Below are 71,879 nucleotides of genomic sequence, written 5' to 3'. Positions count from 1 at the left end.
AGGCGCTGAAATGAGAAATGTCAGCTGGGTCCCTGCACTGAGATGATGCCGGGGGAGTCCAGAGCCGCAGGCAGCTAGAACTGTCTGCCTTTTTTTTTTTTCTTTTAATTGAAAGCCCTGACATTGCAAAATTATTCCTCCTATAGAAACGCACCTTAAGAGCAGCAATTTTGCCTCCCCCCCACCTTCCTTCTCCCCCCTTGAGTGAGAGCCTAAAGTGCCTAGCCCTGCTCCCCTGAAGGTGCGCCACTTGGGGGGAAAGTGGGGTGGGTGGGGAGGAGGGAACAAATGCAGAGTTCTGGAGAGATTTTTATTTTCTCTTTCTTGGGGCCACTTTTTGGGGCAAGTCTGAACTCATTCTGGGGTTTAGAATTGCAGAGCATAGGCCAGGATTGGGATGGGGGGGGGGCGGTGTTAACATAAGGAGAATCTGCTTTGTTTTAGAGACCGGAAGGCAATAATAACAATCATTTTAAAAAATAAGAGAGGTAGACAGAGGATATGAAGAATAGGAAAATGCTACACAGTTTTCTGGCAAACTGTCAACAGCCCTATGAATCATAATTTTTTTTTTGCCCCCTCTGAGAAAATTACATGGGGGGGAGGAGAGAACCCACACATACGAATCCAAAGGATGCCTGCAAAGTGTAACTGTGACATGCCTTCCTTCGATGCTGCAAGTTTTGGGTCCCACTGCACACATGACGCAAAACTGAGACAGAAATTCAACTGAGAAAAATTGGGGGTGGGGGTGGGGCTAGGGAAAGGGCTGAATCAAAGGTCTTGAAAGTGCCTTGTAATATTCATTCTAACTACAAGAGTCTCCTTGGGCCACGGAGGGAAATGAGGAAGGAAGGACATCTGTGTTTCCTAGTTTGGCAGAACCAGGAATAGGACAATGTCAAGGGGCAAAGGGAGGGAGGAACAGAAATCTGACCATGTTTCCCTCTCTCAATAAAGCATGTGGGGAGGTCCCCTTGTATGGATTCCATTTATATGTCATGAGTGGAATGGAATTTGGTATATCTGCCTTGCTGTTAAACAGGTTAGAAAAGAAGGCTCCATCTGTAATGTGGCTTCTATTCAGGGTGGATGTGCCCCTAGGATGTTGGTGCCTTGGGGAAAAGTTCTCATGACCCTTGCCTAGTGATGGCTCTGCCTCACTGGACTGTTGTGGAAAATGCTATATAAAGAAATGGGGCCAGTGTGTTATCCTGTAAAAACCCAGGGGTTTGAAGTTATAGAAAAGCTAAAGGATGCAGTGGACAGAACACCAGGCCTGGAGCCTGAGTTCAAATCCAACCTCAGACACTAACTAGCTATGTGACCCTGGATGAGTTATCTAGCCTCTTTTTTTGGCCTCAGTTTACTCATCTGTAAAATGGGGATAATAACAGCACCTCTAAGAAGCAGCTAGGTGGCTCAGGCACTTCCTGGATATGTGACCCTGGGCAAGTCACTTAACCTCTGTTTGCCTTAATCTACTGAAGAAGGAAACAGCAAGCCACTCCAGTATCTTTGCCAAGAAAACCCCACGGACAGTATGGTTTATGGTGTCATGAATAGTTGAACCTGACTGAACAATAGCACCTCCCTCCCAGGGTTGTTGTGAACATCAGATGAGATCATAATTACAAAGCACTTAGCACGGTGCCTGGTACACCGCACTATAGAAACGTTAGCTATTATCACAGGACCTGGCTTTGAAGGAAGTCTCTTCTTCTAACTACTGGTGTAACCTTGGACAAGTCATTTCCATTCCCGGGCCTCAGTTTCCTCCTCTGTAAGAGAGGGTTGGATTAAGTCCCTTCCAGCTCTCGGTCCCTTCTAAACGATAGCAATCTATTCCTATGAACTCTAGGAGCCCCCAAAGGGGGAGAGCAGGGCTCTGATCCAGACGCTCATTCAGTTCGACCTTGAGCAAAATTGCTTCTCTGCTCCACCCCAGAGTTTGCTCTTCTATAAAGTTGATTTAAAAATGTGCCTGATCTCTGCAGGGGCGGGGGGGGGGGGGGGGGGGGGGGGGGGGACGATGAATGCGGAAGACAGTCCGTATTGCCGGACAGAACTCTTCTGAAATGTGATTTCTTTCTTCCTGTTCCTGTAAATTCTTAGTTACAAGGGATGGTTCTCTGGCTATGGGAAAGGAAGGAATAGATTTGGAAATGAAGGTAATGCACTAATAACAGATATCAACACAATTTTTTTTTAAACCGCTTGTCTGAGGAGCTCATGTTTTTGCCGAGGAGGAAGGAGAACAATTTTTTTTTTTTTAGGATCATAATGAAGACCTCATCCAAGTCTCAGAGAGGGTCAGCAACGTCATCGTGCCCAGGACCTAGCTCTGGCTCTGGCTCAGAGGACCTGGGTTCAAATCCAGACTCAGTCATTACCACTTGTGGAAAGCTAAGTGAGTCATTTACATTTCTCTGCCCCTTGGTTTCTTCATCTGTAAAATGGTATGTTTTGAGGGGGGCGGGAGCTAGGAGTTAGAGGTCATTTCTAACATTCCTTCCAGCTCTAAATCATGTATGACTTTATGAAACCTTTTCAATGCCCCCATTTTTTGAAATTAGTATCTGAATCACAGATTTAGAATTAGAAGGTTTGTTAGAGTTCATCTAGTTGGGGGTTCCTATCTTACAGATGAGGAAACTGAGGTGAAGCCATTTATCCAATATCACACAGGGAGAAAAGTGGGAGAGTCAGGATTCGAACCCAGATTATCTGCCTTTAAACCCAGTGCCCTTTCCACTAGGCCACACTTAATGAATCTTTCGGTGGAGGTTTCCTCCATCAGCTCGGGTGTTTTCCACCAGGCAGCTTTCTTATCCCGTTCATCCCATCTCTGCCTCTGCAGGCACCAGGATGTGGATTTCTCTAGCTGCAAGGACTGCCCTGCTTGGCTGTAAGACTTGAGTTCAAATTCCCATCTCAGACACTCACTAGCTGTGTCTTTGCTTTGAGGACCTGTGGGGCTCTGGCCAACGGCGTTCCCTGGCCTGGCTTCCTCGTACAAACCAGAAGCCCAAGTAAATGACAGCCAGCTGATGGATTTCATTCATGGGACCTTCCTGAGGGTGCTGCAAAGTGCTGCCTTAGGCAGAGCAAGGGGTCTTGGTGTCCCACATTTTACCCACAGAAGCAGTTCGGCTGAACACCTATTGCTGTAGCAAACACGCTGCAGATTCTAACTGTGCTTCATGTTTACATGGGGCCTTAGAGTGTCCAAAGCTTTGTACATCTTATTTCACTTGATCCTATAACTACCCTACAGGGTAGGTGATATTATTGTCCCCATTTCACAGATGAGCAAACTGCGGACCAGGGAGATTTCAGTGGCCCAGGGTCCCATAGCCAGTAGATTCATACCCAGGCCTTCAAGTATGCTGTCTACTGCACCACACTGCCTCACCCATTATGTGGTGTGATGGATACAGTGCAGGACCAGGATTCTGGAAGCCCTGGTTCGAATCTTCCCCATGACTGTGAGGCCATAGACAGATGACTTAATCTCTCCCAGCCTCAGTTTCTTCACCTGTAAAATGAGAAAATCATACTTCTAATATCTACTGTCATGGGTTGTCCTAAAGCTCAAAAGAGTTAATTCACGTAAGGATAGGGATGGAACCTGTGATTTTGGTGGCCTAAGGAACTCCCAGATAAGGAGACTCCCTCTACCCAGGCAGATTGGTACTTGGTCTGCCATTTATGGTCTTAGAGGATTCCTTGTGACCTTAAGAAGTTATTTGGTTTGCCCTGAGTCACACATCTAGTACTGGACCAAGGTAGAACTTGAACTCAGGTCTTCCTGACTCTGAGGCTAGCTCTCTATGGACCTGACTCCAAGGCTAGCTCTCTATGAACCACAGGACAAGTCTTGTCAGTGAATATACTTGGCTTTGCCGATCTGAACGTCTAGACAAGTGTCAGCTACTCCTAGCACTATTGTAATTACAAAGCATTCATTCACCCATTAGAAATCAATGAACAGGGAAGAACCTGGGGATAAAGATGGCCGTGTTCATAGGATCATAGAGCTGGAAGCTGGGGTGTGCTGGTCCCTGATTAACCACCAGCTTTGGGGAGAGGGGAACCAGATATACGCATGACACACTTTTAATTTTAATGAGCATTACAAACATTTTCTCCACCATTTTTTAAAGTCTAGATAACCAACAAAACAATAAATCAACTTATTTGTAGCACTTGCCAATTTCCATAAAGGCTCACACTGAAATTTTAACCATCAGCTGGCTCCCACACCCTCCTGGCTGAGGGACCTTAAAAAGCATCAGGGTGGGGCAGTGGGTAGAGCTCTGGGCCTGGAGCCTGGAAAAACCTCAGTCCAAATCCTAACTCAGATGCTTATTAGCTGTGTAACCCAGCACATGACATTTGACCTCTGTCTGCCTCATTTTCTTCAGCTGAAAATGGAAAAAAAAAACAGCACCCAATTCCCAGAGTTGTGAGGACGAAATGAGATAATATTAGTAGTGCTTAGCCCAGTGTTTGGAACATACTGGGTGCTTAATAATTGTATATTTTGGAGCAGCTAGGTGGTGCAATGGACAGAGCACTGGCCCTGAAGTCAGGAGGACCTGAGTTCAAATCAGGCCTCAGACCAAACATTTGACACTTACTAGCTGTGTGACCACGGGCAAGTCACTTAACCCCAGTTGCCTAAAAAAATAATAATAATAATTGTTTATTTCTTGCCATCCATAATAGGCATGTACTATGATGGTATCCAAACTTCAGGATGTTGTACCTCTTCGGGGAGAGGTCCTAAGGGATTATTGCAAAGGGCCCATTAATCCACATGATAATCCATAAATAAGCAAATATATTTATCATTTAATAATAATTCTAATAAATAATTTTATATATTTACAAAATAATTTCTAATTTAATACATAGTAGCTAGTTGGCGCAGTGGATAGAGCGCCAGTCCTGAACTCAGGAGGACCTGAGTTCAAATTCGGCCTCAGACCAAACACTTGACACTTACTAGCTGTATGACCCTGGGCAAGTCACTTAACCCCAATTGCCTAAAAATAAAAAAAAAAATAATTTAATACATATAAGTTATTTGCACACACCTAGTGCCCTTGCCTTTCAGACAACCTCCTATTTATACCATATCTATCTTGTACATACATAGTTGTTCGTACGTTGTCTCCTCCATTATAAGTCAAGCTCCTTAAGGACAGGGACTGGATTTTTGGTTTGTTTGGAGTTTTTTTGCCTTTCTTTGTATCCCCAGTATTTAGCTCTGTATACAGTAAGCGCTTAATAAATGCTTATTGACTGATTGACTAAAAAACACCCTCTGAAGAATGATTTACAATCGACTTTGTACTTTGATGTTCATTTCTAGGACTCTCCAAATAACATGGGAATGGAAAGGATTCTGGGCTAGTTTAAAGAAATCCTGCTGGATCGAATGGGTCTGTGATCTCACAGGTGGAGGTTCATGAGCCAGTGATGCAGAAGGCCATCCATCCAGGTTCTTCCTCTTCCACTCTCATTTGTGTCCCCCTCCTGTGAGCTCTTTACACAGGGAAACAGCCCAATGTGCTGAGAGCCTTCCTCTCCAAACCAGTCACTCCAGGGCTGCCATCTTGATATTCCCAAAGCACAGCTCTGACCTCATCACTCCTGTGCTCAAGAAAATTCCATGACTCCCTATTGTCTCTAGGATAAAGCACAAACTTCTCTAGTCACCATTTAAACTTTTCACCATCTGGCTCCAGTCCTCCTGTCATTCTGCACCAGCCAAACCAGCTCACTTGTTGTTCCCCAGACATGACATTCCTCTTGGTCTTTACGTAGGCTATGGCCCATCCACCACTTCCTCTGTGCTCCTTTTACCTACCTCCTGTCCCCATACACCACCAGGCTTTTACCTCTTGGAACCCTCAGCTCTCTTCAAAATTCAGCTCAAGGGCCAGTACTTCAAGAGGCCTTTCCTGAGCTCCTCAGCTGTTAGTGTCCCACCTCCTTCCAAATCACTGTATTATTTATATATATCTATATCTTTCTATATATGTATTCATTATCTATATAATTCCAGACGTTTATATGTTCATTATATATTTTTCAGTTGTGTCCAACTCTTTGTGACCCCATTTGGTCAGCAAAGATACTGACTGGAGTAGTTTGCCATTCCTCGACCAGCTCATTTTACAGATGAGGAAATTGAGGCAAACGAGATTAAGTGATTTGTCCAGCATTGGACAGCTAGTAAGTGTCTGAGGCCAGATTTGAACTCATGAAGATGAGTCTTCCTGATTCTAAGGTCAAAGCTTTATTCATCGCACCACTTACCTGGGCCCATTCATTATATATACATACATATATGTGTGTATAAACAATATATACATATACGTATACATATACATTGGTCGATTGGTTGTAGTGTCTTTTTTGAAGAGGATCAAATGCCATCACTATGCTAGAGTCAAGTTTTAGTGTGTCCGATGGTGGCTGATGAGACCTCTTGGAATGTTCTACCACAGGTCGGCAAAAATAGTTCATGTGAACATTTGGGGTGAATTCTCTAAGTTTGTGCATCTTGCATTTCTCCTGAGTTATTTCAATTTTGCTTTGCTCATAGAGCATGGCACCTTTTCTGATGTGGGCACACCATGCTGAGTGGTCCCATGCCAGTGTCTCTCATGTCACACAATCAGTTCCAAAGTTCTTTTTTTTATAATTTTTTTTAAATTCCAGAGTTCTTAAGAGAGACCTCGAGAGTGTCCCTGTATAGCTTCTTTCTGACCACCACGTGAACACTTGCCCTGTGTGAATTCTCCATAAAACAGTCTTTTTGGCAAGCATTTGAACAACGTGACCAACCCATCGGAGTTGTGCTCTCTGAAGCAGATTTTGAATGCTTGGCAGTTTAGTTTGAGAAAGGACCTCAGTGTGTGGTATCTTATCCTGCCAGGTGATCTTCAGAGTCTTCCTAAGACAATTCAAATGGAAGCAGTTCAGTTTCTTGGCATGGTGCTGATGTCAAGGTTTCACAGGCATACAACAACGAGGTCAGCACAACGTCTCTGTAGACCTTCAGTTTGGTAGTCAGTCTAATACCTCTTCTCTCCCATACTTTCCTTTGGAGCCTCCCAAGCACTGAGCTAGCTCTGGCAATGCATGTGTCAACCTCATTATCAATGTGTACATCCCTGGAAAATACACTGCCAAAATAAGTGAACTTATCCACAGCATTCAAAACTTCTTCATTTGCTGTGACTGATGGCTCCACATATGGGTGGTGTGGTGCTGGAGCACCTGTGTTTCTTGATGTTAATTGTTAGGCCAAAATTAGCACAAGCAGCAAAGAATCGATCCATACTTTCTTGCATTTCAGCTTCAGAGACTGCAATGAGTGCACAATCATCTGCAAACAGAAGATCACGCGCCAACACTCCCTCCACTTTGGTCTTGGCTTGTAGCCTTTTCACGTTGAAGAATTTACCATCAATGCGGTAGCTGACCTTAATGCCATGTTCATCCTCATTGAACACGGAGAGAGCTAGAATATATAGAGAGAGCTAGGAAAAAAATTCATCTGGAAGAATAAAAAGCCCAGAATATCAAAGGAACTAATGAAAAGAAATGTAAGCGAAGGTGGCCTAGCTGTACCTGACCTTAAATTGTATTATAAAGCAGCAATCACCAAAACTACTTGGTACTGGCTAAGAAATAGAGTGGTGGATCAGTGGAATAGGTTTAGGTATGCAAGACACAGTAGTCAATGACTATACTAATCTACTATTTGATAAATCCAAAGACTCTATCTTCTGGGATAAGAAATCACTATTTAGCAAAAACTGTTGGGAAAACTGGAAAAATGTATGGCAGAAACTGGGCAGAGACCAACATCTTACTCCCTATACCAAGGTAAAGTCAAAATGGATACATGATTTAGATACAAAGGCGGATACTATAAACAAACTGGGAGAGCAAGAAATAGTTTATCTTTCAGATCTGTGGAGAAGGGAACAATTTATGACCAAGCAAGAGATAGAGAACATTATGAAACGCAAAATGAACAATTTTGATTACATTAAATTGAAAAGTTTTTGTATAAATAAAGCCAATGCATCCAAGATTAAGAGGGAAGCAGAAAACTAGGAAAGAATTTTTACAACCAGTGTCGCTGATAAAGGCCTCATTTCTAAAATATATAGAGAATTAGGTCAAACTTACACGAATACAAGTCACTCCCTAATTGATAAATGGTCAAAGGATATGAACAGGCAATTCTCAGAGGAAGAAACTAAAACTATCTATAGTCATATGAAAAAATGTTCTAAATCACCATTGATTAGAGAAATGAAAATCAAAATGACTCTGAGGTACCACATCACACCTATCAGACTGGCTAACATGACCAAACGGGACAATGATAAATGTTGGAGAAGATGTGGGAAAACTGGAACACTAATACATTGTTGGTAGAGTTGTGAAATGATCCAACCATTTTGGAGAACAATTTGGGGCTATGCCCAAAGGACTATAAAATTATGCATACCTTTTGACCCAGCAATACTACTCCTAGGGTTATATCCCAAAGAGATCATAAAAATGGGGAAAGGACCCATATGTACAAAAATATTTATAGTAGCTTTTTTTTTTGTTTCTTTTTTGGCTAGGTAATGGGGTTAAGTGACTTGCCCAGGGTCACACAACTAGTGAGTATCAAGTGTCTGAGGCCAGATTTTGAATTCAGGTCCTCCTGATTCCAAGGCCAGAGCTCTATCCACTGCACTACCTAGCTGTCCCCCCTTTTTTGCCTATGACAGCTTTTTTTGTGGTGGCAAAGAACTGGAAATTGAGGGGATGCCCATCAATTGGGGAATGGCTGAACAAGTTGTGGTATAGGAATGCAACGGAATACTATTTTGCTATAAGAAATGATGAGCAGGCAGAATTCAAAAAAACTTGGAAAGACTTACATGAACTGATGCAGAGTGAAATGAGCAGAGCCAGGAGAACATTGTACACAGTAACAGCCACATTATGGGATAATTGACTTTGATAGATTTGGCTCGTCACAGCAATGCAAGAATCTAAGAAAACTACGAAAGATTCGTGATGGAAATTGCTATCCACACTCAGAGAAATATGGAGTCTGAATGCAGATGGAAGCATACTATTTTCTCTCCTCTTTCTTTGTTGTTTTGTTTTTTTGCTTCATTCTCATGGTTCCTCTCATTAGATCTAATTGTTTTTTCCGTCATGACTAATGGGAAAATATACTTAACATGAATGTTATGTAGAGCCTATATTGGCACCATGGGTGGGGGAAGAAATAGGAGAGGGAGAATATTTAAAACTCAAAGTCTTACGTAAGTGAATGTTGAAAATAAAAAATAAATTTAAAAAAAAGTACACATATATACATGTGTGTGTACATGCACACAATATACATATACACATACACACATATACATATATTTTATATATATTTATATGTTTTATATCTGTATATCCTTATCTCTGACCTTATTATATCCACTAGAAGAATGAAGCTTCCTAGAGAACAGGATCAACTTCACTTTTATATTCATTTAGCTTCACAAAGGGTCTGGCACATAGTAGGTGTCATTAATAAACAGGCATCCTAATAAATGTTGGTTGGTTGGTTGGAATACTCCAATCCAGGGTTGTTCTCCTCTCCTCTTTGGAAGTCTAGGGAGGCCTATGGACCCCTTCTTAGCATCATGTTTTCAAATGCATAAAATAAAATGCATAGGAGTACAAAGGAAACCAATGATATTGAAATAAAGATGTCATTTCCCCCCCTCCAAGTTGATGGATCTCTTAAAATCTTTTTACAGACCTAATTGGCAGCCCCTGAACCCCAAGTTAAGGACTACTGCCTGGCTACTGCCTGAGCCATCCGTTGTTCTCACTCACAAGAAATATAACAGCAAAACAAAGGGTGGGGTGGTGTTTAATATGACTGTGATATAAAAAGGCTACAATAAATTTTTTGTTAAAGAAAAAGAAATCATAAGCAATTTTTTTAAAAAAAGAAAAACAAATTGTAAGGTTTTTTTCTTTTCTGGCTCTCAAATTCACCCTGATTTTGATGTGCCCTGCACAGCTCTGACAAATCTTGCCCAGACACATGTGGGCGGCTGGCTCCTAAGACTTCAACCTACAGCTGGCTTATAAGCATGAGCAGGCAAGGCAGACGAGGACAGGGCATTTTCCTCGGTTAGCTTCTGATGGTCAGTCAGTCAATAAACATTTATTAGGCACATACTATATGCCAGACACTGTGCTAAGCACTGGGGATAGAAGAAAAGGCAAAAGATAGTCTCTTCCCTTAGGGAGTTCACAATCTAATTGGATGAAAATAACATATAAGAAGAAACAGAAAAAGGGGTGGGTGGGTGATGGATGTGCAAACCACACAGCCCTCCCTTCCACCCTTCTCCTCCCATTCCCTCCTCCTTCATCCAAAGTTGTTGGAAAAATCCCAATCAATCCCAAAAGAAAGTGTTTCTAGCCTGAGGTTTATTAAATATTGCAGTAGACTCCCTCCTTTGGTTGCAGACTCATTGTCATTTAAAAACAGGGCAGACACCTTGGATGAGAAGGCCCAGACCTGCCTAGAGCCAGAGCGATGGCCTAAATAATTTCTACTAAACCCTTCTAGTTATGGAATTCCATGGTTCTCAAATCACACATACATACAAGTGTATGTGTGTGTGTGTGTGTGTGTGTGTGTTTGAAAATCTCCTTTAAAAAGCAAAGCATCTGGATTATCAACCCCCTCTCCCACTCCCTCCCCACCTCCCCCATTCACAAAGGGCTGCCCAAAGTTGCAGACATCATGGGTGGCTTTTTTCTCAAGATGAGTAAAGCAGTCTGTGATGACCAAACCCTTTTCTCCACCCACAGAAAACCACAGACACCCAGGAGAGGGGCAGAGGCCCGCCGGCTCCAGCCTTGAGTAGATCTCGACCACAAAGACTCCCCCCAAGTCTAGAAGCTTATCCCCAGTGTAGGCTCTGAGCCCCAGGGGCTGTTCTGCTCTGCTAATTGGGGAGGTAGGGATCCTGGTACCCGTGACTTCACGGCTGGCTCTTCAGACACTACTGGAAGACGGGGATGCTGCATGACTAGACCTCACTTGTGTAATTGAAAAAACCCTGCCGTCCTCAGCGTTTGAAATGCTTCTCCTGCCTAGCCCGAGAGGCAGGCTGTATTGCCTTCCGCTCTCCAAAGCAGGCTCTTTACATTTGGAAAACGGTTTATCTGCCGTGAGATCTGCCTGCTACCTATTTACGCGGCTTCTCCGTGCGTTTATTTATTCACTGAATCCTTTTACTTTCGTACGGGTAACACGCTGGAGTTATCTTGCCTCTTCTCTCTCCCTGGCTCCTCCTGTTTGATCAATTACCAGATCTTGTCGATTTCATTTCTTGAATTTAAATCAGGTCCTTCCCCAATTCCATTGTTGCTGCCTTATTAATAGGCTGGGACTGCCACCCACCTGAGCCGACTGGAACAGTGGGAAGAACCTTGACCCTGAAGGCAGACGACCTGGGCTCAATCCCATCTCTGCATGACATTGGGCAAGTCATTTCATCTCCAGGGGCCTCAGTTTCCTCATCTGTAGAGTGGGAGTTGGATTAGATGGCTTCCTGAGATAATATTTGTAAAGGGTTTAGCTCAGTGCCTGGCACGTTGTTGTAGTTCAGTCATTTCAGTCGTGTCTGACTCTTGGTGACCCCCTTTGGGGTTTTCTTGGCAAAGATACTAGAGTGGTTTGCCATTTCCATCTCCAGTTCACTTTACAGATGAGGAAACTGAGGCAAACAGGGTTAAGCGACTTGCCCAGGGTCACACAGCTAGTAAGTGTCTGAGGCCAGATTTAAACTCAGGATGATAGGTCTTCCTGAGTCCAGGCTCAGCACTCTGTGCACTAGGGCGCCACTTAGCTGCCTGACACATAGTAGGCACTTAATAAATGCTTATTCCCTCCTTCCCTGCCCCCTCCTAAATCCATCCCTCTTAGGCTGCCAGACACCACAGATTTAGAACTGGAGATTTAGCTTTAGAAGCTATTAATTCCATCTCCCTCATTTTATGGATGAGGCTTACCCAGGGTCACACAGTTAGTGAGGGTCTGAGGTAGGATTTGAATCCAGTGCCTTCTGATTAAATTCAATACATATTTAGTCACCAAGTAGTACTGTTGGTTGACTCTCTTCAGCACTGAGGGTCAGAGAGTGGCAGAATCAAGTCCCCCATTTTGTAACATATTCCCCCCAAAAGCTGGAGAATGATCAGGGAAAGATTCAAGGCAGGACTGCCAATCTCCCTATGGCTCTCAGAGAGCTGGCTAGCTCTACCTGACCCTTTTGTGCCCCTGAAGCCTCTCCCTCTGATTGGCTGGTTTCTCCCAGAGCCTCCATTTTCAGGTGAACTCCCAGGCCAGCAGTGTCTTCACTCCTGACTCTCTTCCTGTACTTTCTCTATCATGTCCTCACCTTCATTCCCCTGCTCCCTCCACCCCCCTCACTTTTCCTCTTCCTTTTATGTATTCTCTCTCCTCATTGGGGGAGGACACTGCCAAGTGAGAAGTCTGGGGTAAATTGAGTTTAAGTGATTTGCCCATTGTCACATAATAATTAGAGGTGTTGGGATTCAATCTTGGCTCTTCCTGAGTCCTGGAATTTATCCCTTGTACTGGAGGTTCTCATACTTTTTGGTCTCAGGACCCCTTATACTCTTAAAAATTATGGAGGACCTCCTCCCCAAAAAGCTGTTGTTTTTGTGGAATAATCGGCATTTACCATGTTAGAAATTAAAACCTCTTAGTATTATTATGAAAATATTTTTGACCTCCTGGACCCCCTGAAAGAGTCTTGGGACTCCTAGAAGTTCCAAGCTGTTAATTCTCATTTAATATCTTTCTTTCTTAGCTCTCATTACTCTTTCCCATTTTCCCCTCTGACATTCTCATTTTTATTAGTGCTTTTAAATATATTGCTTGCCTTCTTCTAAGATTTCTAACTGGACTTGTGCTCAAGCTGCATTTTGAGGTTTTGTTATAGACATTTTTGAGTACTTTTCTTCTTCTAAGTTTATGCCTTGAGCCTTTAAATCAAAATAGTAACTAAATAGTATTTTCTTTGTATTTGAAAACACAATCAACAGAACAATTATGTTCATAGGACTGTAAAAAATGTTAGAAATAATTTGGCCCAACCCCCTCAATTTACAGATAAGGAAACTGAGACCCAAAGGAATGAAGGCACTTTGTCCAAAGTCATACGTGTAATAAGTGGTATGGTGGGGTTTGAACTCAGGTCCTCAGAGGTCAAATCCAATTTACATTGCATTTCATGATTCTCTTCTCTCAATCTTTTAGTTTAAAAAGAGTTGAATCCTTAGCACTGAGCATAGGGGAGGAAAGATCCAATGTGTGTGTTTGTGGGGAACCTAACAAATAAAAGAGCAAGTATGAATGACACTTTCTGTGTTTCCTTTTTCAATGTTTTATTTTATTCCCCCTAAAAAAAAAAGCATAGTCATTTTTCAATGATTCTGTCACTCATACCATCAAATCCTCCCTTGTAACAATAAATAATGCCATGCCAAACAGATCAGCACATTCACCATGTTTGAAAATGTGTACCTGATTCTGACCCTATAGTCAAGGGTGTGCTGGTAAAAATTAACAATCAGCTCTCAGGGGAAAAATGTAGGCAGGATACATTTTTTAGTTCAATCTGTGTCATCAACACTGCCAATTTCTGAGCAGTAATTCCAGCTCAAGTTGAAAATGTAATGTTAGACTGGCTCTCCCCTAGTCTAACCTGTCTCCCCAGTGGTAGGAGGCAGGCCTCTAAAGTCACAAGTGGACACTGAATTCATAAAAGATCTGAGGTCCTTCAGTGCTGACCCGTTAGCTTTCCCAGACTGAAGCACTCATGCAGTGGTCAGTGGCTGGGTTTCTAATCTGGCCGTAGTTCTCTGGGCTCGGTGTCTGCCCCTAGGAGTCATCTGTTTTGTTTTCCCCTGGGCTTCACTCTTTGGGACTTTCTCATGGGGCCCCAGGAACCTCGTCACTCTGTAAGATCACATCGGTCCTGGAACTCCCTCTCTGGGGTTAGTCTCTGCCCCTGAGGCCCTCCCTCCTTCTAATGGGGGGCTGGGGCAGAGACCTTTCCTTGCTGAACCTCCGTAAGGAGGGAGCCCAGGTCAACCATCTCTACAATCCCCACCCAGCTGCACTTCCCTGGACTTCTCCATCACATCTCTCCCTTTCTATGTTGTTTTCCCTCATTAGATTGCAAGCTTCTCGAGGGCAGGGACTGTCTTTTATCTTTCTTTGTATCTCAGTACTTAGCAGACTCTTAATATTGACTGACTGACTGACTGACTGCCTGGGCCCCTTGTTTTCTGCCTAGGAACCCGTCTGAAATAAAATCAAGAAATACCAGTCCCTGCTTCTATATCTGCTCCCCTCCTCCCTTTTACAACCTCTGTGTGTAGGGAGAACAATTAGCACTTTCTTCAATTAGGACCTTGTTTATACTTTCTTGTCACCTCTAATGGTGTGTTTATTTGAGTATAGCTCCAAGCTTTTAGCAATCATTAGGACTTGTTTGGAAAGGATAGAGTCTGAATTTCCACAGTGGTACAAATGAAGAAAGACTACATTTGGGGTCTGAGGACCTGAGTTCTAATTCTGACTTATCGCCTATGTGACCTTAGACAAGTTACTTCTCTCTGGGGGTCTCTACAAAAAAAAGAGGGATTAAGCTGATGACTTCTGAAGTCATTTCCAATTCCAAATCTTTGATCCTTTGATAGTGTCAGAGATAAGATTTGAACCTATTTTTCCTTGGGTCTCAAGGCTAGAACTTGAACAAGGCCTGGGGTGGGGAGCCTTTGACCTGGAGGCTACATATCGTCCTCTAGGTCCTCAAGTGCAGCCCTTTGACTGAATCCAAACTTTATAGAACAAATCCCCTTAATAAAAGGGATTCCCCACCCCTGAACTCTGCCATCCCCCTGGGTGTGCTGGAGGCAGTTTGATGTCAAGGAAAACCTCCTGACAATTAGAGCCATCCCAATGTATAATGGCATACCTTCTGAGACAGCAGAATTGTAATTATCCATTTTTGTACCTGGGACAAGTGGCATAAAACATACAGTGAGGATTGAGAATTGGGTGCAAATGAAGAAAGAGCTCACTTCAGGCGTGGCCTGTCCTATAGCTTCCTGTTTTAATAAATTATTTCTGTGAATTGGATGCTAAGCTCAGTTGTTTCCACACTGCTGAAGGCCTGAAAGTTCTATTAACACCCTCTAAATTTCGCTGCCCTGGAGAAAAACCCCAATTGCCTTACCCCAGTTTTCGCCCTGGATGGTAGAAAGTTCACCATCATTGGAGCTCTTTAAGCAGAGACTGAGAAGTTTCTTTCCAGTTCTAAATACTTCCTTTGACTCTATAAAGAGTTTCATGGGCCTGGGGTCACCAGAATACAATGAAAGAAAGGAGGGATCAGGGTGGGTGACAGGGCGATAGGGGAAGGGTGGTCAGAGATCAGACTGTAAACACACAAACCAGGGTCTGGGTATTGGTTGGACTAGAGGCCCCTGAGGCCCCTTCATCTCTGAGATTTTGCTTCTGTGATATCATTGTAGCTTTGCAGAGAGGACTATCCTGTTCCTCCCCACGGGCTATGAAGTCAAGGAAGAACAGAACCAAATTAAATTTAAAAATCCACTGAATGCCAACCGTGTGGGAGTTTTCAGCCTACCTGGTGACGTCACTTTCTTCACCTTGATAATATAGAATTAAAGCTTTAGAGCTGGAAGGGCAGCTAGAAATCCCCCAGTCTAACTTTCTCATTTTACAGATGAGGAAACTGAGGCCCAGAAAGGTTAAAGGACACCCAGATCCTCTGACTCTAGATCACATTGCTGAGAGAGAGCACTGAACCTGGAGGGCAGGATTTGATATCCTAGGACCTGAATTTTAATTCTGACTTTGTCGCTCACTACCTGTGTGATCTTGGGCATTTAACCCCTCTCTGGGTCAGTTTCCTCATCTGTAAAATGAAGAGGGTTGGACCAGATGACTTCAGAGGGCCCTTGCAACTCTAGATCCAGGATCATCTATAACAAATAAGTTAAGAGATTATTTTAATTATAAACCTATTCATCATTTTATAAAAAGAATTACTGTTGAATTGTTTCCCTCTCCACTCCATCCATTGGTCAGGTACCTGAACATTTTTCCCAGTGCATGGGTCTGGGCACATCCTTCTCCAGCTCAAAAACCTTCAATTGCTCCCTCTTACTTATAGGATCAGGTATAAAGCACCAGCACTGGAGTCAGGAGGATCTGAGTTCAAATCTGACCTCAGACACTTGATATTTACTAGCTGTGTGACCCTGGGCAAGTTACTTAGCCCCATTGCCTAGCAAAAAACAAAAACAAAAACAAAAACAAAAACAAACAAACCAAAACTTATAGGATCAGGTACAATCTCCTTGCCCTAGTATTTAAAACCCTTTATTGACCAGCTCCAACCTACCTTTCCAGCCTCATTGCACATTACTTACCTTTTACACATGCTGCCTTCTCCCCACACCTCCCTACTAGTGCTTCTCTAAACCTGATACACAATCTACCACCTCCCAGCATTTGCACAGGTCTTGCCTCATACCTGGAATGTAATCTTTTTCTTATCTCCAACTTCAGTTTCCTTCTCTTCCTGCAAGGCCTACTTCAGGTGCTACTATCTCCATGAAGCCTTCTCTGATCTGCCTCCGGGCTGAAAGTATTTTCCTTGGTTTAAAATTTTCCTGGAGCACTTTATCTCTGTCTTTCCTGTATCTTTCCTATCTCCCCAGCCCCCACCCCCCAACACACACGCACACGCGTGCACGCACGCGCACGCACACACACACACACACACGCATCTATGTGCATGAACACAGCCTAGAATGATAAAAGTTCTTTGAGAACAAGATTAATGTCAATCAGTTGATCAACCAATAAAAAAATTATTAAGCCCTTACTATACGCAAGACACAATGCTAAATACTAAGGAAACAAAGGCAGAAATGAAACAATCCCTGGCCTCAAAAATCTTTCAGTCTATTGGGGGAGAGAATACATTAATATTTAAGTATGTGAACTATATGAATAAATAAATGAAAAAGCATTGCAAAATAAATATTCAGAAAATAAATAAAAACAAAAGTTAAATACAAGGTACTTTGGGAAGGATGGTACTGGCAGTTGAGAGGAAAAGGAAAGGCTTCATGTACAGCTATGACTTAAAGAAAGAGAGGGAAGAAAAAAAAGAAAGAGAGGGAGGGATTCTATGAGTTGAAAGGAGTGCATTTTAGGCAGGAGACACAGTCAAGGCAAAAGTCTGGCTGTGGGAGATGAATCCTGGTGTGTAAGAAATGGTAAATAGGCCTCTAGGGTTAGATTGTCCAGTTTGTGGTAGAGAGGGAGGAAGGGACATATTTATATTGGATCCCAGAGGTAATAGAGAGCCCCTGGAGTTTTTAACATCAGACACCATGTGGTCAAACCTGCACTTCAGGAAAATCATCTTGGCAGCATGTGGAGGATGGATTGGAGAGATCTCAGACAGGGAGACCAATTGAGGGGCAGTTGCAACACCCTAGACAAGAATCACTGAGAGCTTGAACCAGGCCCATATGGCCAATCAGAAATTAGGATAAGGTACTTCTCCAAATATGTAACTCATCTGGAGGTATAAGATTTTTAATAAACTAATGAGTTAATGATAATGAGCACCAGCAAATGTGCTTTTCAGTGGCCCTTCTCAAGAACACATCTAGTTCATAAAGCAAGGGATAGCAATAATACCCCACCTTGGATTTGTGGCACTCCTTTGCCTCTACTCCTCTAGCCAGGCACTTCTTATTTTTTTCAAATTTTTTTTTTATTTTTTAATTAATTTATTTTGAATTATCAACAATCACTTCCATAAGCTTTTGAGTTTTAAATTTTTCTTCCCCTCCCTCCCCACCTCCCTCCCCAAGATGGTGCACGATCTGATATAGGTTATACATATACATTTCTATTAAACATATTTTCACATTGATGATGTTGTAAGTAGGAATTAGAACCAATAGGAGGAACCACCCAAAAGAGGAAATAAAACACAACAGAAGAAAAAAAATAGCAAATAGTATGCTTCAATCCGCATTGAAACTCCATAGTTCTTTCTTTGGATGTGGATAGCATTTTCCATCATGAGGCCTTTGGAGATGTCTTAGATCCTTGCATTGCTAAGAAGGGTTAAGTCTATCAATATTAGTCATCACACAACGTGACTGTTACTATATACAATGCTTTCCTGGTTCTGCTCACTTCATTCAGCATCAGACCATACAGGTCTTTCCAGGTTTTTCTGAAGTCAGCCTGTTCATCATTTCTTATAGCACAATAGTATTCCATTACATTCGTATACCACAACTTGTTCAGCCATTCCCCAATTGATGGGCAACCTCTCAGTTTCCAATTCTTTGCCACCACAAAAGAGCTGCTATAAATATTTTTGTACATGTGGGTCCTTTTCCCATTTGTATGATCTCTCTGGGATATAGCCCTAGAAGTGATATTGCTGGGTCAAAGGGTATACACATTTTGATAGCCCTTTGCTAGCCAGGCATTTCTATTCACAAGTTTGCATCCCTAGAAAACGGGTTGAATACTGATCTCAGGGAGATTCTAGGGGTAACTTGGAGGGACTGTGGTTTTTTTTACTGTTGCTGACAAGCCCCCAGTGGTGTGCTCTCCATCAACAATCAACCAGTGTTCCTTAGTACCTTCTAGAAAAGGGATTTACTAGCTAATGTGGAAATGTTTTGCATGACTGCACATGTATAATCTGTACCTGTAGATGAGTTACATAATATTTGGATAAATACCTTATCCTAATTTTTGATTGGCCATATAAGCCTAGTTCAGGCTCTCATTGATTCTTATCTAGGCTGTTGCAACAGCCTCCCAACTGGTGTCACGGGCTCAGATTTCTCCAATCCATCCTCCACAACACTACCAAGGTGATTTTCCTAAAATACAGGTTTGACTATGTGATTCCCCATGTTAAAAACTCCAGGGGCTCTCTATTACCTTTGGGATCCAATATAAATATCTCTGTTGGACATTTAAAACTCTTCACAACCACATTCCTTCCTCCTTCTCTAACATTCTTCTACGTGTTCTTCAAATTTCTTGTTTTCTCAAGGAGGGGGGGAACGGGAGGGAGGGAGAAAGTATGGAACTCAAATTTTTAAAAAAAGAATGCTAAAAATTTTTGTTTACATGTAATTGAAAAAAGATAATAATTAAATGTAAAAGAATAAAGATAGTGTAACATTAAAAAAAAGAAATGGGATTTATTGGGAATCTATAACAATAATGGTTTTTACAAAACGGTGCCCCCAAACCTGGAGTGCAGTCGCCTCTTACACACACACACACACGCACAGTCCTTGGAGAGAGTGGACTCAACTTTAAAGTACAAACATAATGAGCTACACAGGCAAAGAACATGTGGGACAGAGGGTTACCTTGCTACTCCAGACACTGAGAATTCCATTCTTCTTTCATGGAATCCTTACCAAGTCCCCTTTAGGTAAAGGCCCTTCTGGGTGGAGAGCCCCAGTGGGCTCTGAGAGTTATTGTCTGTGTTGAGTCCACAGTCAGCAATTCTCAGGGGTCACAAGATGTCCCTAAAGCTACCTCTGTCCTCCGTGTCTTTCTATAACTCTCTGCAGACATCTCCATTTCTGTAGCTTACTGCTACTGTCACCCTTTAGCTTCTGTTGACTATGGGATCTGGGACCTCGGGGAATTGTGATAGGACCACTGGGTTATCTGACTCAGCAAGGTCAACTGGATGCTTTCATCTTGTAATACTCATCCCCCTAACATTAGGGAAAAATACAAAGAAATACAAGCAGCCATGTGCTCACAGCCATCATGTTCAGGTAGGAAAAAAGGCAGGTGCCCTGCCCTCTGCCCTGGTCTCAGGGGGCAGCTTAAAGCAGTCCTGCCTCCTGGAAAACTGCAAAGGAAAAAGAAAAAAGACTAAGGACAGGTCTCCCTTTCTGCATGCCTACTCAGCAAGCTCTGTCATCATTTTTTGGGTTCGGAAGCCAATTAGAAGACTTTTCTTTATCCTACAGTACCAAACCCTGAGTCATCCATTTGGTTGTTTGGACTGAAACCAGGCAGGGAATATTTGTGCATGCTGCAAGGACGGGCTTCGGAGGCTACTCCACCCAAGGTACAGATTACAAACAAACTTTTGACATATGCATGTACTTGAGGACAGCTTCCTTAGGGGCAGAGACTGTATCTTATTTACCTTTAGGTCCCCTAGGTACCTAAATGCCTAGAATAGTGCCCAATCAGTGGAAACAGATAACGTTCTTAAAATCATAGATTTGGAGCAGGAAGGTACCTCAGCTCTTCAAATCTAACCACCCCCTCAAACATGGTGATGGCTCTTTCTTCACTATCACAGCGCAAGGAAGGCTGCATCTCTGCCACCCCCCAGGGATCTAGGGGTACCTTGGTGGGGTAAAGGCATCTCCTCTTTAAGGCCTTTGACTTGAGCTCCCATTCTGGTGTGTTCCTACCACCACTATCACTGTTAGATGACAGTGATTAATGCCACAACTCAGTTTAACCAATTAACATCAATTAGCATTCCCAAAAGGATATTTACTTCCAAGATACAGCCAGCATAAAAGGGCAAACATTTTCTCCCAACACCTGGGTGGGGGGCACATTATCCTCTAGACCACCTCAGTCTCTGGGGAAAATGGGCTCAAGCTTAATTCGGTTTGGTCATACATACAGAAAAGTAAACTGAGGCCTGGAAGGGTGAGTCAATTTGAAATTCTTTGGCTTTTCCACCATACCCCCAGTAAACTCATCGCTGGAAAATCAGCCTTGGTACTCACACTTCATCAGTACCCTCTGCCCCTCTGATTGGGGGGTGGGGCTGGAGCTGGGAACTCCTCAACTTCCATTTAAGAAGGGCAAACAGGAACCTTTCCCACTCAGATGCATTCATCTAGGGATTTATTTTATTTCTCTGCCATATCCCCATCCCCCCAGCCCCCTCTCCTCTCCCTTTTCAGCTTTTTTCCCATGTATCTTCTCCCATTAGACTGTAAGCTCCTTGAGGGTAAGGGTTGTTTTTCTTTTTTATATTTGTATCTCCAGTGCTTAGCACAGTGCCTGGCATATAGCAGGTGCTTAATAAATGTTTATTGAACTTTGAATTGACTTACTCAAGGTCAAATGGGACAGCTAGGTGATACACTGGATAGAGCACCAGGCCTGGAGTTAGGAAAACCTTAGTTTAAATCCATTCTCATATACTTACTAGTTATGTGACCCTGGGCAAGTCACTTAACCCTGTTTGCCTCAGTCTCCTCATCTGTAAAATGAGTAAAATGAATAAAATGAAAAGCAAATGGCCAACCACTCCACCATCTTTGCCAAGACAACCCCCAATGGGGTCAGGAAGAATAGGGACATGATTGAAATGACTGAACAACAAAAGGACAGACAGGTAGACATTCACACCCAGCCCCCCGACCCTAAATCTGAGACCAATCTACTGCTTTGATACTGCGTGAACAAGAGCTCCACCCTGTATTTCCAGCTCTGGAGTCCCAGAGACGAAAGGTGGGAGAAGGTGAAGCAGGTGAGGCGTCCACCCACCCTGCTCTTTCTGGCTCGGGAGGCAGATCTTGGCTCCTGACCAGGCTACTGCAGTTCTGAATAGTTTGATGGGGCTTGGGAGTGGGGATGGAAGGATGGAGAATTTCCCCTGTCTGCATCCCTCCGTGGAGAGCAGAGGGGTGCAAAGGCTGGGTACATTGCATGTTGATCCTCACACAGGCTATGGCAGGCCCCCTTCCCCAAATGCCCTGTCCTTGCTGCAGACTCCCCATCACCTGCCCTGGGTTCTGCGAGGCCAGCTCTCTCTCTCACCCAGGCTGCATGTGTCTCCTCCATTTGGCCTGAAGGAGAGAATGCGGCTTTTTCTTTTGCCAGTGAAGGGATTTCTGGGGTGACTGCCAATACTTTTGTCTGTTCATTTTATCTGCAAGCCAAGAGTTTTTGCTAGCTCCTTCATCTTGAAGCTTAAGGCAAGAGATGTAGGGTACAGGTGCATCTGCCTGGGTTAGGTGGTGGTCCCTTCCCCAGGTTCAGCAACTGGGTCAATTGATGATAATCTTCTCTTTTCTTCTCCCCTCATTCCCCAAGCAGCCTAAAGCACATTCCTTGTGATTCTTTGGGAGCAATACTTCCTCTAATACCAATGAAGCCTTTGCCCCTTTTATCTGAGTGTGTCAAAGTACTCCCCAACCTGCACTCTGACCAAACCCAGGGGGATGCTGTGACTGCTCCATCTGCTGAGGAAATACATGGACTCATCTGCTCCAAGCCACCAGAGAGTGAGTTATAGAGCCCAGGTCTGACCTTTACTCAAGTGAGACTCTTCAGGGGTCCCTTATTTATCACCTTTAGTATAAAATACAAAGTCCTTAGCCTAGCATTTAAGGCTTTTCACAGCCTGGTGTCAGCCCAAACTTTGCAGGTTTCTTTCACATTCCTTCCTTTAATGAATTCTATATTTTAATCAAACTGGCTTCTTTGCTGACCCTCAAATTCACTATTCTGTTTCCTTAAGGCTTAAAGCACCATATAAATGCTAATGATGATTGATGAGGAGGAAGATGATGATGTCTGGAAGAAAGAACACCTGCATCTGGGAGTTCAGGAAAGGCTTGATCACTGGTGTTTGAGCTGCATCTTATGGAAAGAAAGGGACTCTATGAAATAAGGTAAGAAGTGAGGGCATTTCAGGCATGGGGTACAGCCAGTGCAAAGGCATGAGGATAGAAATTGTAATGTTATACTAGCTGTGTGACTCTGGGCAAGTCACTTAGCCCCAAGTACCTCACCAAAAAAAAAGGAATTGTAATGTTATGAAACAAGGCCAGTTACTCTGGATTGAAAAGTTTGGGGGGCGGAGTAATGTCCAATGAAACTGAGAAGAGAGGGTGGCGTGAGGTCTGGAAGGGCTTTAAAAGCTAAACAGGGTTTGTGTTTTAGTCTTGAGACAGCAGGAAATTAATTGAATCTGGGAGTCATGTGGTCAGATTTGTGTTTAAGGAAAATCACTTTGGTAGCTGCCTGTGGGATGGACTGGAGTGGAGAGAGACTTGAGGCAGAGAAGATAGTTAGGAGGCTGTCAGAATGGTCTTCTTTGTTGTTGCTGTCCATCCTTTGTTCTGGAAGAGGACCCATGACATCATGGGGTAATGTCCTGACTTTTGAGTGAATTAGACTTAAGTGAGGCAGTCATCAGCCTCATTCTCTTTTCTGGGTCATCTAAATCCAGTGGTGAGACAAAGTCAAGACGATTGGTAATGGCCCAGGGTGCAGTGGGTGACCTTAGTCTTTCTAAATTAAAGTCTTTCTTAAGCCTCAGTTTGTCAAAGACAACGCCCATTCAATGACTAAGAGCTAGGTAAGAATAGTCTAGGCGAGAGGTGAAAAAAGCCTGGGTGAGCCAAGTGAATGGAGGGAGGAGATGGGATGAGAAGGTTGTCATGGAGGTAGACATGGCAAGATTTGGTAACTGATTAGATATGTGGGGTGAGGGAGAGGAAAGAGACCAAGACAAGATCAAGATTAGGGACCTGAGACTGGAAAGATGGTGGTGCTTCTGACAGAAACAGGGAAGTCTGAAAGAGGGGAGGATGCGGGGGGGGGGGGGAAGATAGTGAGGTCAGTTTTAGATATATTGAACTAGACTATTTCTGGGACATCTGGTTTGAGATGTGTGATAGGCAACTATCAGACGGGATCCAGGATTGAAACTTGGGGCAGAAATGAGGATGTGTGTGTGTGTGTGTGTGTGTGTGTGTGTGTGTGAGAGCTGCATAGAGATGATAATTAAATTCATGGGAAATGATGAAGTTAGAGAGAGAGACTGAGAGAGAGACAGAGAGATGGAGAGAGACAGAGAGAGAAGGAGAGAAAAAAGAGAGATGAAAGAAAGGAGAGGAGTGGAGAGAGAAGGAGAGACAGAGAAAGACAGAGAGAGAGAGGAGAGAAGAGAGGGGAAATGAGGAAAGGGGAGAGAGAGAGATAGAGAGAGACAAAGATAAAGACAGAGAGATGGAGAGAGACAGAGAAAGAAGAGAGAGGAGTGAAAGGAGAGGAGACAGAAGAACAGGAGAGAGAGAAAAGAGAGAGAGAGGAGAGGAGAGAGAGAAGAGAGGGGAGATGAGGAGAGGGAGACAGAGAGAGAGAAGAGAAAGAGAAAATAAGACCAAACACTTGACACTTCCTAGCTGTGTGACCCTGGGCAAGTCACTTAACCCCAATTGCCTAAAAATAATATATATATAAGAGAAAGAGAAAATAAAGAGAAAAGAGAAGGCGATCTGCACTAGAACCTTGGGGAATACCCACAGTAAGGGAGCATGATGCTAAGTCAGTTAAAGTGACTTGCCCACAGTCATATGGGTAGAAAGTGGCAGGTCAGGGATTTGAACTCAGATTCTAAGACTCTAAGCTTGACACTGTCTCCATTGTACTTCTTGCCACTTGACTTTGGCTGGTGCCATCTGACCTTGGTTACAGCATGTCTCTGGCCATTGCTGATCCGTTTTCCCTGGCTCCTCACCCGGGCTGGTCTCAGGGCAGTTTGCACCCTGTGGTTTCATCAGCGGCAGTGTCCTCACATCTGGGCTATATTTCACACATTCAAATTTCTTGCGGAAGGAGGAAAGGAAAGCCGAGCTGGTCCAGAAGTCAGACTGGAGCCTGAGATGAGCGCAGAGATAAGAAGGACATACTTGCTGAGCAGGAGGAAGGAAGAGATGCTGAGAGATGAAAACAAAACCATTAGCCAAGCCACCATGTTTGGGAGATGCTAGGCTTCCATTGGAACCTTGGGAATCACAGAAACCATATACACCCTAAGGTGTTTAAGGGTTTTGTCTAAGGTATACAAGTGTCAAAGGTAGGATTTGAACTCAGGTCCTCTGACTCCGTGAATAATGCTCTTTCCACTGCCTCTGTACTATTTTAAGCACTATGGAGTGTATTTTAGGAAGAAGACCTGGTTTCATTTTATAGAACTTCCTTACTCCTGAAAAAATGTTGAGGAATGAATTCCTCTTCATTGCCCCTTCAAAGATGAGTGATTTCCTCAATGTGGGTGGATATTTCCTGAATTGATGCAAATTATGACTCCCTCCATGACTGAGCAAAGGGTCCTCACCACTTACCATGGAGAAATATTTCATTGCCCTGTGACAAACTTGATAATGTGCCTTTTCAGACTAAAACTAGGGTAGGATGACTGAGGCTTTGTCCCAGGCTTCCAAAATTTAGAGGGCACATTTTTCATTCTGGAAGAGGTCTCCAGCTTGCCATCCCCATACCTCATGGTTCTCCCCCAACCCCCTGTCATATTCAAAAGGCAACCTCCCATGATCCCTACCTGGGCCCATGCCCACCCCTTCTCCTACCCAGGGCCCAGTGGACCAGCCACATAAAACCTTCACAGAATGCCAGAAAGTTGAATTAGAAGGGACCTCAGCAGCTATCTCACCTAACTTGTGCTGAGAAAGGAATCCCCACAATAACATACTTTACAAAGGGTCACCCGGTCTATTTGAAGACCTCCCATAAGGGGAGCCATCCATCACCTTCTGAGGCAGCCCGCTCCCGCCTTGGGTTCTTCAGGCAAAACCTTCCCAGTTTCCTCAACTGATCCTTATGCTGACAGAGACCCAATCTGCATACCTATGAGTGCTGATTTGGAGAAATAGTTCCTGGAGGGGGTGATGGTCAGGATGGGTCAGATTGTGAAGAAATTTAAATGCCAAATGGAGGAGTTCTATGCCGAGGTTTGGTAGAACTGATTAATGTTTAGGTTCCTCTGGCAGAACCTTTAGGACCCTAGGGTCATCTTCATTCTACAGTAAGGCCCTGGGCACATTAGTGCAGGCTGTTTTTTATCTGAGAGAATTTCTTTTATTTATTTTTAATCATAGCCAATTCAGTCTATAAAAGCTCTGGGTTCTGGTGAGCCTGGCAGAGAAAGGGAGGGATAGGAGAGGGATTATGACCTCTGCTAGTTAGGCCTGACATTCAGGTTGGCATCCAGGCTTGCCTGCTATAGCCACCTGACCTCTGCTACGAGCCCTCCCTTGGCTGGGACTCCAGCGCCTGCGTGTGGACAGAATGGCCCTCTGTAGGGGTGGGGTGTGTGTGTTAGGAAATCTGAGAGGACTCCCAGAGTCCAGAGTCCTTGGCTGCCCAAAGCCTAACTCCCTGACCACCCCCTCCCCTTTTCATTCTCCTACCAGCTCTTCAGAGCCAATCTGGGGGTGTGGCTGGGAAATGAGCCAACAGTCCCATGACTTATTTGTCCAGCTATGGGGCACCTGCTCAACATGGTCCTGAGTTATTTCTCAGAAGGGAACATCCTATGCTGGGGCCTCTGAGATGGCCCTGTTGCCCTGAGAACGGGGTGTGTGGGGCGGGGGGGGGGACAGCTCAGCTTGGCAGCAGCCGCCCCAGAGATCACAGCCTTCCTGGAAACCCCTTGCTTAATCCGCTGTGTGGTAACAACCGTTGGTCAGAGAAGCAGGCAGGAGGGTAGGCACAGCTACAGGGGAGTTGACTTCTTCCACCCCTCTTGGCTCGGTCGGATGATTTCTCTTGGTCAATTCCTTATCCCCACCCTCTATTCCTGCCCCTTGCCTCCACCCCCTTCTCTCCTCCAACTAACGGGAAGTGCAGAGACAGCTAGTTTCCTCTAACAAAGAAGTCACTGTCCCGTCCCTATCCTACCTTCATTAGAAGCACTAAGATAGTATAACCTAGGACAAGTGGGAAGGAGATGGGAGGAGAGAATAATTTTAAACCAAGGGTAGATTCTCACTGGTCTCCAGTAGCAATCTCAGAACTGGAAGGAACCTTGGAGGTCAAGTCATTGAACTTGAACCTGAGGAAATTCATCATCCCCAGCAAATGATCAGGACAGACTCTGCTTACATACCTCTGCTGATGGGGAACTCATTGTCTCCTGAGGCAGCCCATTATACTTTTAGCAAATGTAAATGTTAGGGAATTTTTCCCTATGTGGAACATATAAAGGGCATCATGGAACCAGAGGACCTAGATTCAGATTCTGACAAAGCCACTTATTCTCAGTGTGACCTTGTGGGTTTATTTTACATCCTGCAACTTTGCTAAAGTTGTTAATTATTTCAAGTAGTTTTTTTTTTTAAATTGATTCTCGAGGATTCTCTAAGTATACCATCATATCATCTGCAGAGAGTAATAGTTCTGTTTCTTCATTGCCAATTCTAATTCCTGGGCCAGGCATGGCAGCTCATGCCTGTAATCCCTGCTTAGGGGCTGAGGCTGAGGTTGGTGGGTTCCCTTGAGTGTGAGAGCTCTGAGATGCAGAAGGGCTAACATTTAACATCTACACTAAGTTTAGCACAAATACCGGGAGTTGGGGGCAGGCTGAGACGCTGCCTAAGGAGGGGGTGAATCAGCCCAGGTCAGAAATAGGGCAGGTCAAATATCCTGTGCAGATCATCAATGGGAATGGCACTGTGCTTCTAGCTGGGATGAGATACAGAGACACAATTTCAAGAAAATAAAAAATAAAGAAAATAAAAATAGAAATCTTCTTTGTAGAGATGGGGGACTACAGCTATGGAATGCTGCATATACTGTTAGGTTGGCTGTGCTCAGTTGCTTTCCATATATATGTGTATGTGTGTGATGTACACACACATATACACACAGGCACATACATATATACATGTGTGTATGTTTGTTGCTGTTTCAATTGAATCCAACTCTTCTTGTTTCTTGGCAGAGATACTGGAGTGGTTTGCCATTTTCTGCTCCATCATTTACAGATGAGGAAACAGAGGCAAAAAGGGTGAAGTGACTTGACCAGGGTCACACAGTTACTAAGTGCCTAAGTATAGATTTGAACTCAGATCTTCCTGACTCCAGACCTGGCACTCTATCCACTGTGCTGCCTCTCTCTCTCTCTCTCTCTCTCTGTTTGTCTGTCTCTCCCTTCCTCCCCCTTTCTGTACAGACATACATATATACACATACCCACATAAATGTACACATACATGTAAATATATAAAAATATATATTTACAAGGGTTGGGTTGCTGGCTAGGGGAGGGAAAAGAATATATTTGGAATTGATTTAGACCGTTTTTTCATACAACTATGTATAACTTTGATTTCTTCATCCAAAAAGTGCCTGTTCATGTCCTTTGTCTATTTATCAATTGGGGAATGACTCCTATTCTTATAAATTTGACAAAGTTCTCTGTATATTTGAGATGAGCCCTAAATCAACAACCCACCCCCGAAAAGATGGGAGTGGGTACAAAGAGGGGTGTGACCTTATTAGAGGACCCTCTACCAATGCAGGTGAGATGCCACATAGAGAGCAGTAAGACTTGTTCAGGCTCAAACAGCCAATCGATCACTCAGCATTGATTAGGCGTCAGAGACAGCACTCGAACCCACGTCCCTCTGGCTTGGAGGCCAGCTCATCTTAGCCCTCCGTGGCAGGCTCTTGAAGGCGGGGGTGGTGGGTGGGAGAATGCCCTGCCTTTCCTGGCTCTTTCCCACCCGCCCGCGTGGACGAGGAGAACGTAAGGAAGCCCCAAACCAAAAATTTTACCCGCAGGGCCCGCCCTCTCCTGCAGGGCCACCCGCGAGTGGGCGGGGACAGCCCTCCCAGCTGCTGCCGCTGCCTCCAGCCGGGGGCCCCCAGTGCGCGCCTTGGCCCGGGCTCCCTTGCGCTTCCGCACCCCCAGGGTGAGTACGGCCCCGGGCTGAGCGCATACCCCCTCCCGTTGCTGCGGAGCCCTGAAGACGAGCGCATCCTTAGTGGGGGGAGAGCCGCGAAGGAGCGGCCTGGGGAGGAAGGCAGGAAGCGGGGTGGGGGGAGCCCTCCGTTTCATGCTGGCCCTCTTGATCCTCCCACACCGCCACGCGTTTGCAAAACGACATTGTGCTGGGAGACCTTTGGACCTGTTGGTGCCCAGGAAACCTGGTGCACTGCACCAGAGGCTTGCTTGGCATTCTTGGACCAACCTCGCCCCGGGGCTAGTTCAGAGCTGGCCTAGTTCAAGGGAGGGGGCGGTAGCCCCAAGGAGACAGGCCGGGATTGAGGGTGGGGGTCTTCATTTCCAGGGCTACTCCCCCGGGCCCAGGCTCAGCACCCTGAAAGTTCCCGTTATCTTTGAAATTGGGTGCCTGCCGGGCTCCCCTCTCTGTGATAGAGACCCAGGGCTCAGGGCACTTTCTCTAATTTCTTCTATGAAATTCGTAGGTTGAGCATCAGTGCACCTCTCGGGGGATTGGAGACCCTCTGCGAGAGGCTTACGGCTCTAGAGCTGACCTGGGAGTGTGTGTGTTGGGGAGAAGGGGAGGAGGGACCGGTCACGTGGAGAGGGACGACCACTGGTGACAGCGCTCACAATTTGTCTACTCGCCCTTTCCCCTAGGGCCCTGGACTGGAAAAGCCTCCTTCCCCCCTCCCCCACGAGCCACCCCCCACCTCTGCACTGAATCAGCAGAATCTTTGCATTAACCATTTGATATTTCCCGAAATGTGCTTGTCCTGGCGCTGGTCTGGCGCTGACCGGCTCAGACGCAGTGGGCTGCAGTCGGCCCGTGCCCCTGCTGTCCCTTCGCCGGACTCCTCCCGCCAGAGGTTTTATTTATAAGCTGACTGCATGGGCGTCCTGGAGTGGATGCGTCGTCTCCTGATGATACATGAGCCTGTGCACTCCTGGTGATTAAAATGATCCCTTGGCAGGGTGGAGGAGGGCCTTTCCGTCACTCTCTCAGGCCTATGAGCGAATTCTGCAGACTTTAATAAACTGCAGCCCACTGCCCCTCCTCTCTGCTACCTCCCCGAACTATCAGGTTTGGCTTCCTGTGGCGAAAACCTCGGGCTACCCCACCAGTAGCAGCATTTTGGTAGGAGGTGAAACTAGGCCTCTGAGGATCTGCTTTGGCCAGTCCGATCCAACAGACATTTATTGAATGCCTACTGTATGCTTGGGCACAGGGGGTACCAACACACAAACCGCAAAGTCAAAACCACCTGGAGCCTAGAGCAACTTACATTCTGTGTTTGGAAAGAGCCGAATTCAAATCTTTGCCAAGCCATTTATTCCCAGTGCGACCTTGTAAGCCACTCACTTAACCTCTAAGCAGCTCAGTTTCCTCATCGGTAAAATGTAGGGGTTGGAGTAGATGACCTTCAAAGTCCCTTCCTCCTTGACATCTGCGGTCCTAAGATGATCAAAGAAATTTGCTGACTTCCCCAAGGTCATAACAGTGATTAAGGGCTAAAGTCAGAATTCAAACTCGGCTCCTCTGCCTCCAAAGAGTAGAAAGGGCCCAACATTTCACAGGCTGTTTGATTTAGAGCTAAAAGGAATCTTAGAAGTCATAAAATCCAGTCTTTTCATTACATAGAAAAGGAAAGAGGCTCAGAGGTCAAGTGATTTGATCAGTCACATGGCTAGTAGCTGACTGTGGCAGGATTTGAACCCAGATCCTGACTCTAAAGCCAAAGCACTTTCCATTGTAGGATTCTGACTTTGGGTAACAGAGCTTCACTTTGAACCACTCTGAGTTCAGTGTTCTTTTCCACTGATGGTTAGCATCTTCTCTGTGTTGTCCATCTTTATAACTCTAGGGCCTAGCATGTATATATAATGCACAATGCATATACACATGTATGTATGGGTAGCATGTGTACATAAATGTATGCATACATAGCCACATGTGTGTGCATGTGTGCATTGTGTATACATGTATGTGCCTGTGTGTGTGTGTGTGTGTGTGTGTGTGTGTGTGTGTGTGTGTGTGTATTTTGGTCCTGACCTGGGATTCTTTGATCTAGGAAACTCTCCACCAATGCAGATCATAGGCTCACAGATCTCAGGGACCTCAGAGATGGTCTTTCATTTTCACAGATGAGGGAAAGTGAGGCCCAGGAAGTGACTTTCCCAAGGTCAAGTGGATATCAGAGGTAGACTTTGAACCCAGTTCTTCTGACTGCAGTCCTTTCCCTTTCGAATGTACCAAACTGACTCTATTAGCAATTTTTTAAAAAATCCTAATTAATTAATTATTTTATAACATTCATTTCTTAAAATTTTGAGTTCTAAATTCTCTCTCACCCATGGAGAAGATAAACAATATGATACCCATTATACAGACATCAGCAACTGTTATTCTTTTAAAAATCTAATTATTTAATTATTTTATAACATTCATTTTTTAAAATGTTGAGTTCCAAAGTCTCTCTCACCCATGGAGAAGATAAACAACATGATACCCATTATGCAGACTTTAGTGACTATTCTGCAATTTATTTTGACGTAGTTGCCTGTGGTCCTGAAGTGTCACAAGGCCATTGAATGTGCATCTGAGTCAGGACTTGAACGCAGGTCTTACTGACCCTGAGGAAACTGTTTATCCACTATGACAGGTTGCCTCTCATTTTCACTACGATAGGAGTTTAGCATCCATTGGTTTAATTGGATTGAATGCCTGGCAGGACTCATGTAATTTTCTGCTTCATCGTTGGCAGCCCACACTTAATTTTCCACCATTTTTAAGTGCCCCCCCTGGCAGTCAGCCGGGGGTGAAGTGTCCTCTCAGAGGGTAAAGGCCGTCAGTCACTGAATGGTGCCTCTGTGGAGGGCTGAGAGCTGCAGTGTTAGCTCATGGAATGACGCCACCTTGTGGCTCGGGTCCTGCTCACACCTAACAAGTTAGGGCTTAAGGCCTTCTCTTGAGTCTTCGGAGGAAAGCACAGATCATGGTATACTCCCAGTGTGGAAATTCCTATCATCCGGAGCGTCATCAGTAATAACTGGTGTTTGATTCTGATCATGAAGCCATCTTCCAGCAATATTTTCTTATCAGAAACTGTTGCCTGGACTGTCTCTTTTTGTCTTTCAATCCCCAGTGCCTAGAATGTGCTTGTTGAGTTGAATTTATAGTCTTAAGGTGTAGTCCAGGACACTAAGAGGTTAAGGGATTCATTTGTGGTCACACATTAAATTTAATGTGTATGTCCAGGCTGGGGCAGGATTTGAACCCAGGTCTTCCTGAATCCAAGGCCAACATTCTATTCACTACACCAGTGCTTCCCAACCTTTTTTTGGTTCCTTTTCAATAACAACAAAAATATATTGTGAACTCCTGGGATAATTGAATATACTATTCATTTGTTCAGTCCTTTCAGTCGTGTCTGACTCTTTGTGACTGCATTTGGGGCTTTCTTGGCAAAGATACTGGAGTAGTTTGCCATTTCCTTCTCTGGCTCCTTTTGCAGATGAGGAAACTGAGGCAAACAGGGTGAAGTGACTTGCCCAGGGTCACGCGGCTAATAAGTGTCTGAGGCTGGATTTGAACTCAGGAGGATGAGTTTTCCTGGCCCTCTATGCTCTACTTAAGGTTCCATTGAAGAATTTTTAGCAGCAGTTTGGGAATCACCAAATAGGGCCCACCTTGCTGCTTTCTGTTGGAACCTCTTAGTGGACTTTAATCTGAAGGGGGTTTAAGTCCCTTCTCTTTGCATAGATGGGTAAATCAAAACCCCAGTGAGAGACTGAGGGAACTTGCCCCCAGGGTCAGTCACTGCAGTAGTAAAGCAGGGTCAGGATTTTAACCTAGGTCTTCCAACTCCAAATCCCAAACTCGTTCCACAGGTCCAGGCTTGTTACATTCCTAATTCAACTGAGCAAACATTTGCTAGTTCAGCACCTGTTCTATCCATGCTAAGACAGACACATCCTGGACGTAGGATTACAGACTTAAGTCCTGCTTCTGAAGTCTATCGGCTGTGAGACCCTGAGTGAGTCATTTAACTTGTCTGTACCCCAGGCCACTCCCTAGGACTTTAAACCCCAAACAGGAGCTTCTCTGCTTTGGGAGAGGGAGGTACCTATAAGTACCCCTGACAAATGTCCAAGGTGCTGTTAGGTTCTGGGTATATAAAGACAAAGGAAATAATCCTTGTCCACTCAAAGTGTACACAGATACAAAGTATTGTCAGAGCTTTTGCACAGACAAAATTAATGCACCTAAGATAAGAAGAAAGTTGTCTGATGGGAAAGTCTTTGAATCAAATATCTCTGATAAGAGTTTGGTATCCAAGCTATAGAAACAATTAATAAACACACACACAAGTGTGCACACAAATGTATGTGTTTAAAAAAAAAACCAAAATATTTTTTTAGAGGGAGAGTGAGAGCTGATAACTAGGGGGTGGGGAGAAGGGCTTGAAAAAGGATGCTGGGGATTCTAGGAGGGGAGAGGAGGGGAAGAGGGAATGCATTCCAGGCCTGGGAGAACCATTCCTGCAAAGACTTGAAGGTGGGAAGGGGGGTATTGCTTATGCAGAACAAACAGGATGGTTTACGGTTTGTTTGTTTTTTTACTTCCAATATGTATCCTTTGTTGTCTGACATTTTTAAAGTTTACTGATGTTCTCTTTTTACATCAGGGTCACTTCCTGAAGATTTCTGTCCCTCCCCACCCCAACTGATAGAACCTTCCCTTATAACAAGCAAGTACAGTTAAGTGAAATAAGTCAATTCCCTGATCACAGTGTGTGCCTTTCTGCACTTGTAATCTATCCTCCATCTGCTGGAGGCAGGCCAGGTGGACTGGCATGGAGAACGAATGAAGGGCAAGGATGGGAAATAAGATGGGAGAGATAGGTGGGAGTCTGGTGATAGAAGGCTTTAAATGCCCGACTGGGGACTTGGTGTGTCATTCCCAAGGCAATAGGGAGCTGCTGATGTGCAGGAGGAGGCAAGGAACATGGCAGCTTTGTAGAGAAAGGATTTGGGAGAGTGAGAGGTAGGGTAGACGCTGGAAATTATGTTGGTCCAAGAAAGAGGTAAGGAGGGTGAGAACCAGGGTGAGGTGTGTGTGTGTGTGTGTGTTTGGAGAGAGACAGAAAGACAGGTAGAGAGAGAGACACAGAGAGAGAGAGAGAAGGGGAGAGAGAGAGATATGGATGCAAGAGTTTGTAGTGGTAGATTTGACAAAATCAATCAATAAACATTGATTAAGCACTTACTATGCACCTGGCACTGTACTAAGCACCAGTGATGCAAAAAAAGGCAAAAGGCAGCCCCTGCCCTCAAGGAACTTACAATCTAACAGGAGAGATGACATGCTAACAAATATGTACAAAGCAGATTCTATACAGGTTAAATAGGAAATAATTAGCAGAGGGAAGGCACTGGAATTAAGAGGGATGGGGGAAGGCTTCCTGTAGAAGGTGGGAGTTTAGTTGGTACTTAAAGGAAGCCAGCAAGGTCAGTAGGTAGAGAGGAAGGGGGCTGGGGGGAGTGTTGGGGAGACAGGCAGAGAAAATGAGCAAATGTTTGGAAATGGAAGATGAGGGAAAGGCAAATAGCAAAGATGACTCTACTGTGGTGAACCTGGGTGACTGGTAGGATGGGGTCCCTCAGCAGAAATAGGGCTGTTGGGAGGGGAGGGGTGGCTTTTATACTCTGTGTGCAGATGACTGTACATGTATAACCTATGTCAAAGTGCTTGCCTTCTCAAGGAGAGGGGAGGGGAGGGAGGGAGAGAAATTGGAACTCAAAATTTTAAAAAATGAGTGTTAAAAATTTTTGTTTACGTGTAGTTGAGAAAAAATAGAATATTAAGTATCAAAACATAAAATGTATACTCTGTATACAGAATATGCTTAGAATATACCCTTTGAGTATGTGCAGAGAGAGTGGGCTGGTGTGCCTTCATGGGTGTGCTCCAGAGTCTGACTCCTGGCTCCAGATCTGGCCTGAGCAGCGAGGACCAGTTTGGAAGGAGGATGAGCTAGGAGAAGGCAGTCAGGCAGGCAGTTTTGAGGACATGATGTACCAGGGAGGGAGTGACAACAAGGTAGGACCTTGTGCTATGGCTTTTTAATAGATGGGTTATATTTAACATCAGAAAATTCCCCTCTTCGTGGCAGAGGGAAGTGTTTGTTTGGGGGTAAGTGAGTCTTGTGTGTTTTAGGGAGCCTCTGCTCACACATTTTTCAGTGGAAAGGAGCTGTCCCTGACTTCAGATGTTGCCCAGGGCCTCTGGGTCAATGACCCTTTGGACAAGGAATCTCAATTGGCCAGGCTGGTCCAAGGCCGTTTGGCCAAGGGCTGCAGTCCTCACTACCCAAATAGAAGTGTTTGTCAATTCTCCTCCCCCACTGCCCCCTTCCCTTCCCCTACTCCCAGATACCCCTGTTTGGGTCACCATGAGAGGGAAGCAGAGACAATGCCATAATTCTTGAGGCCTAATCCTTTCCAGCTTCCTTATGGGCCTGCCCTGGGGACCTGCTGGTGTGGCCTTCCTGGAAGCCCTCCCAGTTGACTTGGGCCAAACTTTGGGTCTGGGGGACCTAGCTTCCTGTGAGGCCATGGATGCCTGGTCTGCATTCCTTACTTTGTGCCCTATGAGATAGGCTGTCATCATTTGAGAGCTGGAAGGGCCTTTGGCCAATAACCAATTTCAGTCCCTTATTTTGCAAGTGAAGGAACTCCAGTCCAGCTCAGTCATTTACCAGATGTGGTACTTTGGCCAATCGATTGATGAGCATTTATTAAGTGCCTACTTACACACGGTAGACGTTAAGTGACTTGCCCAGGATCACAAAAGGTTGTAAGCATCAGAGTCAGGATTTGAATCCAGATTCCAGATTCTAGCTCTATCTTTCCCCCTGCACCATCAGATTAACTTCCTCATATGATGTGGGTATGTTGGAGAAAAAGCACTTGGCCTGTAATCCGTTGAGGTGTGGTTTTTGAATACTTATTTGACAAATCAGGAAACTGAGGCTCAGAAGTATAATTATTTGGCCAAGGACACACAGTTAATAAGTGGCCCAGAGTGGCTTGCAAAGGGTCAGGTGGTATTGTTGTTCAGTTGTTTTGTGACCTCATTTTAGGATTTCCTTGGCAAAGATACTGCAGTGGTTTACCATTTCCTTCTCCAGCTCATTTTACAGATGAGGAAACTGAGGCAAACAGGATGAAGTGCCTTGCCCAGGGTCACACAGCTAGGAAGTATCTGAGGCTGGATTTGAACTTCCTGACTCCAGGCCTGGTGCTGTATGCACTTTGGCGCCACCTAGCTGTGACAGTCACATCGTCATGTTCTATACTTTTCAAAGACCAGTAAAGGAGGTGGGTGCCATGTTGGGAAGGACTTTAAATGGCAAGCAGAGGATTTTTATATTTGATCCTAGCGGCAACAATGAACCACTGATCATTTTCAAGTAGGGGAATGGATGTCACGGTCAGATTAATTTGTCAGTTGGGTGGAGGATGGATTGTAGAGATGAAAGTTTAGACCCTTTTGAGCTGTGTGACCTTGTACAAATCTCTTCACCTCCGAGAGCCTCAGTTTCCCTATCTGTAAAATGGGGACTTGTACTCATGCTATTGCAGAGTTAGTTTGAGGAAAGCAAATCAATGAATCATCAAAAGATGATTAAACATCTCATATGTGTTAGGCACCCAGAATGCAAAGTTAAAAAGTAAAACCAACAACCTTGAAAATGCAGAAGAAATGGGAATGACCCCCATTTTCAACCTGTGAAACTATATATTGATTTCTCTCCAGACAGCATGTCCTTAGGTGTCTTAAGGAGCCATGGTTTGGGCTTTCTCCACTGACGCAGACTGGAACCTTTTGATGCTTTAGCAGAGTTTTTCAAGCCAAAAACTCCATCACGCCATAGCCAATCTGATGGCCAGTCTACGCACAGAGCTCTGCTGCTTCTTGCCAGGCCTGTGCCCAAAGCCTTTCTGGCCCTGGTGGGACTTGGCTAGAACTTGGGCTCTGCTGGCATAGCCTTGAAGAACCTGGGGTCACCTCTACTGCTCGAGGTGGGGGGGACAGGTCTGGCAGGAAGACCTCCTGAACAACCCCGTCCTGCCGTTACAGGGCTTTAGGAAAGGACAGGGCAAGGTTTGCATTCAAATCCAACCTTGTCCATTTATCAGACATGGTACCTGGGCCAGTCAATCGATGAGCTTTGACTAAGGGCCTACTGACACAGTAAGTGCTTAATAAATGTCGGTTGATTTATTGGTGACTAAGTGCTGTTATCACTTATGCTCAATTTCTTCATCTGTAAAATGAGGGCCTTGGATTAGAGGGCTGCTGAGCCCCCCCTAGGGGCAGCCAGGTGGCGCCACAGTGCACAGACTCCTCTTCCTGAGTTCAAATCTGGCCTCAAACACTTACTAGCTGTGTCACCCTGGGCAAGGCACTTCACCCTGTTTGCCTCAGTTTCCTCATCTGTAAAATGAGCTGGAGAAGGAAATGGCAAACCACTCCAGCGTCTTTGCCAAAAAAACCCCCAAACAGGGTCACGGAGAGTTGGGCATGATTGAATATGACTAAACAACAACAAAAGAGGACCCTTCCTGATCAAGATCTCTGATAATAAAACTCTCAGATAATCCAAATGAAGTTGTTTGTCCTTCATTCTAAAAGAGGACCAATGACATCAGGAGGGTGAGGTCTTGACTTGCAAATGGATTTAAGAGAGCCAGAGCTGTGCAAATGAAGTAATGAATAGGAAAATTCAGTGAAAACCAGGCTTGTTTCCCTCATTAGACTGTGAGCTCCATGAGGGCAGGGACTCCTATTATTGGCCCACTCCCCAAATCGTGGCCGCGAAAGCTCCCAGCACAACTACGATCCAGTTGCCTGCCAATTTCCAGCTCTCGCCTGAGATCCATCTTGTAACAACTGATAACAGAGAGGGAAAAATAGTTGAAGAAAATTAAGCAACACATCAAATGTGTTTGAAGGTAGACACTGTGTTCCATATCCAGAGTGTTCCTTTCCCTTGGCAAAGAAGAGTGGTGCATTTTCTCATTTCTTTGGGGACAAGCTTGGCCATTTTAATTATAGTGTTCAGCTTTTTTTTTTCTTTTGTCGTTTACATGGTTGTAGTTGTGTTACATAGTTTTTCAGGTTCTGTTTACTTCACTTTGTATCAATATGTGTAAGTCCTCTCTTTTTTTCTTTGTATGCATGCTTCTCTACAATTTGTTTAGATACACCCCCAATCATTGGATGTTTTTGTTTCTACTTCTTTATGATAAAAGGTGATGATATAAGCTTATAAACCAAAATATTTATAGTATTTATAGTAGTATCTTTTGCCTTTCTTTGAATTCCCAGCACTTGGCACAGTGCTTGACACACAATAGGTGCTTCATAAATGCTTACTGACCAGCTTGGCTATCAGCTCTTCCATATAAGGAGTCCTATTGTTGTCCAATCAATGGAAGGTAAAGTTTGATGTTGGAAAGCTGCCTAGTTCACTTGGAGTTTACTGGCTAGATCTCTTTCTCCAAGACCACACCTTAAACCCAATTCACTCGGATCTCATTGATTGGACAACAACCATTTAATGGTTATTTTTGGGCCACCTGGCTCAGAGTGAATGTAAATAGTAACTGTTTCTCTTTTGGCCAGCAACCCTGAGGGTCTTACCCTCCCAGTTTGATGTTTTTTTTTTTTATTAAAGAAGCCATCCCATGACTCCTATTCACTGAATGGGTGTTGCCTCACTCAAACTGAGACCTATTAAAGATCTTAGCTTAAAAAAACCAAGGTCTCCCACTACATCCAGGGCCATCTCCAGTCATCCTGATCTATATCTTGCCACTGGACCCAGATGGCTCCAAAAGAGAAAGCAAGGCTGGTGACTTTGCACAGCCCTCCCTCATTAAAATCCAATTCACCTGCGAGTCATGGCATCACCTCCCTGATGTCATAGTCCTCTTCCAGAATGAAGGACAAACCACAGTTGTCTTACCCTGTTAGATTGGAAGCTCCCTAAGGGCAAAGATGTCTTTTTTCTCCCCTGTGTTTTTACCCCCAGCGCTTGCTGTACCTGGAACATAATAGACTTTTAAAAAAAAATTAATTTATTTTGAATTATCAACAATCATTTCCATAGGCTTTTGAGTTTTAAATTTTTCTCCCACTCCCTCCCCACCTCCCTCCCTAAGGAGGGATCTCTGCCATAGGTTATACATATACATTCCTATTAAATATATTTTCACATTAGTGATGTTGTAAGTAAGAATTAGAACTGACAGGAGGAACCACCAGAAAGAGGAAATAAAACACAATAGAAGAAAAAAATAGCAAATAGTATGCTTTGATCTGCATTAAAACTCCACAGTTCTTTCTCTGGATGTGGATAGCATTTTCCATCATGAGATTTTCAGAGATGTCCTAGATCCTTGCATTGCTGAGATGAGCTAAGTCTAATAAAGTTAGTCATAGCACACAGTGGCTGTTATTGTGTACAATGTTCTCATGGTTCTGCTCACTTCATTCAACATCAGACTATACAAGTCTTTCCAGGTTTTTCTGAAGTCAGCCTGTTTATCATTTCTTATAGCACAGTAGTATTCCATTACATTCATATGCCACAACTTGTTCAACCATTCCCCAATTGATGGGCATCCTCTCATTTTCCAATTCTTTGCTACCACAAAAAGAGCTACTATAAATATTTTTGTACGTGTGGGTCCTTTTCCCATTTGTATGATCACTCTGGGATGTAGCCCTAGAAGTGGTATTGCTGGGTCAAAGGGTATGCATATTTTGATAGCCCTTTGGGCATAGTTCCAAATTGCCCTCCAAAATGGTTGCATCATCTCACAACTCCACCAAAAATGCATTAGTGTTCCAATTTTCCCACATCTTCCCCAACATTTATTATTTTCTTGTTTTGTCATCTTGACTAATGTGATAGATGTGATGTGGTACCTCAGAGTTATTTTGATTTGCATTTCCCTAATCAATAGTGATTTAGAGTATTTTTTCATATGACTATAGATGGCTTTAATTTCTTCCTCTGAGAACTGCCTGTTCATATCCTTTGGCCATTTATCAATTGGGGAATGACTTGTATTCTTATAAATTTGACTTAGTTCTCTATATATTTTAGAAATGAGGCCCTTATCAAAGAGACTGGTTGTAAACATTCTCAATTTTCTACTTTCCTTCTAATCTTGGTTGCATTGGCTTTGTTTGTGCAAAAACTTTTCAATCTAATGTGATCAAAGTTATCCATTTTGCTTTTCGTAATGTTCTTTATCTCCTCTTTGGTCATGAATTCTTCTGTTCTCCATAAATCTGATAGGTAAACTATTCTTTGCTCTTCCAGTTTGCTAACATTATCAGCCTTTATATCTAAATCATGAACCACTTTGAATTTATTTTGGTATATGGTGTGAGATTTTGGTCTAAGCCTAGTTTCTGCCATACTCTTTTCCAGTTTTCCCAGCAGTTTTTGTCAAAGAGTGAGTTCTTATCTCAGAAGCTGGGGTCTTTGGGTTTATCAAGTAATAGATTACTATAGTCATTGACTACTGTGTCTTGCATACTTAACCTATTCCACTGATCCACCACTCTATTTCTTAGCTAGTACCAAGCAGTTTTGATGATTATTGCTTTATAATACAATTTAGGATCTGGAATGACTAGGCCACTTTCCCCTGCATTTCTTTTCATTGATATAGATATTCTGGACCTTTTGTTACTCCAAATGAATCTTGTTATTAATTTTTCTAACTCTATAAAATAATTTTTTGGTAGTTTGATTGGTATGGCACTGAATAAGTAAATTAGCTTAGGTAGAATTGTCATTTTTATTATTAGCTCGCCCTACCCATGAGTAACTGATGTTTTTCCAATTATTTAGATCTGACTTCATTTGTGTGAAAAGTGTTTTGTAATTGTGTTCATAGAGTTCCTGGGTTTGTTTCGGTAGGCAGACTCCTAAATATTTTATAATGTCTACAGTAACTTTAAATGGAATTTCTCTGCCTATCTCCTGCAGTTGGGCCATAATAGACTCTTAATAAATGTTTGTAGACTATTGACTGTCTTTCAGTGCCCAAGGCAGTTGTCTAAGACTGGAAATTACCCAGCAGGCCACCTTGCATCTTTAGAGGGATCTTCCTTATCTGGGAGCCCTTAGACTAAAGAAATCACTGCTTTAGTCCCTGTCTCCTGTTTTTATAGATGAGAAAACTGAGGCTTCCACTACTATTGTCGGAGGCAGGCCTCTGAATCTGACCCTAGCTTTCATAGTCACCATGCCTATGCTGCTCTTTCAACGTTTATCTTTTTTTTTTTTCCAAAAGAAAGAAGATATTTGGCATTTCACTTCTGTGCACACTTTAAAAATTCCAGGGCCGAATGAGGGATTTAACAGAAAACTGCCCGCCCTTCCTTCTCTCATCACCCTCCCCACTTAGGCAGAATGAAAGGGCAGGGGTGGGGTGGGAATTGGGAACAGGAGGCGGGGTCAAGTCGGACCCTCCTCTCTCAGCCCCTCCCTTCCTCGTTTCCTCCTCCAGTTTACCAGAAATCACTGTTGGCTGGGCCCTGGCCCAGGCTTCTGTTTGGTCTGTAATCAGTTGACCAGAGAATGCTTCAGATCTGATGACCTGTTGCCCTCTGCTTCTCTCTCTAGGGAGAGCCGAGGGGAGAAGGGGAGTTGAATCCCATCCGGAGCCTTTGGTGGGGCCCACATCCCCACAGACCCTTTGGGAGCCTAGCAGATCCCTGTCCTCGCAAAGGTGAGTCTGTTCTCCAAAAAACTGGATGGGGTTTCTCAAGACCAAGGTAGAGGAGCAGAGAAAACTTCCCCAGGATCCTCTAGGGAAACAGGAATCAGTCCTAGTCATTGTATTTTAGAGATAAGGGCTTTGGCTCCCGAGGTGGGACCTGAGTCCGAATCCTATTTGTGTAAATTTTGGGACAACACTTAACCTTGATGAGCTTTGGTGTTCTTATCTATAAAGTTAAGGGGGTTGTACTAGGTGGTCTCTGGGGTTCATTGCAGCTCTCGGCCAATGATTTTATGATTGAGAGCTTTCTCCTTTAGCTTATGAGCTCCCTGAGGGCAGACAATCTTTTCTCTTTTTGGGCATCTTCCCGCACTTAGCGGGTAGTTACTTAAAGTTTGGTGACTGATTGATTGATTGGGTGGGTGGGCAATTGATCCCCTGAAGGTCCCATCCGGCTTAAATCTGTGGTTTTCTGTTACTCCTTGAAAGTGACATTCAGAAATGTGAAGTGTCTTGTCCAGGGTCACTTGTCTCTAGCAGACCTAGGTGCCAAATAATTCCTCCTGGATGCATCTTCTCTACCAGCCGGCAGTCTGCCCAGCAGAGTCGTTTTGTAAATGGAGCCCCAGCCACGTCATGATTTCAGATTTGCTGCATCATTATGGAATGATCTTTTGGCGTTGGCCTCCTTTCCCAGTCTTTTATTTAAATTTGTTTTGCCCCATTGGGTAGGTAATGAGTGGGATTAAGCACTCACTTCACTGAAGGAATTCTTAACGGGATTTTCGGAAAGGAAAAAGTCTATAATATGAATAGTCACAGCATTTTCATAGAGATGATGGGACTTCAGATCTGGGAAAGGCCTTAGAACATGAAATATCAGAGCTGGAAGGGATCTAGAACAGAATGTCAGAGCTGGGAAGGCCCTTAGAACAGTGAATGTCAGAGCTGGGAGGGCCCTTAGAACCCAAACTGTCAAAGAGCTAGGGGTCCCTTAGGACATAGAAGGTCGGAGTTGGGAGGACCTTGCCAAAGAGATCATCATCACATCTAGCTCCTACATTATGGATAGGAGGACATCAAAGCCCAAAGTGGGGCAGTGATTTTGCCCAACTCTGACATTCCATATTCTAGATCCCTCCCAGCTCTGACATTCCATGTTCTAAGGCCCTCCCAGCTCTGACAGTACATGTTCTAGATCCCTCCCAGCTCTGACATTCCATGTTCTGAGGGCCCTCCCAGCCCTGACATTCCATGTTCAAAGGGCCTTTCCAGCTCTGACATTCTCTGTTCTAAGGGCCCTTCCAGCTCTGAGGTCCCTGATCTCTATGAAAAGGCTGTGACTATGGGCCCTCTGGTCATTGGTAGAGCCCTACAGGCCTGCAGCCCAGGTCTTCTGATTCCCAGACACTGGCTTGTTCCATTTCCCTCGGCAGAATTTGAATAGGTTTTTGTATATGGCTTCTACGGTTATCACCCAGTGTCCAGAGTGATGGTTTCCCTCTTAGGGTGAGGAACAGGGCCTGGACGTCCAGAGATTTAGCTATAGGCAGCAGCATGCCTTCCCCTTCCCCTGACCCCCCAGTAGCTGGCCAGGGTGGGGCCAGAAAGGTGGGAGAGGCTGTACTTCAGGAAGGGAACCTGTGAGCTTGGCTGTGTCAAATTAGACAGAACGCTTCAACCCTGAGTGCCAGAGAGTCTGTGTCTGTCCTAAAGGCGTGTGCCTCAGCTCCCTCCCTCCCTGTGTCCCTTGTTCAGTACCGACCCTGGAGCTCACTTATCTGCCTTCTTTCTCTGATTCTGCCTCAGTCTTGCTATATGATCTTCAGCAAGCGTTTTTTTCCTTCTGTGTCTCAGTTTACTTCCCTTTACCAAATAGACATAAGGTAATCTGGGGTGGGGGGAGAAGGCACTGGCAGCTGGGGGGATCAGGAAAGACTTCTTGTAGAAGGTAGCACTTGAGTTGGATTCTGAAGGAAGCTGAGCATTTTTAAGAGGTGCCGAGGGGGAGCATTCCAGCCTTGGGGGGGGGGATGGTTGGTTCAAAAGCAGTGAGACGGAAGCTGTAGAGTCCTTTGTGAGGCCAGTAGGATTAGACTGTAGGGTAACTGTCTCTCCCATTAGCATGTGACTCTGGAGGATGGGAACTGTGTTTTTTACTTTATGTCTCTAGTACTTAGCACTTACTGACAGGCACACGATAGGAGCTTAATAAATGCTTGTTACTTGATCAGTTTATTGTAGAGGGAGGAAAGCATTTGCTTGGTTTCACCCTTTTCTTTTTAAAAATAAATACTAAGAGGGGCAGCTAGGTGGCACAGTGGATAGAGCACTGGCCCTGGAGTCAGGAGGACCTGAGTTCAAATCCAGCCTCAGACACATAACACTTACTGGCTGTGTGACTCTGGGCAAGTCACTTAACCCCATTGCCTAGCCAAAAACAAAAACAAAAATTAAATACTAAGGGGCAACGAGGTGGTGCAGCGGATAGAGCACTGGCTCTGAAGTCAGAAGGACCTGAGTCCGGCCTCAGACACTTACTAGCTGGGTGACCCTGGTCAAGTCACTTAACCTTGATTACCTCCAAATAAATAAATAAATAAATACTTATTGCTCCATTTTGTTTTCATGTCACTGACATTTTTCAATGTTGTCTCCCCGACCCTTCCATCTCCTCTGTCTCCCAGAGAGCCATCTCTTATAACAAAGAATAAAAAAAGATGGGAAGAAAACCAGTTCAGCAAAACTAACCTACATTTGAAAAATTCTGATGTTATAAGCGGTGTCCCATTTTCATAGTCCCCCCACTTCTGCAAAGCACTGTGTGTGGGGTGGGCAGGTGGGTAGGGAAGGAGGTGCGTGGCTCTGTCTATACTGCCTTCTGAGGCTGTGAAGCACTGTTCAGAGATCAGGAGGCTGGCTTCCATTATAGAAGGACCTATTGGGCTAAGACCTGAAAGGCCTGAATAGATTTTAGGGGGTCTCTGAACTTGGAGGGGGGAACCAATTTTCACTAATGTATGACATTTAGTATTTCCTTCAATTACTTATAAACATTATTCCGAGAGAGTCACACACACCATACTAACCAGACTGCCAGAGGGGAGGGGCCCATGACATAAAGATGGTTAAGAACTCCTGCTTTAGAGGTAACCAAGTTAATGTAATTCAGTCCGATGTGCATTTATCAAGCACCTACTGTGGGTTAGGCACTATTTATTAAGTATGACTAAGACTCAGGGGTTGAGCTCTGTGTTTCAGAAGGCTTAATCCCTCTCCTCCCTTGATCAGTGCTTAAGGGGACAGGGGAAAGGGGAATGGGGGCATAGGAGGGGACAATGAGGCAGTGCCCCTCCAACCTCTTCATCCATACCCTCCTCTTTACCCCCATCTCAGTAGATGAGTGGGGTTGCCGTGTCTGCCTGCACCCCATTCCATGGTCCTCTGCAGGTTTCCCCTTTAGAGATTCCTCTGCCTTGGAGAGAAGGAAAAACCTGCAAGGTCAGTGAGGAGAGAAGCAGAGAGGGGAAAGGAAAAAAAAAAACCAAACCAAACCCCCACTCCCAGAATAGCCAGGTGGAACAACAGCAAAGGCTGCCGGATGGCAGACGCAGGGTCCAGCCTCGGTGCACATTCCCTCCGCTGCCCGGTCCCAGGGGGCTGCAGGGGCCTGGTTCCTGGCCAGGGCTCCAGCACCTTGGAGAGAGGCAGTGACGCGAGCTGCTTACGGCTGCAGGGCCCCCAGACCGAACGGAATTGGCCAGCCCTCGCTGGTACTGGTTGGGGTTTCCTTTTGTCGAGATGTCTTTAGTTTTAACAATCACCTGTGTTTTCTAATTTAGTCCTCTGCCTCCCCCCAGCCATCCCTTATGGGCTAGTCACTGTCCGTGTGATTTCACTGATAGAAGGGGCTCCTGAGTGAGGAAAATCCCTCCACCAATGAGGGTCGGCATCTTCTAGGGCAAGTTATGATCTTAAGACAGTTGCCTAAGAGTATTGAGAAGTTAAGTGAACAGGATTATTTAGCTGGCAGAATTTGAATTCGGGTCTTCTTGGCTTCAAGGCCAGATCATATTACTTACACTAAAGAATAACTCAGGGATGGCTAGGTGGCAAAGTGGCTAGAGCACTGGTGCTAGGTCAGGAGGACTGGAGCTCAAATCCGGCCTCAGACCTTAGTAGCTGTGTGACCCTAGGCAAGTCACTTAACCTGAATTGCCTCAAAAAAACAACAACAAAAAAAAGGAATAACTCAGCAGAATTACCACTCCCCCACATACTTTTTGGTACAGTGACACTGGCTTCCTTGGTGTTTCTGGAACAAGACACCCCCAAGACCTTCTATCTCCAGCTCCAGACATTCTCTCTGGCTGCCCCGCCTCCATCTCCCATCACCAGGCCTTTGCTCCTGCAGTCCCCCATGCCTGGAATGTTCTCCTTCCTCATCTCCACCTCCCAGCTAAGATCCCACCTTGTACAGGAAGCCTTTCTCTGTCTCCCTTAATGTTAGTGTCTTCCCTTTTTTCAGTATCTCTAGTTAATTTTGTATGTATCTTATTTATACATAATTAACTCCATTAGAGTAGGAACCAGAGCCCTGACTTTGGAACCAGGATTTGGGGTGAATTCTGTCTCTGCTCTTACATACAAGTGAACAAGTGACTCTGCTCTGCTGGGCGTGCAGCGAGGGGTTTGGGCCCCATGACCTTTGGTCCTGTGGCCTGCTGCTGCTGCCTGCCTCTCCCTCTTGCCTGGCACAGTCTCCACCAGGGGCAGCACCAGCCTGTGACCCCTGCAGTGACCACCTCTGCCTCCTGCAGACATGAGCTTTGCCCCAGGCTGGGCTGGAGCCGGTCTTTGCCGATGAAGGCAGCCCTCATCAGTATGCAGGAGGCCAAAGTCTAAGGGATTTCCCAGGTAATAAAGTGGTTATAAATGACACATAGATGTTTTCTAGCCAGCAGGAGATGCTGGGACCTCTTTCACATCAGCAGCACTCAAGCCCTGTGTCTGATCTTTTCTTGTTTAATGTCTTTTTGTGTCCCCTCGCTCCCTAGGGCTCAAGATGCTGAGGATTGTCATCTGTGCCGCCGCTATGCTGGGCTCTGTCTTAGCACAGGAGCCCCGAGGCCACGTCTCCATCGTCCTCCTGGGAGCCACGGGGGACCTGGCCAAAAAGTACCTGTGGCAGGGACTGTTCCAGCTCTATCTGGACGAGGCAGGCAACGGCCACAGCTTTAGCTTCCATGGGGCGGCCCTGACGCGGCCTGAGCAGGGGCAGCTGCTCATGGCCCAGGCCCTGGAGAAGCTCTCCTGCCCCTTGGATGTGCTGCCTGAGCGCTGTGCCCAGCTCAAGGGGCAGTTTCTGCAGCTGAGCCGGTATCGGCAGCTGCGGACAGCCGAGGACTATGTGACCCTCAGCAAGGACATTGAGGCCCGGCTCCAGCAGGAGGGGCTTCAAGAGTCTGGAAGGATCTTCTACTTTTCCGTACCTGCCTTTGCCTATGCGGACATTGCTCAGAAAATCAACAGCAGCTGCCGGCCGGGCCCAGGGGCCTGGCTGCGTGTGGTCCTCGAGAAGCCCTTCGGGCATGACCGACGCTCTGCCCAGGAGCTCTCCAAGGAGCTTGGAACCTTCTTCCGAGAGGAGGAGATGTATCGTGTGGACCACTACCTTGGCAAGCAGGTGGGAGATGGAGGGTGGCCCACAGGGGTTAGTGCTTTCCTGATTGGGCTGCTGGGCCACTGGCTTCATACCCAGTCAGAGCTAGTTTGGGTGAGACTGTCTTCACCCTTCTGGTCCTCCAACCTTTAAAACTGTATGATACATATGGTTTGTCTTCTCATCAGTTAGGGGGAGAGGTGGGAGGGGCAGAGAGAGAGAATTTGGTACTCAGAATAAATGTTAAAATACAAATATATAGATATTTGTATTTACATGTGATGTAGGTATAATATATAATATTATAATATATATGTATAATATATAAAATATATGTATAACATATACAATTATATATTATACATGTATAATACACATAGATGACATGCAGTATAATATATTTATTGTATATGTAATATAATATATATATGTGTTATATAATATATATATTATATGGGCAGCTAGGTGGTGCAGTGGATATAGCACCAGGCCAGGAGTCAAGGAGACCTGAGTTCAAATCCAGCCTCAGACATTTACTAACTGTGTGACCCTGGGCAAGTCACTTCACCCTGTTTGCCTCAGTTTTCTCACCTGTAAAATGAGCTGGAGAAGGAGATGGCAAACCACTCTAGTGTCTTTGCCAAGGAGACCCCAAATGAAGTCACCATAAGTCAGACACAACTGAAACAACTGAACAAGAAAATGTATTGTATATGTAATATAATATGTATATATGTATATCTTATGTATATGCACATATCTTATGATCCATCCTTAAGAACAGGGACTTTTTTTTCTTTGCATCCTCAGGACCAAATGCAGTGCCTGGTGGAAATATCATAAGAGACATTATAGGTTACCTAGTCATCCTCCTCATTTTACAGATGAGGAAACTGAGGCATGAGAGGCCACCTAGCATTCTTCATCACACTAGAGATAGGGAGCTGGCCTTGGAGGTAGGGAGACCTCACTTCAAATATTGCCTCTGACACATATTGTCTCTAATTCTGAGCAATTAAGGTGACGGGGCTTGGAGTCAGGAAGATCTCAGTTCAAATCCAGCCTCGGATACTAGCTGTGTGACCCTGGGCAAGTCACTTAACCTCTGTCTGTCTCATTTTCTTCAGCTGTGAAATGGGGATAATAACAGCACCAGCCTCCCAGGGTTGTTGTGAGGATCAAATGAGATAATAATTGTAAAGTGCTTAGCACACAGTGCCTGGTACATAGTAGGTGCTTAATAAATATTTTTTTCTCCCCCTCCCTCTTCAGCTCCTCAATGTGCTAGATAACTCACTAAGACAGTAAATGAGAGAGAGTGCTTGTGGGCTTTCAGTAGAAGGAATCTCCTTCTGGGGAAGCCCTGAAATCACAAGTCTGGATCTCCTCAAAAAGAAAGGAAAATAAAAAAGGGAGGGTGTCAAGGAGAGGAAAGGGCTGGGAAAGGGGGCTGAATGGAAGGGGAGAACTTGGGTTCCAATTCCATCTCTGCTGTTTGCTACCTGGGTCATCTCGGACGAACACCATGTTCCTAAGAAGCAGGGTAGACGTCCCACCTTTTAATCTGACGCTGACTGTGTGAGCCCTTAATTTCTCCCCCCTCCCCAAGGATCTAGAAATGACAAATGACTAGACTGCATTGCAAGAGGGAGTATCCACACTGGGAGTTCCCTCCACTGATGACACCAAATGAATGAGGTTGCATTATTCGTAAGGTTTGTGCTGTTCATCTACCCGTCCTTCATCCAATCCCAGTGACCAGTGACTATCCCCAGGTGGGAAATCAGGAAGATTGGGGGGCTCTCCACGGACATGGCGAACTCAGCCCCTCTTCTCTCCTGACAGGCAGTGGCCCAGATCCTGCCCTTCCGAGACCGGAACTGGAAAGCCTTGGACCGACTTTGGAACCGGCACCACGTGGACAGGGTAGAGATTGTCATGAAGGAGACGGTGGATGCAGAGGGTGAGTGAGTGAAGGATGGAGAGAGGGAGGGAAAGAGTGGAAAGGGTGGCATTCACTGGCTCTCCCCCACCTCTGGTCCTCCCCCTCAACCCAAGTCTCTGGCTGGTGGTGCATGGGAACCAGGAGCCGGGATGATTGACTTTGCCAAGAGCACCACAGGCTGGGCAGGTCCTTTGGGTCTTCCCTCGGCTAGTTTCTTGTCATTTCAATCTGTCAGCAATCAGAAACTGGCAGCCAGAAGCTGGTATCCACAGATGTTCAAACACCTAGAAGGAGGCCCCCTGAGAATGTTGGGGAAAAAGCAGTCATATCTCCATGCTTTATGGGAAGACATGAAGTATAGGGGGAGAGACAGCTAGATTTGGAGTCAAATGGGTAGACCTGGGTTGAATCCCAGCTCTTCCTTTTCCCAGTTTGAACCAGAGAACCTCTGAATTTTATGTTGCTGAAGGGCTCAGAGGCCATCCAGTAATCTGCTATAATCCTGTCATATGCTCAACCTGGAGCCTCCAGTGTGGCAGGTAGACCATTCTGCTTTGGGACGGCTGTAACTGTTAGGAAGTCTGTCCTGATGCCAAGCCGAAACTGGCATCTTTGCCGCTGCCCCCCATCATGCCTGGTTCTGTTCTCCTGGGGTAAGTCGAAGAACAAAGCTGATCCCTCTTCCACGGACCAGCCCTTCAATTCAATCAGCATTCATTTATCGCTATGTGCCAGGCAGTATGCTAGGCACTAGGAATACAGATAATTCAATTCAACTCAACAAACATTTATTAAGTGCCTACTATGTGCCAGGCAGTATGCTAGGCACTGGGGATACAAATAATTCAATTCAACTCAACAGACATTTATTAAGTACCTACTGTGTGCCAGGCAGTATGCTAGACACTGGGGATAAAAATAGTTCAATTCAATATGCATTTATTAAGTGCCTACTATGTGCAAAGAACTGTGCTAAGAGCTAGATATACAAAAAAGAAAAAGAGATAGTCCCTGCCCTCAAGGAGCTTACAATCTAATGGGAAAGAGGAGCACATAAAGTACCCTGTTAGCCTGAAGGCTGTAAGCTCTCTATAAATGATGCTTTAGCAGGCGGCAGTGCTCCTCCCTCCAGCCCTCCAATCAGAGGGGAGAGGCATTGTTAAGAATGTGCTGAGTATTCCAAACCTGAGTCAGTCTGGGTGGTGATGAGATTCCAGGTGGTCAGCTGGGGGTGGAGAGTTAGGGGTGGGGAATGAAGTTCCTGGAGTCTAAGCCAAGCAAAATAAATGCACAACTAACACGTCTCCTCTGAGCTTTTTTATTTCCTGGCTCAAAATCTCCAGTTCCTTTCAACCAGTCCTTATATGGCCTGGACCCATGGTACTCCACCATCTTGGTTGCCTTACTCTGGAAATTCTCCATTTTATCACTGTCCATTCAGCACTGTGCACAATATTTCAGATGAGGGATGATCATCTCCCTCTTCCTGGAAGCTACCACATCTCTCAGGTAGCACAGTGGTTAAAGCACTGGAATTGTTGTTGAGTCATTTCAGTCATGTCTGATAGCTTGTGACCCCATTTTGGGTTTTTTACTGGGGTGATTTGCCATTTCTTTCTCCAGCTCATTTTGCAGATGAGAAAACTGAGGCGAACAGGATTAAGTGACTTGTCCAGGGTCACACAGCTAGTAAGTGCTGAAGATGAGTCTTCCTGATTCCAAGCCTGGTGCTCTAACCACTGTGCTACCTAGTTGCCCAAGTCCTTTAACACCTGAGTTCAAATCTAGCTTCATTTATTAGCTGTGTGACCCTGGACAAGTCACTTAATCTCTGCCTCAGTTTCCTCAGTTGCAAAGTGAGGATGTTAACAGCACCCACCTCCGAGGGTTGTTGTGAGGATCAGATGAGATAATAATTGGAAAACACTTAGCACAGTGCCTGACACATAGTAGGCACTTAACAAATTCTCATTCTCTCCCTCCCTTAATGCAGTCCAAAACTGAGTTATCTTTTTTCAGTTGCTGCTTCAATACTTCAGGCTCATACAGAGCTTGCAGGCCACTGAAACCCTCAGATCTTTTTCAGGCTCTGTCCTGGGCCCTCTTCTCTTCTCCTTCTGTACTAAGTCACTCGGTAATTTCTCACGGATTCAGCTGTCACCTCTGTGCACACAATTCCCAGGTCTATTCATTCAGCCTTGACCTTTCTCCTGACCTCTAGTCTCCCTCTTGGATGTATCTAACTAAGCGTCCGGTAGATACCCGAAACTCAATGAGGCCAAAACACAACTTCCTTATCTTTTCTCCTAAACCCTCCCTTCTTCCTAATTTCCCCATTATGGACACCACCAGCCTGTTGCTCACCCAGGCTTGCATCTGGGGGTCATCGCCCACTCCTCTCTCTCACTATTCCCCCTCCCACATCTGGTTGATGCTACCTTCCCAGCAGCCCTTGTCCACATCCCCTTCTGGCCACTGGGCCTTGATTCAGGGCCCCATCACCCCTCACCTAGATCACTGCTATCCTCTGTTGGAAGGCCACTCTTCCTGCTCCAGATCTCTCCCCATTCTAACCCAGGACTGGCCAGTCACCTCCATGCTCAATGACCTCCCCTGCGCCCTCTCATTTCTAGGATCAAACACAAAATCTTCTGTTTGACATTAAAACTCTTTATGATCTGCCCCGTTTGTATCTTCCCAGACTTCTTACGCCTTTCTCCCTTCTCATACTCCACAATCCAGTTATACCGGCTTCCTTGTAGATCCCAGCATGGCCGTCTATTTCTCATCTCCATGTCTTTGCACCAGCTGTGCCCCATCCTGAAATTATCTGCCCTCCTCACCTGTGCCTCTGTTTCTCTGGCTTTCCTTCCAGGCTCAGCTCAGATCCCACCTTCTGTAGGAGGCCTGGTCTCTGCTCCCCAGGGGCTAATCCCCCTTCACATTACCTTAATCTCTACACTATTCTCTCTTCCCTGTATCTAGTCATTAACATGCTATCTCTCGCATTAGAATGTTCATCCTTCAAAATGGGAATGATTTTTGGTCTTTCATAGTGTCCCTAATCTTAGTATCCCCAGTGCTTAGTACAGTGTCTGGCACATTTGTTTTTCAGCAGTGTCTGACTCTTCCATGACCCTGTGGGCCATGCTGTCCATGGGGTTTTCTTAGCAAAGATACTGAAGTGGTTTGCCATTTCCTTCCAGTAGATTAAGGCAAACAGAGTGACTTAAGTGACTTGCCCAAGGTCACCTAGCTAGTGAGTATCTGAGGCCAGATTTGAACTCAGGTCTTCCTGACTCCAAGCCCAGCACTCTGTCCACTGAGCCATCTAGCTTAATAAATTTTTGTTGACTGACTGATTAATTGCAGTCTAAGAAGTCCACCCCTATCCTGCCCTTGGGAGGTTGATTTTTTGAACCTAAATGTTAGACTTTACATTTATCTCTCTTGAATTTCATCTTAATAGACTCAATCCAGTGCCCTAGAAAGTTCCCAGATTTGAGCAGAGAGGTCACCAAGCTGCATTAGGTCCTTAGTCAGCCCTTGATTTGCCTTTATTTCTTGGTTTCTGGAAAGTCACTCCTGTCCCCAGCCCCTAACACTGTCTCCTGCCATAGCCTCAGCTGGTCCAGTTCCTGTTCTCTCAGTTTCCAGAGTCCGATTGCCAGTGAGAGGCCCAGCGTGGGGGCTGAGGACTACCACTGCCTTTCTTCCACCAAGACAAAGGATGCAGTGAGCCAGCGCCAGGCATGTGGGCGCTGCTGCTGCTGCTGCTACTGCAGAATGACAGGCCGGCTGCCTCCTCGCGCTGCAATGAGGCTGCGGTGTTCAGCAGAGGGTGGGACACTCCTGGCCCGGCTGCTGCCACCCTGCTCAGAAAGCCCTGATGGCCCAACCTCTCTGCCCTGGGTCTGTGGCAGAGAGGAGGAGCAGGGGTCTGGGGCACTGCCCTCCATGCCAGGAGTCAGCTCTGCATTCTCTTCCCCTGCTTTCCTCCCTCCCTCACTTGGTAATCTTTCATTTAAGGGTCTTTGTACAAGATCCTCTGAAGACCGTGTTTGCAGAGACTGTAAATGTGCTTTGGGACCATGGAGGAAGAGGGAGAGAGCCGGGGAGACCCTGGAGACTCTGAGGTCACAATAACAACTCACGTCTTTTAATAGTACTTAAAGGCTTTATATCAATGTTTTGTTTATAATTTTACAAGCATGATAATTTTTGAGTGTTTTCAGGCTTACAAGAAGTACTTTTTTCTCCTAATAATCTCTGTGATGTAGGCATTGCAAGGAGGGCTATGGGCCAGAGTGGAAAGAGTTTTGGATTTGAAGTCAGAGGACCTGGGGGGGTGGTGTATATATATGCACACTCACTTCTGTATATATGTTTAGTAGTTCATCCATTTAATTATTTAATTACTTGTTTGCTCATCTATCTATCTATCTATCTACCCTATCTACTGTATCTATCTATTTATCTATCTCTATCTACATATCTATTCTATCTGTTCTGTCTATCCACCTATCTCTATCATCTATTTATCTATCTCTATCATCTATCTGTCTATCTATCCTATCTACTCTATGTATCTATCTCTATTTCAATCACCTATCTGTCTATCCTATCTACTCTCTCTCTATCCTATCTACTCTATCTATCTCTATCTATCTCTATCATCCTGTCTATCTATCTATCTATCTGTTTATCTATCTACTTACCTATTTATTAGCTAAGCCTGTGTTTTTGCCCCAGGGCTCCCTCAGTAATGCCAATCAATACCTCCTCTGTAACTTAGAGAGATGCCTGGGGCCTTGAGGTGTGAGGCTAGCTAGGCCAAGGTCACCCAGCCAGGATGTGTTAGAACCGAGACTTGAACCCAGATCTCATTGCCTCCGAGGCCAGCCCTGTATTCACTATCCCACGCTGCCTGTCCTGGTACGTAAGATGTGATCCAGTGAGAGAATGAATGTAAGATATTGTCTGTTGTGGTGAGGCCTTTAGAGAGGGAAGGGGTGTCAGTCAATCCACAAACATTTATTAAGTACTTACTCTGTGTCAGGAGTTGGTTACAAAGAAAGGCAAAGTTACCAAGAGGGTCCCCCTGCTGCCTGGCTCAGAACGCCTCTCTGCCCTGGGTCTGTGGTGGAGGGGAGGAGCAGGGAGTTCTGGACACAGCTCACAATTTAGTCAGGGGAGGCAATGTGTAAAAAGAATGCGGTGTAAATGACAGGTGCTCTCCAGGGCTGATGCTGATGGCAGTGGCAGAGGGCCTGAGAAAGGCCTCCTGCAGAAGGTATGAAGGGAGCCAGGAGCTATGGTGAGAGAAAGCAAGGAGGTCAGCATCGTGGATGGGAGAGAGGAGACTGGAAAGGGCTTTAAATGTCCCAGCAGACGCTCGATCCTGGAGGCAATAGGGAGCCAAGGTGGTTATAGAGTAGGGGGTGGCATGGTCGGAAGATCATTTAGCAGCTGAGTAGATGATGGCCTGGATGTCATTTTCAAGGACAGGCCCCTTTTTTGAAAGATGATCAAACTGAGCCCTGGGGAAAGGAAATGATTTGACCAAAGTCTTGGCTTCTTCAGATGGGGCTGAGAAAGGCTGCCTGCACGCAGTCGTTCTGCAGGCCTACAACGCAACTGTGAGCCAAGAGGACAGTGAAGGCCAGCAGCAGAAAAAAAGCCAAAGTGCGGAGGCAGCCTGAAGGAAGAAAGCCTCCAGCCTGGCAGTTGTATGCAGTAGGCAGTTAAGCGTTGCACTGAGCTTAGAGCCAATAAAGACCAGAAATAAAATGCTGCCTCTGACACTTACTAGTTGTGTAATCTGGGCAAGTCACTTAATTTCTCTAGGCCTCAGTTTCCTCATCTGTAAAATAAGAGAGTCTGACTTTTTTTGCTGTTCAGACTTTTTCAGTCCTGTCTGATTCATCGTGACCCATTTGGGGTTTTCCTGGCAGAGATACTGGAGCGGTTTGCCATTTCCTTCTCCAGCTCATTTTACAGATGAGGAAACTGAGGCAGACAGGGTGAAGTGACTTGCCCAGGGTTACCCAGCTAGGAAGTGAGGCCAGACTAGATGACCTCTAAGAGTTCCAGCTCTGGACCCTGCGGACTCTGGAAGCTCCTGGAAGTGCTCAGAAGTGAGTCATAATGGTTATTGTGATTGCTCTGCCTAATTATGTCTCTTGGCTCTCCTTCACCCTGAGCAAACTCTCCAGGCCAGGGAGGGGAGCTGGGCTGGACCTGATCCAGGGTGTCTCCCTTGGCCACAGCGACCTCCCGAGGGCTTGCTTGGGACATGGGGCTGGGGAGGCGATGGGGAGATAAGTCTCTGCCATGTGGGGGCTCCTGCAGGAAATCCACTCTTAAATACGAGGTCAGCTAGAGAGCCAGCCTTCCGACTGACCCTGGAAGCCGGATCCCCACCTCCTCATCTCTCTCACGAGGCCTGGACCAGGCTGCAGTGTTGGGCTGGAAGAATTGTGGCTTAGGGGAAGGAACACGGAATCTCAAGACTAGCACCTGGGTTCTAAGCCTGGTTCTGCCTCAGTTTCCCCATCTGTAAAATGGAGATAATAACAGCACCTACTTCCTGGGGTTGTTGTAAGGCTCAAACGAGAAAAAGAATGTTAGGCACTTTGTAAACTTTAGAGTTGTATATAAATGCCTGGTGTTAACATTATCATGGGTCCAGAGCTGCGAGGGACCCTAGAGATCATCTAGTTGAACTCCCTAGTCTCTTTCTTGGGACAGAAAATCAGGCTTGGGACTTGGGCCAAGTCACGTCACCTCTACCAACGCCGGTTGACACCTTTTCTGAAACTCAAGAGGCTTAGTGATTATAGTATGACCAGGAGCACAATGAGAGGTGACGTGACTTGTCCAGGGTCACATAGCCAGTGGGTGTCAGAGGTGGGATTTGAACTCATGACTTCCTGGCTTCGAGTTTGGCGGCACTTTGTCTATGATTATCGTTATTTTTCATTAAGAGATTAAGCTGGGGGATGGGTTATGCTTTGATAGCCTCAGGTGGGCCCCATTCAGGTCAGCATGTTTGTTGATGACCTCAGAGTTGGCAGCTGCCTGGGGAAAGCCCCTGAATCACAGATCTCTAGCAGATGCTCCCTTCTGGCTGGCCTCCCTTCTGGAGTCCAAACTGTGCCTCATGCTGGCCTCCCTTCTGGAGTCCAAACTGTGCCTCATGCTGGCCTCCCTTCTGGAGTCCATCCTTGTGCCTCATGCTGGCCTCCCTTCTGGAGTCCAGGCTGTGCCTCATGCTGGCATCCCAGCTAGCCCCAGGCTGTACCTCTGGGGCAAAGCAGTCTTAGTGACTAAAGTGCTAGGTCTAAGAGTCAGGAGGTCCAATGATCTTTTTATTAAAAAGCTTTGTTGATGGCTTTTGTTTTTATAGCATAGTCATCTCTGGATATACGTGGCCAGACACCTCCCTGACCAAATTAACTCTCCCTTGTAACAAAGAGAGGCAAGCAAAACTAACAGAGAAATCTCCAACATTCCACACTCAGTTCCCCACCTCTCTGTGGAAAGCAGGGAGATACCCTCGCATGGCTTCTCAGGGACCAAGACTGATCTCCACAATGAACTCTGCATTTAGCTTCGATTTTGAGTTTCCTCTATTGCATATAAGTAGTTGTTTACCAGGTTCTGCTCGCTTCTCTCTGCATGAGTTCATACGGGTCTTCTCATGCTTCTCTGATTTCCTCATGCTTATTATTTCATAAGATCATGTATCTGATTCAATTCCCTCATTTTGTGAATGGATGGATGGAAGGAAGGGAGGGAGGAAAGAAGGAGGGATGGAAGGAAGAGAGGTAAAAAAGAAGGAAGGAAAACAGGGAAAGGAGGAAGAAAGAAGGAAGGATTGAGGGAGGGAGGATTAAAAAAATGAAGGAAAAGAGGAAGGAAAGAAAAGAGGAAGAAAAGAAGGAAGTAAAGTAGGGAAAGAAGAAAGGAAGGAAGGAAAAGAAGGAGGAAAGAAAGAAGGGAAGGAGAGGGGGAGGAAAGATTAAGCATCTACTGTATTCTAGGAATTGTGCTAAACACTTTGCAAGTATTATCTTAATTGATCATCACAACAATTCTGGGAGGTAGGTGCTATTATTATCCCCATTTTACAGTTGAGAAAACTGAGGCAGATAGAGGAGAAATGACTCACCTAGAGTCACACAAGTATTAAGTATCTGAGACTGGATGTGAATATAAGAGGGAGAAAATCAGGCTCACACTTTATCCAAGGTCCCATAGTGACTTGAACTCAGGTCCTTTGATTTCAAATTCCCCACTCTTTCCACGGCTCCATCTTTCTGATGGGACAATAATATTCCATTAAATTTACATATCACAGTTTGTTCAGCTGTTGTTCAATCAATAGACTCTCGGTTTGTTTCCAGAGCTTAGTTAGCACAAAAAATGCTGCTGTGAATATTTTGGCAAATATAGGGCCTGGCTTTGCTCTCTTTGGGCACATGCCCAGCGGTGGAATTTCTGGGTAGCAAACTTTTTCCCCCACCCCCACCCCTCCTTCGCTGCTCTGTGACCTCTGATGCCCTATTCTCCCTGTTTGAAAAGAGGCAATAGCAAGAGTTGGTCCCTGCCTTTCTGAGACAAGATGGCGGAATACTTCCATACTTATGGAGCAACTTGAGTATTCTTTCCAATGATACTGAGTGAACTCCAATCATGCCTTCTCAGCCTGGCTGTCTGGTCTATCTGCTCACATAAATCCTTCCCAGGGGGTCCTCCCAATGTGCTCACACCTTCTGGGTCTCTTGTCCTTGCACGGGTGCACAATTATTGATCCTTACCCATTATTCTTACTGTGGGATTGGCCCACTTCCTTTCCTGACCTGACATTTTGTCTTCTGGCTTTATTTATAGTACACACACCCACAAAAACACCAGGACTGATAGGATTGAGTTCACAGGACTCTGGAGCCGAAAGAGTGATCTTGGAGTCTGGCCTTTTTAATTTACACATGAGGAAACTGAGGTGTAGAGAGGGTGCATCAGTTGCTGTAGGTCACACTGGTTAGTGTGAAGCAGCGGTCCTCTGACTCCAAATTCAATGTTCTTTCCACTTCCTGGCCATTACCAAACCATGTTGCAGTGTGTGTGTACCTCCCCACCCCCCTTTCTAATCTCTCCTTTGTAGGTTGTCCTTCGCCATTAGAGTGGATTCCCCTTGAGGACAGGGACTATCTTGCTTGCTTGTTTTTGTAAGCCTAGTTTTCAGCCTTGTTCAACTCTCTGTGACCCCATTTGAGGTTTTCTTGGCAGAGATACTGGAGTAGTTTGCCATTTTCTTTTCCTGTTCATTTTACAGATGAGGAAACTGAGGCAAACAGGGTGAAGTGACTTGCCCAGGGTCATACAACTAGTAAGTGTCTGAGGCTGGATTTGAACTCGGGATAAGTATTTCTGACTTCCGGCCCAGTACTCCGTCCTCTGCACCACCTAGCTGCCTGAGAACTTAGTGTAGTGCTTGGCAAATAGCACTTAAAAAAAGCCCTTAATTAATGTGCCTTCATTTGCTGTACCATGCCATTTCTCTTGTCACCATGTTGGTCAAAGGACAATGATCTCACATGCTTATAGTCTAAAAGCTGCATGATTCTTAGCATTTGCCCTTAGCCCCCTTTTCTGTAAGTTGGCTGTCATCACAGCAGGAATGGAAGGACGTCACTCAGGACCGAGGGCCATTTTGTATTTTTTCTTTGCTTCATGCATTGCCATGGTCAGAGATTTCATAACCAAATGGCCAGCCTGTTGGGTTGTATTTCTCCATACTCTGCTAGGTTGATCTTTGGGAAGTAACCACAGGCTATCACTGGGACCATCCTTGAAGGAGAGGCATCATGGTGCAATGGGAAGAGCCCTAAGATCTTGAGTTCAAATCTTGGCTTTGCTACTTAATGAATGACTTGGGGCAAGTCGTCTAACCTCTCTGGGGCTCAGTTTCCTCTTCTGTCAAATGAGTGGGTTGGATTGTTAAAGGTGTCAAACCCTTCACTGCTTTGGAACTGCAAATACATACAAATACTGTACAACATAGATAATGTTAATTTGTGGTTTTCTAAGTCAAAATGCTGGCCACAAGGGATCCCTTTTGATTTGAGTTTGATACCACTGGACTAGAAGACCTCTCAGGTCCCTTCCAGTTCAAGATCTATGATTCCTCTGATCACACCATCTTTGTCTAATTATACAGGGTGTCCCAAAAGTTTTAGTGTGGTCTTAAGCTTTAGCAGCTTGAAGACTTTTGGGACACCCCTGTATAGAGAGAAAGGACCTCCATTGAGGTGGATCCTACTGCACAGCCTCACCAGTGTGTGTAGGTGATCTGAGGCTCTCAAAGGAGCTGCCCTGGGAAGGAGGTTCTATTATTATCCCCATTTTACTGTTGAGGAAACTGAGGCAGACAGAGATGAAGTTACTTGCTCAAGGTCACGCAGCTAGGAAGTATCTGAGACTGGATTTGAACTCAGTGGGCACTAGGTTCTACCCAAAGTATCACCTGGCTGTCTCTAGCCAATTACCCATCGTATCTTGTCTTCCATAGTTCCACAACTTTTCTTGATGCCATCTCCTTCTCACCCAGCCACCATCTTGGTTCAGGTCCTCAACACCCTCACCTGAACTATGGCAATATATTGATGCCCACCTGCAATTAACTTTCCTACCTCAAGTCCCTCCTCTCTCCCCTCTCCAGTCCATTTTTGTTTTTTTTTAAATAGTGCTTTATTTTTTCCAATTACATGAAAAGACATTTTTAAACATTCATTTAAAAAAATTTTTGAGTTCCAAATTTTCCCCCTCCCTCCTTTCTCTCCTCCCTAAGACAGAAAGCAATTATATATAGGTTATAAATGTGTAATCATGTAAAACATATTAGTCATGTTATAAAAAGAAGGTACAGATTTAAAAAAAACATGAAAAAAAGTAAAGTGAAAATATATGCTTCAATCTGTATTCAGATGCCATAGTTCTTTGGAAGTGATAGCATTTTCCATTATGAGTCCTTTAGAACTGCCTTGGATCATTGTATTCTTGAGAAGAGCTAAGTCAGTCATAGCTGATTATCAAACAATGTTGCTGTAACTGTGTACAACGTTCTCCTGGTTCTGCTCATTTCACTCTGCATCAGTTCATACAAGTCTTTTCAGATTTTTCTGAAATCTGCTTGCTCATCATTTCTTATAGCGCCATAGTATTCTATTACATTCATATACCACAACTTGTTCAGCTCTCCCCCAGTTGATGAATGTCTAAGGAATTTTCTTTTCTTTTCTTTTTTTTTTTTTGGCTAGGCAGTGGGGTTAAGTGACTTGCCCAAGGTCACACAAGGGAATTTTCTTAAAGCACGAATCTGACCATGTCCCCTCACCCCCTCGGGGAAGTCCAGTGGCTCCCTCTTCCACCGAGGATCCATTATAAACTCCTCTATTTGGCATTTAAAACTCTTCCTGGCTTCTTTTAAGTCCTAACTAAAATCCCACCCTCTACAGGAAGCCTTCCCCAACACATCTTAATTCCCGTATGTGTTTTACAACTGCTTAGGTACATGAGGCGGCTAGGTGGCGCCATAGTGCATACAGTGCTGGGCCTGGAGTCAAGAAGACTCATCTTTCTGAGTTCAAATCTGACTTCAGACACTTACTAGCTGTGTGACCCTGGGCAAGTTGCTTAACCCTGTTTGCCTCAGTTTCTTCATCTGTGAAATGAGCTAGAGAAGGAAATGGCAAACCACATCTGTACTGTTGCCAAGAAAACCCCAAATAGAGTCACAGCTGAAATGACGCGTTGTTTTTCCTTATTAGAATGTAAGCTTCTTGAGGGCAAGGGCTGTTTTGCTTGTCTTTGTATGTCCAGGGCCTAGCACCTAGTGAGCGAATGCTTATTGTTTACTGATTGAGCAATGGATTGGTGACCACTGGAAACCCCTCTACGATATACCCAACAAGGGCCATCCAGCCTCTACCTTGAGCTCTCTGGTGAGGGGGAACTCACTGTCTCCCAAGGCAGCTACTTCCAATTTGGGGCAGTTCAAGTTAGAGTATTTTTCCTTACTTCAGGCCTAAATTTGCCTTTTTGCAACTTCTTGTCCCATTGCTCTGAGAGTTCTGTCTTCTGGGGCCAAAACAATGCTCATCCCTCTTCTATGTGACAGACTTTCAGATAGCTTGGCTTGGTCTTCTCCTGCCTGGGCTGGATCTCCCCAGTTCCATCCTCATATGGTGTGGATCTGAGGCCCTTCCACATTCTGGTTGTGCCCCCTCCCCCTCCCAAGCTTATCACTGTCCTTCTTAAAATGTCATGCCCAGACCTGACCAAAGTATTCCAGCTGTCATCTGACCAGGGTGAATGACAGAGGCCCTGCCATGTCACCTCCTTATTCCTGGAAATTATGTCTTAGTCCATATCCTGACTCTGGCACTTATATGATCGTGGATAAGTCAACCTCATCCAGCTTCGGTTTTTTCATCCATAAAATGGGGATAACAAATACTCATGGGATAACGCATACTTCACAGGGTTGTTGTGAGGTTCGAATGAGGAAATTGATGTGAAGACTTTGCAGAGTGTGGTACAATGAATGGCATGTCACATTGGGAGTCTAAGGGCTGGGTCTGACACTCATTAGCTTCATGACCTTAGGAAAATCACTCAAAGTCCTTTTGGTCAAGAGTTCCTCATCTGTAAAATGAGGAGATTGGGCTAGGATTCTGTGACCTCACCTGCGTGGGCCTCAGTTTCCTCATCTGTAAAATGAGCTAGAGAAGGAAATGGTAAACCACTGTAGTATCCTTGCCAAGGAAACCCCAAAATGGGATCACAAAACAACTGAACAACAATACCACCTGACCCTTTGCACGCCACTCTGGGCCACTTATTAACTGTGTGTCCTTGGCCAAGTAATTGTGCTTCTGAGCCTCAGTTTCCTGATCTGTCAAATAAGTATTTAAAACCACACCTCAGCTGATTCGAGAGTCCAGAAATTTGAACTCTTCCCCTAGAAAACTGCAAACACAGTGCCTGGCTTGTCCTTAAACAGGTCCTTAGGAGCAGCTAAGTGGCGCAGTGGATAGAGCTCTGGCCTTGGAGTCAGGAGGACCTGAGTTCAAATCCAGCCTCAGACATTTGACACTTACTAGCTGTGTGACCCTGGGCAAGTCATTTAATCCCATTGCCTAGCAAAAAAGAAACAAAATAAAAAAGAAAAAATGGTCAGAATGGTAAGACTAGTTCACAGTTCCGCCCACAATGCATTATATTTGTCATTTTCATTTTCTGTCATCTTAACCAATCTGATGGGTGTGAGATGGTACTTCAGAGTTGTTTTTACTGCTTACATTCAATTCAACAAATTAAACTCAAAAAGTATTTCTTAATCCCCTACTGTGTAGCAGGCACTGGGCTAGGAAGTGGAGATAAAGACAAAAGGGGAAACAGTGCCTACCCTCAAGAAGCTTATGATCTACCCGGGAGATAGCACATCTATAAATGGATAAAATGTATTGACTAAGAAATTTTAACTGGAAGAGATTTGCCAATAAATACCTGGGGAGCGGGGATGATGAGAGGCCTTATGGAAGAGGCAGCCCAGAAGATTCTATAATGTGAAAGGGAGAGAAAAGAGGGCCTTCCTGTCTCGGGGGTCTACTTGTGCAAGGACATGGAGAGGGAAGAGGGAATGTGGCCTCGGGGCTGCAGGTTCCCCACCCCTGGTCCAAGCTGTGTGAATGGAGAGGAGGGAACAGATTGGAGGGCTGCTGTTGAGTAGGGGTTCTTAACTTTTTGGTGTCATGCTAAGCCTTGCCATGTTCACCTGTATCCCTGGACCTGTGCACGAGCTCTTTCTCCCGTCTGCAATAATAGTAAAAATAATAGTTCTATACAGTTTCTATGTAGCTTTGTGACTTTCAAAAGCGCTTTTGTCTATAATAATTCATTTGAGCCTCATGAAAACCCTGTGAGGATAATTATCACTCCCAATTTACAGATGAGGAGACTGAGGCTAAAATGACTTTCCCAAGGTCACACAGCTAGCAAGTGTTGGAAGAGGGATCCAAGAGGGAGTCAGGTCTCTCCTGACAGCAGATCTTATTCAGTTGTTTCAGTCATGTCTGACATTCATGGCCCTATTTGGGGTTTTCTTGGCAGAGATACTGGACTGGTTTGCCATTTCCTTCTCTGGCTCAGTTTACAAATGAGGAAACTGAGGCAAACAGGGTGAAGTGATTTGTCCAGGGTCACACAGCTAGTAAGTGTCTGAGGTCAGATTTGAACTTAAGTCTTCCTGACTCCAGGCCCAGTGTTCCATCCACTGAGCCACCTAACTGCCCTGTTATGGAGTAAGCACTATATAAATGTTACCTTTTATCAGTTACTGTTGTCAGTAGTATCACTATGCTGGGGGCTGGAGAAGATACAAAATTTAGATGAGACATAAGTCTGTCCTCCAGGAACTTGCTGTCTAGTAGGGGATAAAACATAAACACAAGGAGCTATAACATGGACCAGAGAGGCAGGAAACAATGTGAGATTGAAGGGAGATGGTCATCGGCATTGTTCGGGGCAGGGTTCAGGGGGCCTTCTGGGAGAGGTTGGCTTTTGAGTGGCAAAAGGAAGAAATCAAGCAGATGAAAGAGGGACTGTTTTAAGCTCAGGCACCTGAGTGAGCAAAAGCTCGGAGGTGGGAAAGCATGAGTTTAAGGTTCAGAGTTGTTTGGTTGGCTCATGAGAATATCAGAAGGGGAATACTGAGGTGGGGACAAATGCCAAAAAAAACACCCTGCTGTTATATCATGGAGAGTCTCAGGTGTTTGAACTTGACTCAGCAGGCAGACGAGAGCCACTGGAAGTTTGACCAGGTCCCTCCCTGTCCTCATCCAGCCCAGTCCTCCCCCCCCCCAGGCCCCCCGACTCCTCTCCCTCCCCCCTCCCAGGCCCCCCTGACTCCTCTCCCTCCGTCTTCCTTCCCCCAGGTCGCACTAGCTTCTATGAAGAGTACGGAGTCATCCGGGACGTCATCCAGAACCACCTGACGGAGATCCTGACCTATGTGGCCATGGAGTTGCCCCGGAACTTCAGCGACCCAGAGGAGCTGCTCCGGTGCAAGCTGCGGACCTTCCGGGCCCTTCGGAGCCTGGAGAAGGGGAGCGCGGTCCTAGGGCAGTACCAAGCGTACAACGGGCAGGTCCAGAAGGAGCTGCAGAAGCCTGCCGGGTATGTGAGCCTGACGCCGACCTTTGCAGGTAGGTTTCCTGGCTGGGCTGGGGTGCCCTGGACCAGGAGCCAAGGGATCTGAGTTGGAATGCTTCTCTGACACTAACTCTCCATGAGTCATTGGACAAGTCATAGATAGCATCTTTGACGTTGAGCTGGAAGAACCTTAGAGGGTATCTCACATTATAGATGAGGAAACTGAGGCCCAGGGAAATGAAATGATTTTTCTCAAGGCCATATAGGTAGGAACGATGATGATTTGAACCCAGGTGGCACATGGCTAGAATGCTGGGTCTAGAGTCAGAAAGACTCCTCTTCCTGTGTTCAAATCTGACCTCAGACACATCGTAGCTGTGTGACCCTGGGCAAGTCACTTCACCCTGTTTGCCTCAGTTTCCTCACGTGTAAAATGAGCTGGAGAAGGAAATGGCAAACCACTCCAGCATCTTTGCCAAGAAAACCCCAAAAGGGGTCACAGAGTCAGACATGACTGCAAAATGACTTAACAAACCACCTCTGACTCCAAAGCTTTTTCCATTGTACCCTTCTGCCTCTCACTTGACACCTTTAGGACCTGTCTGAAAAATACAGGGACTTCAGTGGATGATCCTAGAGATATTTTTTATTTCCCCCCCTTTTTTCTTTAAAGCATGGTAAGGCTTATTTCTTTAATATATTGTTTTCAGTTAATAAGCATTTATTTTTCTCTCCGTCCTACCTTCCCCCTGCCCAGCGACATAAAAAAAGAAAAACTAAACTCTTGTAACAAATATATATATATAATCAAGCAAAACAAATTCCTGTATTGGCCATGTCAAAAGCCATATGTCTCATTCTGCATCTTGAGGCCATCGCCTCTCTGTCAGAAGGTGGGTAGCAGCTTCCTTATTGGTCCTCTGGAATTGTGATTGGTCATTGTATCTATCAGTCAGTTTTCTCAGCTGTACAATGGGAGAATAATAGCACTTTATGCATAGGCTTGTTGTGAGGGCCAAATGAGAACATATGTAAAGTACTTTGTAAACCTCAGAATACTATATTAATGCCAGCTGTTATCGTCGGCATTGTTGTCGTTAGGTCTCTTAAGGTTGTTTGTCTTGGCAATGCTGTGGGATTGTGTAAATTGTCCTCCTGGCTTTGCTTCCTTCACTCTGCGTCAGTTCTTATAAGTCTTTGCATGTTTCTCTGAATCCGTCAGTTTCATCCTGAAGGTATTTCCCAGCTCTGTGGCTCTGGCTTCTCAGTCCAGGGGCTGTTCCGATATGGCTGGCAGATAGGGCCGGCAGTGACAGCCACTGGGGATTTTCATGAGGACTCTGTGGGATGTGTGAAATTCCTCTGGGATGCCTTTATGGCTGACCTAGAGAGCCAGGTTACTACTTGGCTTTTTTCTGGGCAGTGGACATCCTTGATGGCAGTCTTCCCATACTGGCCCGATGAGGATGAACTGAGGCCAGTTGCACATCTTTCTGGGTCCTAGACCTGGTGGCCAGGCACCTTCTCACTCCCCAGGGGTTAGTGGAGTGGAGTGGAGGAGTGGCGTGGAGTGGAGGAGTGGCGTGGCGTCCCTTTGTTTTGATGACTGTAGGTGCCGGAAGCTTCTCAGCCCTATCTGGTCAGACTATGGCAGGTTAGTGGGGGATGAGCTGGCCAGGCAGGCTAGGTCACCCTCCTGGTGCTAGTAACCAGTACACTGACCTTTATAGTCCAGAATATCAGCAGCCAGCCATCCTATATACAAGCCACCTTCCAACCCCCTATCCCATAACCCTCCTTGTCTACCTCAGGCAAGTACTAAGGAACTATCATGGGGCAGTGGAAGAAAAAGTCTATGCTTTCCCTTGAAGGACCTTTGGCAAGTCATTTCTAGGGGCATTAGTCCTTCAGCACCAGATGACAACTCCCTTTAACTCTGTTGTATGATTCCATGACCCAAGATGGGGTTCTGGACTTGATGTCAAGAGAGACCTGGGTTCAGATCCCACCTCTGACACTAACTCTGTTGTTCAATTGTGTCCAACACTTCTTGACCCCATTTGGGGTTTTCTTGGCAAAGATACTGAAGTGATTTGCCATTTCCTTCTCCAGCTCATTTTACAGGTGAGGAAACTGAGGCAAACAAGGTTAAATGACCTGCCTGGGGTCACACAGCTAGGAAGTGTCTGAGGGCAGATTTGAATGCAGGAAGATGAGTCCTCCAGACTCCAGGCTCTGCACTCTATCCATTGTACCACTTAGCTGCCCTAATAGTAATAAGGAGCTAACGTTTATATAGTGCCTACTGTGTTCCAGGCATGGGGTTAAGCTCTGGGGATACAGAGGAAGGCTGAGTGCCTACTTGTGCCAGGCACCGGGCTAAGCTCTGGGGATACAGACAGAGGCATGGTGTCTACTGTGTGCCAGGCACCGGGCTAAGCTCTGGGGATACAGAGAAAGGCATAGACAGTCCCTGCCCTCAAGGAGCTTCCAGTCTAGGGGAGACAACATTGAACAACTCTGTACACACAGGCTCATACACAGGATAAATTGGAGGTAACCAGCAGAGGGAATGCTTCCTGCGGAAGGTGAGATTTTAGCTGGGACTTGAAAGAAGCTGGGAGGCAGAGGTGAGGAGGGAGGCTTTGCCAGTCCCTAGAGGCTTAAACAGGGTCCCGATGACCACTCGTTGGGTGTGTGGTCAAGGGCATCCCTCCCTGTTCACGTGTGGGATGGACTAGCTGGCCGCCGAGACCCTGAAACCGTCCCGAGATGATCCTGTCGGGTCGCATCCAAGATTCTCTCCCCTTGTTGTTTCAGGCGTCCTTCTTCAGATCGACAACCTGCGCTGGGAGGGCGTCCCCTTCATCCTGATGTCCGGGAAGGCCCTGGATGAGAGGGTGGGCTACGTCCGGGTCGTATTCAAGAACCGGGCGTACTGCACCCAGAGCGAGAGCCACCGGGACTCTGGGAAGAGCCAGTGCCAGCCCAGACAGATCATTTTCTATATCGGGCACGGGACGCTGGGCAGCCCCGCGGTGCTGGTCAGCAGGAACCTATTTAAGCCCTCGCTGCCTCCTGGGAGCTGGCAGGAGATCCAGGAAATGCCCACGCTGCACCTCTTTGGTCAACAGCTGGCTGATTTCCACGCCTACCGCCCCCGCCAGGAGAGAGACGCCTACTCCGTTCTGATCTCCCACATCTTCCACCGGCGGAAGGATTTTTTCATCACGACGGAAAACCTGCTGGCCTCCTGGGACGTGTGGACCCCGCTGCTGGACAGCATTGCCCAGGAGGTGCCCCGGCAGTACCCTGGGGGGGCCAGCAATGAGTACCTGCTGGATTTTGAGCAGGAGGGCAGCCAGGTGGTCTTTGTGCAGCGGCAGGTGGAACAGCTGGTGTCCGGCCCCGGCCCCGGCGCCGGCCCCATGCCTAGAGACTTCAGCGTCCTCCAGGCCAAGTTCCGGCAGAGCCCTCTCGTCTCAGCCTGGCCCGAGGAGCTGATCGCCCGGTTGGCGTCCGACATCGAGGTGGCCGCCGAGCGGGCCGTGAAGCGCTCCGGGGAATTCCACCTGGCCCTTTCGGGGGGCTCCAGCCCCGTGGCCCTGTTTCAGAGGCTGGCCACGAGGCACTACAGCTTCCCTTGGGGCCACACTCACCTGTGGCTGGTGGATGAGCGGTGCGTCCCGCTGACTGACCCCGAATCCAACTTCCAGGGTCTGCACGTCCACCTGCTCCAGCACATCCGAGTGCCTTACTGCAACATCCACCCCATGCCCGTACACTTGCACCGGAGGCTGTGCGTGGAGGAGGACCAGGGTGCCGAGCTCTACGCCAAGGAGATCTCAGCCCTCGTGACCAACAGTAGCTTTGACCTGGTGCTGCTGGGCGTGGGCACTGACGGGCACACAGCCTCGCTCTTCCCTCACTCGCCCAGCGGCCTGGAAGGGGAGAAGCTGGTGGTGTTCACCGAGAGCCCCGCTAAGCCTCACCAGCGCATGAGCCTCAGCCTTCCTCTCATTAACCGGGCCAAGAAGGTGGCCGTCCTCGTGATGGGCAAAAGGAAGAGGGACATCACCCTCCAGGTGAGCCGGGTGGGCCACGAGCCCAAGAAGTGGCCCATCTCTGGGGTCCTGCCTGCCTCTGGCCAGCTCGTCTGGTATATGGACTACGACGCCTTTCTGGGCTGATGGTGCCACCGGCTCACCTGCCCTCCCTCCCCGTCCTCCCTGCTTACCAGAGAACTCTGTGCCCAATGGCCGTACATTCCGATAGCCCCCAGGAGGGTAGGGAGGGGAGCAGGTAATAGCTATGAATTGGACAAGATGAGGAGCAGTCAGAAAAAGGCTGGCACTAATATGCTGCTATGTGGCCTTGGAGAAGTCACTGAAGTTCTCTGGGCCTCAGTTTCCTCATGTGTAAAATGAGGGGGGTGGGCTTGGACTAACTGATCTCTCAGGTACCCTCCAGCTCTAAATCTATGATGTGTGACTACTGTGGTCCCTTCCAGTTCTGAGATTCTGTGAAACTGATTCGAAGGATTAATTCAATGACTACTACGAGCAGGAAACCACCCAGCCCTTCCAGGGCCTGGAGATGAAAGAAACAAACCATTTCCTTTTATACCTCAAAGAGACTTTTCTTCTGCCTGGGGAGAGAAGATGCCTTCTGTGAAAAGGACGTACCACCATGTCCAAAAGAGCCAAGATAATATGGTGCCAGCTGAGCCAATGAAAATGGTGGTCAGAGCGGGGTGGGGCTAATCAGAGCTGGCTTCCTGGAGGAGGCTAGTTTTTGACATTGGCCTTGGAAAATGGACAGAGAGGACGCTAGGACTGAGTTCAGGAACCAGAAGTGAGCTCTTTGTTGTTGGGGAGGGGGCGGTTAAGTCAGTTGCCTTGTTTAGAACAGAATTCTCCCTGTGAAATGCTGAAAAAGGGATGGAGAAAGATGGTAGGCCACTGGTGGTCAGCCTGACAATACCTCATGTTTTCATCGACCTTAAAGGTCGACAAAGTACTTTACAGAAACCCTGTGAAGTAGGTGCTATCATTATTCCCATTATACAGATAGGAATCTGAGGCCCAGAGAGTTCAAGGCACCTGCTCGGGGTCACTCAGCTAGGAAGTGTCTCAAGCTGGTTTTGAGCCCGTCCTAACTCCAGGTCCAAGCACATTAAGCTCCACCCCATGGCCAAGAGAACTGAACACCAGCTTCAAAAACTAGGAATTGATGCTACAAGCCAGGCCTTCTCTCCATTCTATCAGCCAGGAGCTCTTGGCCTCTCTCTTATCTGGAAGGAGCAGCCACCCCTTCTGCCTTTACCTGGATCACCTGGGCCAGGGGAAGGCCATGGGACCAGCAGCCAGGCTGCCTCACATCACTCAGCCTTGCAGTATCACCCTCAACGTGCCTTCTCCTGGCAAATATTTCACTTTAGGGGAAGGAAAGGTCCAGGATACTTATAATGGACCAGGAATTCTGGGTCATGGCTTCATAAAATCTCAGGATTGTCTCCAGTCATCTCCAAGGGAGTGTAAAAATTTTAAAACAAAATTTTTTTTAATTCTCTTTCCTTCACATAGAGATAGTCATCTATAAGATAAGAATGTCAATCAACAAGCATAGACATATATGTATACACACACAAAGAAAAAAAGAGAGGAATAATGATATAGTGTATGTACACACACATATGTGAGTCATAACTTATAAAGCGGTGAGGTTTTATTAGCTATATCATCTGAATGCATGTGTACATATGTGTATATATGCATATATGTGCATACATGTACACACATGTAGATAGAAACATACACATTTATTTCTACACACATGTATGTATACATATATGCACATGCATATCTAGAGATACATATCTATATATTCACATGTATGTACATACACATGTGTATACATATGTGTGTGCATGCACACGTGCATGTATAGTTATATGTGTCTTTGCACACGTACATGTGTGTGTGTGCACATGCACATATGTAGGTATGTAAAGATATATATATATATGTATCTATATACATTCATTTAGAATTCCTTTCTGAGCATTGCAACACCAGAGAAGCTTTGAAATGCCTGGAGGAGAGAATCCAGGTGTATACAATACACACACACACACACACACACACACACGCCCTGGGGATGATGTCACAGCCAAATTCATGAGCTGGTGTAGTTTACACTTGTGTCCAGGCTAATCATCACAAGACCTTGATTAAGGCATGTAAGAGTTGTCTGAACCAGTACCCTGGTGTGAATTTCCCATCTACCCTTGCCCAGTGGACCTAATCAGAGCAGATTCTCTTATTCTTATTTCAAATCAAGATATGAGCAGCCTTGACAGGATCTCAGTTTCTAAGTTTGCTAATTGTTCTTCCCCATTCCCTCCTATGCTTTTTAGTTTTAGCTGTGATGTGGAGGGGGACCAGAGAATCTTTTTTTTTTTTTTTGAGAGACAATCGGGGTTAAGTGACTTGCCCAGGGTCACACAGCTAGTGAGTTATCATATGTCTGAGGCCGGATTTGAATGGACCAGATAATCTTAAAGCTTCAGCCCAGTCCTGATGTTCTAGGATGCTGGCATTACAAGCTGAGACCTTCAGATCTGGAACTCCATTTAGTCCATCCCATAGCTGGACAGGAAGAACCTCTGTAGCACCCCTAGCCAATGGTGGCTCATCCTTGGCTTGAGGGACCCCCCCACCCCATTTCACTTTGAGACAGTCCTAAATAGGAATTTTTTTGATGTCAAGACCTATAATGGCCACTTGGTGGCGCTAGTGCACCACAACTTATTTCCAAACTTCTTAGCTGGAATCAGAAACTACAGTGAGGGTGTCTCACACCCTCCAGAGCAGGCAGGTGGTCGAATTTCCAGAGACTACCGACCTAGGGTGGGAAGGGACCTCAGAGGTCATTGGGTTCAATCCCCTCATTTTTCAGATCAGGAAACTGAGGCCCCAGAACTGGAGGTCACTTGCCCAAGGTCACCCAGGTAGTAAGAGGTCCAGCTGGGATTTGAACCCAGGTCCCCGGGGCTCCAAACCCAGAGTTCTTCCAGAGCTGATTTTTCTTTCTCCACCCCTTGAAGGCAGATCACTCAGATCCCTTGGCTTGGAACAGGCATGGTAGGGCCCAGAATTCCTTTCTGAGCTTTGCAACACCAGAGAAGCTTTGAAATGCCCGGGAGAGAGAGCTGGGGCTCAGAGGTCAGTGTGTCAGAGGGCTTTATGAG

The 71,879-nt window shown here is 45.7% G+C and overlaps 1 protein-coding gene across 1 annotated transcript; it reads left to right on the top strand.

The window, feature by feature from the left end:
• The first annotated feature begins 41,621 nt into the window (after positions 1–41,621).
• Positions 41,622–69,657, top strand: H6PD (hexose-6-phosphate dehydrogenase/glucose 1-dehydrogenase). The gene is made up of 5 exons (XM_027843807.1): positions 41,622–41,810; positions 46,859–47,487; positions 49,309–49,426; positions 64,411–64,680; positions 67,448–69,657. Exons 2-5 carry the CDS (start codon positions 46,867–46,869, stop codon positions 68,815–68,817), a joined length of 2,379 nt encoding a protein of 792 aa, XP_027699608.1. The 5' UTR covers positions 41,622–41,810; positions 46,859–46,866; the 3' UTR covers positions 68,818–69,657.
• The last annotated feature ends 2,222 nt before the right edge of the window (positions 69,658–71,879 follow it).

Source organism: Vombatus ursinus, unplaced genomic scaffold (assembly GCF_900497805.2).
Source record: "Vombatus ursinus unplaced genomic scaffold, bare-nosed wombat genome assembly UNPS02014932.1, whole genome shotgun sequence".
Lineage (NCBI taxonomy): Eukaryota > Metazoa > Chordata > Mammalia > Diprotodontia > Vombatidae > Vombatus > Vombatus ursinus.
The sequence above is the reverse complement of the archived record's forward strand: the minus strand, read 5'-3'. Positions and strand labels throughout refer to the sequence as shown.

Excerpts from the sequence above, each read along its gene's own strand:
- H6PD (XM_027843807.1), top strand. The coding sequence starts at position 46,867 with ATGCTGAGGATTGTCATCTGTGCCGCCGCTATGCTGGGCTCTGTCTTA. Across the intron at positions 49,427-64,410 it reads GGAGACGGTGGATGCAGAGG|GTCGCACTAGCTTCTATGAA; the intron begins GTGAGTGAGTGA and ends TCCTTCCCCCAG. Across the intron at positions 64,681-67,447 it reads CCTGACGCCGACCTTTGCAG|GCGTCCTTCTTCAGATCGAC; the intron begins GTAGGTTTCCTG and ends TTGTTGTTTCAG.